The following is a 72,089-nucleotide window of genomic DNA, read 5'->3' as shown; positions in this document are numbered from 1 at the left end:
GTATACAGGCTGCACTCCTATAATACAATCAAAGGAACGCTATTTCCAAGCAGAAATCGTACTCCAGGGAAAAAACGTCAGCGCGGTGAGTGGTACACTGAGAAAAATAATCGGTAACCAACTGGAGGTTAAATAATAACTTGGCTGCTAAAACCAGTTAATAATTTTATCTATTCCAGGTGTGATATTTTCATGTCGCCCAGTGGAAAAATTTTAGAAGCAATAAGAAAGAAATTGGTGAAATAATTAAAAAATTTTATCAATTATTCCGGGTGGTGCGCCGAAAATAAACCTGAACGACAAGGTTACCAGAATTTTCACTTTCGTAAACGGGACGCATACGAATCGGCAACGGGGGGAATATCTGACTTCCAGATTGCATTTTGGGACTCAGCAGTGTTCTCAATTTACAAAATACACAAGTAGGAGTGATAACACACCGATTCTAACTTTACGTGTACCACACAACAAATAATGTTTCCCGATTGCAAGTTTTACCCAACAATTCTTTTAACTAGTTGAACACTTAGAATTCCCACTGAATTCCCACTTGAACCTCGAATTCCCATTTGAAAATTCAGAAGTTCTAGACACGGTTGAACCTTGGCAACGAGTGTCGGTACGGAAGAGAGTAGAATTTCCATTGACGATTTATATTTTGAATAATAATTACGGGACACCTAGGTCAATTTTAGTTAAAAACGGGATATTTAGGCGTCCCGTTCGAGAATCAGAAAAAAGGGACTGTCAAGGCTAAAACGGGACGTCTGGTCACCTTGGTGAACGAACGTAAGTTCGGATTTGTAGGTAAGCCTAAATAACAAAAAGGAAGATAATTATCTTAGAGAAACGTGGACAATTTCTCATAATGCTTAGTGCCGTGACAAGGTTTGTGTTTCTTTAGTATTCTCTAGTATTTAGTGTCTCTTTAGTAACCTAATAAGATCCACTAGATTATATACTGCAGGACTTGTTTCACATGTGAGCGAAAACTTCCAATTAAAAAAATACAGGAGAAATGAAGTAGTGATTAAACGCTCTTGTGTACAGGTTTACTTGTGGCGCAATGCTAGAAAAAAATGTTGAAAAAATATAATTATTTCACCAATTTCCTTTTTATTGCCCCTAGACGGTTTCCACTGGGTGGAATATTTTTACTTGGTATAAATAAAATTCAAGGGGACCTCTAGAAGTAATTGTTGAAAAATTATAATTCTTTTACGATTTGCGTATAAATAAGGCTTACAGATGTCTAGCATAAAAACAGCGCAAAAAAGCACAAAACAATCTGTGCTGGGTGGCCACTAAATAGCGCGAATGCTATCAAACCGAATCAGATAGGACGAAGCTGGCGGGCCCGCGCGGGAATGCGTCGGAAGGGAGCAGGCACGTCAGCGATAGTGTGTATGCGCAGAAGTGAGGGTAGTGGAAGGAAGTGCGTTTTGAGAATGATACAAGTTTCAACAACACTTGTTCTTGTTTCATACTAGTAACTCTCCACTTGTAAACAAAATACAGGTTCTGCACACTGTGCAGAAATATGATGCCGGTGTACACGGTGCAGAAATAAGCCGCCCGTGGAAAATAACATCTAATAGAGCCATTTTTCATATGCACTCATTTGTTTTATTCCTCATAAAGCACTTGTAATGATTTTACACTATTAAACCTAAGATACAGTTGTATTACATTGTATGTAATTAAGTTACCTGTACAAATTTGTTCCTCATAAAGATGTCTTTTCATGGAAAGTATTTAATTTTATCTGTAAATCTTCCAAAATGTAGTACACGAAAACTACACCTGCACCAGACTGTCTTATTTTGATTTTTTGCAGGCAGCAGTGGCTCAGTGGTAGAGCGTTCACCTCTGGTGCATGGGTTTCCGGGTTCAAAGCCTGCTTCTGCCCAGTGAACTTGTGGTGGACAAACAAAATGTGCGTGGGTTTCCTCGGGGCTCTTCCGTTTCCTCCCACTTTCTTCATTTCACCATTTCATTCATCTTTCATTTTCGCCTTCTCCTTTAGCCTAGCCAGCATAAACGTGGGAGGTAAAAGTCAAAGATTTTTTTTAAATTTTGATTTTATGTAATTTCTAAAAAAAGTCTCACCAAAATACTTCTCAAGCAGAATAAAGCAAATGTCTTCAAACAGAATGACACGAATTCCTAATTCCTTTGCCACTTCCTCATTAAAATGTTGTGATGTTCTGGCGATATAAGTCAAAGCCTTATCCATATGGATCATCACCTGGTTCACGTCTGATAGATACAATAGCGGGATATCTCTCCGGTAGGTAAATATCAGAATGGATTCTTGGCAGTATTTGTCATCCACCTTCAGGTTTTCGTCGACCTTGCGTATCATCAACGTATCTTCATATCCTAATCCCGTAACAAACATAAATCCACGAGGGAAACTCCCTGCACTGACGAACAAAGCTGCTGCGCCGTTTGCCGTCAATGTCATGGTCAAGGATGTTATAAGATTGAGGATCTGCCCATACAACAAAATCGTGAAGCCATACGTTACAGTTTCGCCACACCTACTCTGCCCGCTCCGCGCCACTAAGATAACAATGTTTCGAGACAACAATCATAGCGGAAACGAGAGTGAAGAGTTGGCTTTCATAACGATTTACGAGTAATCTAAAATACTACTAGAATTGTAGTTTGCTCAAATATCCTACAATTTATTCGGCTTTGCTTCAATAAACTTATTACAAGTACCTATTTAACTGGAAACTTAAGACTATTTCAATTCGAACATAGACTAAAACATAAAAATAAAAGTAATAAATAAAACTTCGTTTAAACTCAAGCATATGTAATAATAAAATAATTTGCTTGCTGTATATTAAATATGTTCTTTTAATAGCGTAACACGGTTTATGTATTATGACCTATTCTTTAAATGTTGCTGCCAAGTTATAGTTTTGTGATGTCGAGAGGTTTTTTTTTCCTTTTTTAAGGGTTTCTCAAAGTTATTTGTTCACTCGATTGAATTCTTATTACAGATGGTTTCTGTTTTAGATATGTTACTCAAATTGACTCCTAGGGAAAAATAAAATGTATTTGTTTTAAAACTTTTATCATTTTTGCCCACCTGATCGATTTTACCTGTAGTTTATTTAAGTATATGTGCATTTCATTTGTTCCACTAACAAAGTTTTCTTTTAAGGTGTAATATTTTGTATTCAGCCGAATACAAAATTCTCAATTGCCAATACAATAGTGTCGCAAAACCCTGACGCGTATCGAAGTTCTATTTCAAAGTCATATAATGCGATCTTCGCTAAATATAATATTCTATTTTAATACATCTTTTTGTCTGGTGAGGGACTTAGGGATTTATTGTTTAACTTGCAGCTTCAAAGTAATGTTTCGAAGATTTCCCAAGAAACTCCGATTCCTACCATTGGATACACGGCAGGATTACTTTTATTTTCTGATTCTCCTTTGGGGTGGCGACCGTAGTGTTGTAATAAAGAATAAGTAAAAGTTAACTGTTTCGACTGTTAATTGAATTCTTCATCAGTGACTTTAGTTTTGATTGCTCTTACAGGTTTTCTTGTATATTTTTAAATGTTGATTTGTATCAAAGTAACTTATCAGTCTATTCGGTTCTCCGTGTCCTTCGCGTATCACTGTCATAGTAAAGCTGTTTTGTAAACATTTTTGTACTATCTATTAAAATTAGCTACTTTCAATAGCAAATATTTTTATTAGAGCATAACACTGGGAATTTAGAAGCGAATGACTGCTTCCATTTTAAGAATGAAATGAAATATCTAGCTTAACGTCTCACGATTACGCATTGAGGCTAATGTAGACAGCGATTATGAGAAATGAATGAAATGGTGGAATGAAGAAAATGGGAGGAAACAGAAGAACTCCGAGAAAACCCTATGCGCACGGTGTTTGTTCACCACTAAGCTCACTTCGTCTGGGATCGAACAGGGGCCAGAGGTGAAGGAAATGAAATCTTTGAGTTTTACGTCCCACAGTTATGCCGGTTAGGCTAAAGGAGACGGTGATGATGAGTAATGAATGAAATGCTGGAATGAAGAAAGTGGGAGGAAACGGGAGAAACACGAGAAAACCTACGCACACGGTGTTTGTCCACCACAAAGTTCACTTGGCGGGGGCTGGGATTGAACCCGGGACCCCAAGCACCAGAAGTGAACGCTCTACCACTGAGCCACCGCGGCCCCAGAGGTGAAGGCTCAACCACTGATATACCTTGGCCCTTTCATTTTAAGAATGAGTTCCCCATCTAATACAATTATATTTTTCGGAGTCAGTATATACAGGTCCACTAAACTCAAAACAATCCTTGAGCTCCTTCGTGGCTAAACGGTTAACGTACGCGCTTTTGGCGTGGGAGACCTGGCTTAAATTCCTGGAGGGAGCTCATGTGGTTCGGATTCCACGTTAATCAATAGGTACAGTCTCATATAGCCTCGCTACTGCAGGGGACGTTAAACTGCAAATCAACTAAAAATGGGTTACTTTAACTAATTGAATATGTTATATTAACCAAAATACTCGGTTACTGCAGTTGATGCACCCTGTTTCAATAACCGGTTACATTAGTCGGTTATTCCAACATACTAACTAGGACCGGTTACAGGCTATGATTGATAGTGGTAGCTACGTGATCGGTTACCGTACCCCTGTGTTATTACACTGTAACCTGGCAATATTAACCTGTATCGCAAGGTTGCTGTCACCTTCTCTCGTTAACCTTATGTATCATGATAGGGCATTAACAAAGAGACGCACAGATGGAGGAAACGCAAATGTTACAATTTTGCATTGGTGTGGAAACTGCGTTAAATGATTTAGTGTACATCATGGCAGCCATCTTGAATTACGCATATTGTATATCACACAATATTTTTAAATAGAAAGAGGTATGTGTGTCACATAAATTGATGCTAGAATCTTCCTACAAACTACATTTATCGTCCGTTTCAAAAGCATTGGAGTCTACATTATTTATTATTTCCGTAATTTCTCCAGGCGAAAATACGCCACTATCATAAGAACCACGACTTGTCGCGGTAGTATTCATAGCCAAAAGCTCAACTAAAAAGAGGAAGTGAATCCTAAGCAAACTACAAGAAGGATGTTGAAACAACCATACAAACTTCCACTGGCTAATAGAAAAAGGAAAACAAATATAGTTACATGTTTTTGCCTTTTGAGTACTCATATATTTTTAGGGAATATATACTTGACAGAGTATGTCAATTAAATCTACGCACTACGTGACCTGTACGCATGAAGGTGGAAAATAGTCGTGAAAAGTAAACAGAAGGAACTAGATGCATGCTGCGCTTGTTTTCTAACAGTCAACTGCATGTTCTACTGCCGGAACTGACCTTGATAGGTGCGCCTTGACTTAACGCCTTGTAACAAGGGGCAACTATACTTACCCATGGATCTCTTGCAGCTATACAGCGAGCTGTGTGCGTTCTGTGTCACTCCCTTTCTGCCACTGGCTTTGTTTGCGAAAATATTGTTTGCTTTCCATGCTTTTGGGTATGGAGTAAGACACCTTTGTACACCTTAGGAGAGTGGGAGGGAGTAACATAAAATGATCGATAGACGACCGATGTTAATGTAGAGTTCATTGTTTCAAGCAGTTGCATATACTGGTTTGAAGGCATGGGCTACAACTGACCTTGTATATTATTATTATTATTAATGATAAAAATAAAAAAGTAATATAATAGTAAGTATAATCATCGAAATATGCATAACAATGAACAAAAAGTGGTTGATGAGTTTTGGTTGAACTTTTGTTTTGAGACCAATAATGTTTTCCGCCGGAAATGAAATTCCGTCATACCTTTGCGCAGTTAACTACTCGTGGATTGCATTCGTAAAATGTTAATTCTTACCAATGTCACTTCCCTCAAGAGTCGCATCTGTTACTGACGTTGGTGTCATTCCGTACTAAACTTCCCAAAAATTCTGAGTATAGTAACGTAACGCAAAAATGCAGACAGTCATTATAATTGTTATGTTTATTATCGCCACCTAAATCGCAAATTTTTGCGTTGTGTTAACAAGCGATTTTCGGGCCGAAATCTTTTGACACGGGCCCTTGTGATGAGAGGCGTTTTGATTTGGCCCTTTTGACTCGGGCCCATTTGTTGCGGAGACCTTTTGACGCAGGCCCGTTTGACTCGGGCACTTTTGAAGCGGGACTCTTTCTGACTGGGACCCGTTTGACGCAGGGCCTTTTGACTCGGGTTCTTTTGTCATGGAAACCTTTAGACTTGAGCCCTCTTTTCGAGAGGCGTTTTGATTCGGGCCATTTTGACTTAGGCCATTTTGTTGCGGAGACCTTTTGACTCGGGCCTTTTTGTAGCGGGACCCCTTTTGACCCGGGGTGGTTTGAGGCAGGTCTCTTCTGACTCGGGCAATTTTGTCGCGGGACCCTTTAACCCGGTCCTTTTGATGAGTCAAAATAAGGCATCATGCGCAATGCGACGGCACGGTTGCTCAACATTCCAAAAACTGAGTTCCAGAAGTGATTCCAACAATGGCAGTAGCACTGGTAGAAGTGTGTGCATTGCCAAGGGGTCGTTTCGATTCGGGCCCTTTTGACTCCTGCCCGTTTGTTGCGGAGACCCTTTTAAACTGGGGACGTTTTGACTCGGGCCTTTCTGTCTTTGCCCTTTTGTTTGGCCCTTCTGACATGGAACCGTATATATAACGCACCGCTGAAATGCTTGGGGAAGGGGCGGGTATGAGCAAGTCGATGATCGATCGTTCCAGGCTCACTAAAATTAGTTACGCTACTGCTCATATCTCTTTCTTTCTCTTTTCTCGACATCATCTCGACATCTGGAGATGAATGTTGTAATAGGCTACAGCGAGAAAAGACGACATACGCTATCAGCGATAAATGTTATGACTTTTAACTTAATATATATAGAGAATAAAACGAAAAACTCTATATCGGTCTTTCCCTCTCCCAGTTGGAAAAAGTCCTGCGGGCGTTAGTGATTATGATGTAACTTAGTTACTGTATTATATTGTTCTATACAAGGAATAAATACTTCTGTCTTTTTTTATAATAAGAACCTTATTTACATTTATTACTGCCAACCGTTTAATGACAGAAAACATATTCACTTTCAGCGTAATCAGTTTCCATTCCACAAATAATTACAGTGAGGCAAATTAAATAATTCACGCACAGATTTAAGACTTAGAAAATTGTCCTGCAAACATGTCATAGTAAATTCCTAAAGAGTTAAAAGCGCTAGCAGCAGTAATTAGCTCAGTCGGTCCTTATAGTATATTAGTGAATTACATAAATCTTACAGATATATCTCTTTCTTTCCCTTCTATCTACATCATGTCTAGAGAATAATGTGTGGACAAATAGGATACGGAGGCAATTTTAAAAAGTAAGATGATCTACGCTATCAGTGACACATGTTGTGGTGTTTAACTTAACATATAAGGCAATAAATTGAAAAACTGAGAATACAAATCTTTTCAGAGATGACAGTGCACTGATACTTCAAATCTGTCTTTACTCCCTATACCTACGTTATTTCCTTAGTCAAAATAAAAACTCTTCAAAATGAATCATAAATTCTTATGCTAGCATCCCTTCCTTAGAGTACTGCGCGGTCACGTGCCCGTCACGGCGATGTAAAGGCACTTTTGGCGATGAGGATACAAACATATTATGTTTTTAAATTCGTTCTTCAAATGACTTTTAAGTGAAATACATTGAAGTCTTTGATTCATTATCCAACGGCATGTACTGTGATTTATCAGAAAGGAGGGGGCAATAGAATTTTCGTTACATTATCCTCATTTGTTGCGAATTGAATGGAATTTCGAAAGTAGGGGAACGGAGTGAAAACTCGGACCATGGTCTGCGGTTTACTGTTACGGTGAAAGTGATATTTAAAAGTTTATGTGTTTATGATCCAGGACTAGTCGAGTAGTAAATTAGTTATCGCACCGGCACGATAAGATGGATACTATTTTCAATTCCTATCCTAGTCCCATATGTTCCTTTTGTTTTATTTTGTTGGCACATAATTATCCACCAAAACTAAATATTGAAAGCTGGATTATTTCCAATGGGAAGTTACCAATTACCCTTTTCTATTGCGTCTGGAATTAAATGTTAGTATTTAAAACGATTTCGATAAACGCTGTTATCTTCATCGCTAGATTTCGTTCACTTACTCGCAATTCATTTCTTTCAACAAGTATTGAAATCTAGAGTTGAAATTGGCTTGCCTGTTGGTCTATTCGATAACGTGATGAGTACTGTGTTCTATTTCCATGGAAAAGATTTGAAATTTGAACACATTATGGTGGCTCGGTTTTCACCTTCCACTGTAGGTCTACGCCTCATATAGCTTCGGTGCTGAATAGGATAAATAATTCCAACATATACCAGACTACACACTACTGGTTGTAAGTACAGAATATAATTACCATTGTCTTTGACATGGTACAATACACCCATATATCACTATTTCAGTTCTGATGTGACTGATAAAATTTTGATAACAGTAGAGTATGGACTGAAGTTTAATGTTCTATTTTCTATTTAGTCTTCTGCTACGGCAGCAGATATTTGCCACCTGACTATAAGCTTCTGTATTCTGGAAGCACATGATTTTTCTATACCAGTCCTGAAATTTCGTTATAATTCTAGATTTTAGTTAAAGAATTGTAATGAAATACGCTTATTATCGAGATGAGCCGAGACTTTTACCCGTTATTCCTGTTGGCAGAGGGCTCTTCTGTCCAATAAGATTTCCTCCATTGGATCAAATATGTAGAAGTTAGGCGAAAGCAAGTTAAGTCTGTATGACAGATGTGGCCACCTCCTATGGAATTGCTTTAGAGTACATTCGTTTTATCTTGGGACGCTTCCCGCCTAAAGGATGGATCTGTTCGCAAACGCATTGTTTCCACGCCACGGTTAAGTTGACAGTTACAATACGCTAGGAAACACAGCAAAACACGACACCACTTACAAATCACTGTAACACACCTATTCGCGTGTGGCAACTAAGCACTTCAAATACCCGCCAAATAGCAATGACATCATTTGATGAGCTGACTGACAACTGACGTCACGTATACGACAAAAGCAATAAGACGTCTATTGGATTAAAACGTTCACTTGAGTGCTAGAAGAAAATACTTTAAAGGAAAACCAAGTGCACTGGCGGGAAGTGTGAAAAGATAAAACAAACGTACTCCAATATTTCACAACGTTTTGGCTACTATATGTCGACGGCTGGTTAATCGTTCCGATAATTTGAATGACATAATGAGAGAATTACTGATTCTTGAACCTTCCAACACCAGATGTATGTTCACTTTGAACTAGTTATTAAAGTCTGTAACAGATGTGTTTGGGCTATATGGATAATTAAGAGACGCACCTCATAGCATACATAAGTAGATATGAATGTCCTTAATTATTTTCTGTCAATACTAAGTTCAATAGAATGAGTCAAAAGTGGTTAAACACCCTCATAATCTCGAATAGAGTTACTTTGTGTGATGTGTTAAAATAAAAATAGCGAATTTTGGCTAATCTTATATTTCAAGATTATAATGATATTAGAAATAAGACACGTTACCATAATCGAATCCCAAGAAGTAATTTAAATACATATATCTCATTCTCTCTTTTTTATCTCTTTGTTATTTCATTTATTTTTATTAGCTTTTTTATTTTGACAGGTATCGGAAGTGAACAGAAGCATTAAGCTTGTACAGAAACCTGAACATTAATTGGGTGGAATAAACGTCATAGCTCTTATTTCTGCATTTGAGAGAATGCGATGAGTCACAAATACCTTATTTTTTGGTTCTCCCTCAGGTGAAGGAAACAATAACCATAACTGTTCTGTTGTTACTCCTAGAAGCTTTTAAGTCTTCACGTTCTTGTATCACATATAGTGATAACAATGTGAATGTCAGTATTAATGCTCGCAGTCACTACACTCTTCAGGATTTGAACCAGTGTTTCCGATTCAACTACGCTGTGTAAGATAGAAGAAAATCGGTTGTCCCCACCTACTTCACAGTCCATTAATCATGAATAGAAGACGTGAGTATCTGTACAGTCTGTACGACAGAAGCGGTCATTATTGACAAAAAATAATATTCTTTATTTTATGTATGAAATATGTAACCAGTATTAATCATTTATCGTTAGATTACAAGCCTATTTCTACCATTATACAAGTTTGTAGATAGATGCATGTATTCTGTTTGTTACTGCTTACAAAACTAAGCGTAATGGGCTTTACCCCATATGAATGATATTCTTATTTAGCTATTCCGGGCTATCGACGTGGAAACCAGGAACTAGCAACAAGGTAGCTCCAGATAATTTACTCGAGGAGCTATAGGTCTACTTTCAATGTTAATGTGACTGTGTACCAGAATATTGCTAGACTTATGGCTCATCCTTATACAAAAAATTGAGAACAAAAAGTAATTATTGGTTTATACATCTTTGTTACCGTTGCCTCTAATGGAAATTGATGGTTTGCTTTCTTTCGTGTTTATTTCCATGATTTTCTATCCTTTACTGAGTTAAAAAGTGTGTAGTATTTTGTACGCTATACATCTTATAAATATTTGGGTACACACATTTCTTTGTGGAATGCACAGGTTTGTATCCCATTTAATGGGATTTGTATTTGTATTGCAATCTTATTTCCACTTTAAAATTATCAGTGCTTAACTGGATGTCGTGGAAAACGTAGACAATTTTATAAAGTTTTTGTATCTGTATATTGAAGGATGAAAAATAAAAGAAAGAATATGGCAGAAATAGTAAAATTAAGACTGCTCTTTTAAGTTGCATAGTTATTGTGTAATAAGTGCATAGTACTAATGTTAAATAAAAGGAACTGCAGTAATTATGATTCTTATTTACAATCGTCAATTTCTCCTAATCATGATTTACTTCCGTTATATAAATACTAGAGCTCCATCACCACGGGCTCAGGAGCTTCATTGCGTAATAATGTTCACAGAATTTGTGGATTCCAAAGCAACGCAAAAGTAATTATTACATCTATGTAGATTTTCGCAAGTTGAATATTATCTTAATTTATTCTGGCAGAAATGTCAACCTTTTAGTTATGAAACAGCAAGGAAGGAGTGACTGTTTTAGGTGAGACTGAAATTCAGGTAAGTTTTTTTTTAATCATCCACCGTGCGCCAAGGCATGCAATCATTATGAGATGGGTGATAATGGTGAGGAAACGGGAGAACCCTGAGAACATTCATGCACGCGGTGTTTGCCCACCACAAAACTTGGCGTGAATTGGAATTGAACCAGAGACCCATGCACTAGACGTGAACGCTTAACCATCGCGCTCCCCGGTAAGGTTTTCAACACAATTAACATGTTTTACCAAGCTTTGTTAGGAAATTTATTGGTTTCTCACTTAGGGAGAGAGGATAAGAAAAAATCTACAACGATTACTTTTTAAGAAAACAGAGAAATTTAAATTAAATAAACAGTCCTGCCAGCTGGGAATGTAAAGACCACTGGCGCAAATCCCGGGGGAATGAGGAGGACATGTCCCCTCCAATTTTAAAACTGAGGGGAACTGTCCCCCAATGATCTGATTTGAAATGTGTTTTTCGGTGAGAAATGTGATTATTTGTGTCCGATTGCCACAAAGGAAAGTGCAATGAAATTGATGTACCCCCAGAATAAGCTTCAGATCTGCCGGCCTCCCAATGTTGAAGACAACTCTGCTCCCCTGATCCTCCACAGCATTGTTTTTCAACTTCATAAATATTTTGAACATCGCTTAGAAAAAAAATTGGGAACGGTCTTTCCCGCCCCACCCACCCTATATTGAAGACAGATTTGCGCCGCTGGTAAAGACACCTGTATTATCCGCAAGAAGAGCAATACAATGCACTCAAACAAGATATTAGAGAATTTTAAATGAAATTTTAATAAATGTATATATTTAGAATTATAGTATTAATAGTTACCTAACATTAATTAAAGTTAAATAGCTATAATTACCTTCTAGCAGCCTTAATTTGGAAATTTTAAGCTTTACTATATGATTCCGATCGAAAGCGTGTTAGTGTTATATTTTAATTGTGTTTATTGCTTATATATATAACTTTATTTATTAAGAAATTGGGGGAAAGGTTTGATTTTTCTTTCACTGTATCTTTTGTAGGTACGAAATCAATAAAATTAAAACAATGAAAATGTGAGAGTACAAGAGGTCGTATTCTGGTCTATAGCTTACTGTATCGGTATTCTGTCCAGACTAACCCTAATTCAATGTTCAGGACAGCGCAGAGCCAATGGGGAGGAACTGGAATTGTATGATAGCTCACCGGCATTATAAGAGTAGAGGAAAGGTCCGATTGCCAGAGTCTAGCATTTTTTTCTCTTTAAATTTTATTGAATTCGTACTTAAAGCATAGAGTGAAAAAAGTGTCTCCAATTTCTAAATAGATAAAATTATACGAAGATGGTACACGATAACCACATTTCAACTCTTATTAATATGGCCTTCGATTAAAATAGTCGGATGAATAAAGGTAGGAAATTAGGACTACTAGAAGGACATCATATTTGCATTTTGAATTTAATGGCAAATATTATAAACTACGTCAAGGTGCTGTATGGATACACTGCTAATGTTGGTAACTAGTCTATGCCTATGGATCTAATGCTTATATTGGTGAATTCTTTAGGTGGATAGTTACACTGCTGGTGAGTATTTACATTATCCTGCCAGCGAGAGTAGATGTCGCTGCAAACGCGACGAACTTGATACGCTTGTTTTTCCATGTAGTTACCAATCTTGCGGTTAGGCTATGAGGCGGGAGTTCTTAAGTTGACACAACCAGAGCAACAGGACATGACGTCACTTAATGTTGTCACTACCCTGGAGCCGAGGCTGACGAGAAAGAGAGGCTACGGCGCTACGTAACAACACGAGTGTGACGTAATCAACTTAGTTCGACTCACTTTTCTAGCTGAATAGTGGAATTTTAACTGTAGTTCCACGGTTCTAGCACAGGTTAATTTCATAATTTCTTAATGTAACAGGGGTAATAGCCTATTTATGAGAATTCTATTTAGAATTAAAATAATTCCAAGCTATAATCGAACACATACATAACCACCCCCTTTTATTATATATATGTTACACGAGCGAAGCGATTTAACACAGGGAATATTTGGGTCAAATTATAGATCTTATATAATTTCCAGTCTGTAGGTAGAATCCAACTTAAGGTAACAAACCTTACAGAATAATTAATATATCAGCTGTGAGTGCCTGCATAGAATTTCAGTGCCTGTATTACTTCGGGGTGGCGAAAAAAAATGTATTACAGGAAAGATAGAATATATTTATAACAGAAAGTTAGTGAAATATGAAATGAAATAGCTAATTTAACATCCTACGTTTATCACCGAGGCTAAGGGAGACAGTGATGATAAGAAATGAACGAATTGGTTAATGAAGAAAGTGGGAGGAAACGGTAGGCCTAGAACCCCGATTCTCCAGAAAATTTTCTTGGCGCGAGCTGGAATACAGACAGAGATCTACGCACTAGAGAGTAAAAATTTAAGCACCAAATAGTTTACCATCGCTCCTTACCTGCTCGCTACGAACGCACGTGCGCGTGTGCCCATAAATTTAACTCTGCCCTGGCGCGGAATACATGCAATTCTTTGTTTTAGTGATCACCAAGCATAGGTTGGTGCGTGTTTTCTGGATGGAAAATATTTTTACGACAAATTAATTTCCACACTCATAATGAATCTCTGAGCAATTATTTGGGCATGCGCCATAGGCAAGTAAGTTTGCAGAATCCCTTAGGGAGCGTTTCAGGCAAGAAAAATTAAGTACAATTTCTTGTTTTAATTTGGTGAATTATTGTAAATCTGGACGTTTGAATATGAGAAAATATTCTTGCAATAACTGGAATTTCTGCCAGCCATTGTGTATCAAAGTCCGCTGTCCCTGTGAATTAAAAAGTAATTTGATACAGGAAGTCACTGGCGTCTCGAGCATGTAAAATTTGGTGGGGACATCAAATAAATTGATTTAAATGGTACTTCCTAGTCCAACCTGTTTATTATCTTCGATTGCATTGTTACCCTTTTGCTTACCTTCAAGGATCCCCTGAGGTACATCACGAACTGTTATAATCGTTTCACATCCTGAATATTATATTCCAAATAAAAAAAAAATATGATTATTTATATGTTATTCTATCGTTAGTAAAAAAATTAAATTAGAATAAAATATGGAATATTTTGTACTTCAAAATATTGGGGGGACGTGTCCCGCTCACCCCCCCCTCCCCCGCTAGAGACGCCCATGCAGAAAGATTATCTTTGCACTCACTTATGTGCCACTATATTTTAGACGAGAAGAAAAACGCAATTACTCTTATTCATAATTATCTGGAATTTTACTTATCTCCCTCGTACGAAGTAACACATAATTACATATTTTAAAAACTGGTGAAATGATAATGTGGGAGAAGACGAGAGACTCTGAGAACACCCACGGACATGATCTTGCCCACCACAAACCGAGGCCTCCGAGCTGGGATAGAGCTAGGGACCCCACGCACCAGAGAGCAGAAATTTAAAAAAAACAGTTCAAATAAAAGACCACGTTAATTCAACTACTGACACACACTAAATAAGTGATGGATGTACAATATGCAAGCAATCGTATAGATTGAGAGCGAGGATGAACTTACCATGGCAAAAACTGAGCTATAAAGAGATACGGAATTCTGTTCCACTCATTTTTTGCATATTTTTCTACAGGTTAAGGAATCTTACAAAAGTTATAAAAGACGAGTTATTTTCACAAAAGGAGATTGAGTATAAGGAATTAATTTAAGTTTGCGTGAACCCTCCTCCTGTGAATAACTATCGAGTAATACTAACAAATTTGGTGGATAAAAGTAATCAAAAAGCACCTTTTTATTGCATTTTTTGTTAAATATGCTGTAAAAGATTCTGTATCTGAATTCACACGCTGCTTAACACAGGGTTTGAAAAAACCTGGGCTTTTTTGAAAAAGCCCAACCCACCTGGGCTCAGATGTTTTTTTCGGGGTTAATCGGTTTTTTCCGAAATATTTCAATGTCTTTGCTGTAAAAGTGTTAAAATGAGATTTATATTTCAAGATTGTCATTGTCATAACTTGCAACATTTTTCTACTTACTGCTGTTTTGAAAAAAATTGCCGCCATTTTGAAATTTTACATTCGATCGCCGAGAAAATCTATACAGCAAATTTAGCAAATCTCTTGCTTCCACCGTGAAAAATTCAACCTAAAAGACTGAAAATTGCGCTTCGTAGCGTGGATATTCGCTGTTTTGAAAAAATGGCCGCCATTTTGATATTTTAAGTTGGTATGCAGCTAAAATCTATACAGAAAATTAAGAGTGTCTCGTGCTTGTACCCTGACAAATATAACTTAAAAGGCCGAAAGTTGTACCCTGTAGTGTGTGTGGTAGAGGCAGACAAACGAGTTAAATTGATTTTGTGTTTAACGCTCCAGCGAGGCTATATGAGACGAAAGTAGTAATTGCCCCACCTGATCGCGTTTTGGACTTTGACCCTGACCTTTGTGACGTCATAGGTCAAAGGTCAATGACCTTGGCCCGGGGTCAATGACCTAGGGGTACTTAGGACCACCCCTTCTAGATTTTGGCAGGGGTACCTTGGCCCATCCCCTAAATTTTGGCAAGGGTACATAGGACCACCTCCTTAAATATTGGGAATTGCCAAATCTAAACATTTGGTATGGTAGCCTAGGACCACAGTATGTACCTCTATCAGTATTGGGGGCCAATGTCGTTCCCTTTCATGAATAAAAAATTGCCCAAAATTCAAATTTCGGAGGTTTTGACCTAATTTCTCCCCTTTTATGAGGTGTTATTATCCCATATGGTTATACGGGCGTTACAGGAGCCCATTACCTTTCATAAGACATGGGTATATTAATGCACCCCTTGCAAATTTTGGAAGGGGTACCTTGGCCCACCCCTTAAATTTTGGAAATTGCCCAATTTAAACACTTGGTATTATAGTATAGGACCCTAATATGTATTATGATAAATTTGGATGGTCCACCTCGTTCCCTTTTAGGGGTACCAAATTGCCAAAATATAAACTAAGCAATAAGTAGTACCACGTATTTGGTTTTGACCTAAGTTATCCCCTTGGATGAGGTCCTATTACCTTATATGTTTATATGAGCGTATACAGGAGTCTATTACCTTTCATAAGACATGGGTATATCGGTGAACCCCTTTAAAAATTTGGGAGGGGTACATTGGCCCACCCCTTAAATTTTAGAAATTGCCCAATTTAAACATTTGGTATAATATTATAGGACCCTAGTATGTATCGGGTAAAAAATTGCCAAATTTTAGTACAACCACGTGTTTAGTTTTCTCACCCAATTTATCCTCTAGGATGAGGTCCTATTACCTTATATGGTTATATGGTTATGTATAGGGGTCTATTCCCTATCATAAGACATAGGTACATTTGTGCACCCCTTTAAAAATTTGGAAGGAGTACCTTGGCCCACCCCTTAAATTTTAGAAATTGTCCAATTTAAACATTTGGTATTATAGTATAGGACCCTAATATAGATTACTACAAATTTGGGTGCTTCACCTCGTTCCCTTTCATGCGTACGAAATTGTCAAATTTTAGTACAACCACGTGTTTGGTTTTGGCTCAATTTATCCCCTTGGATGATGTCCTATTACCTTATATGGTTATATGGTTATGTATAGGGGTCTATTCCCTATCATAAGACATAGGTACATTTGTGCACCCCCTTTAAAAATTTGGGAGGAGTACCTTGGCCCACCCCTTAAATTTTAGAAATTGCCCAATTTAAACATTTGGTATTATAGTATAGGACCCTAATATAGATCACTATAAATTTGGGTGGTCCACCTCGTTCCATTTTAGGGGTACAAAATTGCCAAATTTTAGTACAACCAGGTGTTTGGTTTTTGGCCCAATTTATTCCCTTGGATGAGGTCCTATTACCTTGTATGGTTAAGTTTTTGGGAGGGGTACCATGGCCAATCTTTTAAATTTTGGAAATTTTCCAGTTTAAGCATTCGGTATGATAGTACAGGACCTCAACATGTATCATGATAAATTTGGGTGGTCCACCTTGTTCCCTTTCATGGGTAAAAAAAAATTGCCAAAATATAAACATAAGCAATATGTTGTACCATGTGTTTGGTTTTTGGCCCAATTTCTCCCCTTTGATGAAGTTCTATTAACTTATATGATTATATGGTAATGTATATGGGTTCATTTCCTATCATAAGAAATGGGTACATTGATGCACCCTTTAAAAATTTGGGAGGGGTATCTTGGCTCATCCACTCGGTTTTAGAAATTGTTTAATATAAGCATTTGGTATCATAGTACAGGACTTCAATATCTATCATTATAAATTTGGATGGTCCACCTCGTTCCCTTTCATGGGTAAAGAACTACCAAAAATCAAATTTCGGAGGTTATTGACCCCGTTTGATAAGGATTTAACACGTTATATGGGTATATACAGAGGTTTATTACCTTCATATGTTTATGTTACCTTTTAAATTTGGGAATTATCAAATAACAAAATTCGGTAAACGTTTTCTAGGACCCATTGTAGATGTTGGTGTTCCTCTTATGGCCAAATAATCAAAATTTAAGGGTTATTGACCGGCTTTATTATTGAATAAGTACAGGATTTATTACTTTTTCATAAGACACAGGTGTATTTGTGTACCAATCTTAAATTTTGCGAGGGGTACATTTATTGTCGTATCAATAATTTGTAATTGTTCTTAAAATTGGATAGTATCTCATTCATTGCGTAAATCATTGTCAAATATGAGTATGATCACGTGATCAGTTATTGACCTATGATGGGATTAGGAGTCCAGGACACTGGTACATTGAAATTTTGTAGGATAATTTGAGAATTGTCAAATGAAATTGCGTCATTGGTTTTGATTATTCCAGCCTATGGACCAAATATAAACGTAAGCAATACGATGTATCACGTGATTGACCTTGATGAGGTAGTGTACAGGGATTCATTTCCTTTGTTGTGGTACTTCTTAAGTTTGAGTACACACTTGCAGAAAACAGTTGGTTCTACTCAGGTAAACAATTGACGGACATTATTGCCCTTATTGAACATATAATGATATGATTAATTCTAAGACTCAGGTATATCGAGAGAAGTATTGCTACAACACTGAAATTTAGTCACAAGGTGATGTAATCTGACACTGGCAAAGTTATTGTTGATGCAATTTGATTGGTTGATCACTATCTTTCGTGCAATCTGATTGGCTGATCACTATCTTTCGCGCAATCTGATTGGTTGATGATTTTCAAATCTTTGCTGCATTCAGTTGTTTTGTTTTGTTTAACATTTAAAAAGTTTTTGAAATTTTTGTTTAAAAATTTTTTGTTTGAAACTTTGGTTTTGACATTTTTTCGTTTGATATTTTTAGTTTGAAAATTTTTGTTTCGAAATTTTTGTTTGAAAATTTTTTTGAAATTTTTGTTTGAAATTTTTTGTTTGAAACTTTGCTTTGAATTTTTTCGTTTGAAATTTTTAGTTTGAAGATTTTTGTTTCGAAATTTTTGTTTGAAAAAATTTTGTTTGAAATTTTTGTTTGAAAATTTTTTGTTTGAAAATTTTTTTTTGAAATTTTTGTTTCAAAGTTTGGTTTGACATTTTTAAAAGTTTGTGCACTCGTTAGTAAAGAACCGGAACTGTTTACAACAAAAACCTCTGGCAACATTGTTTATCATGGTGCAATAGTACACGTCAGAACAATGGGTTGTATTTGAAATGAAAAACACAAATCATTGAAATGGATCATTTTATTACACTGCACTGGTTAATCATATACATCCATACCAGGTAAAGGATCTGGATATTGTCGATACAATATATTTTGAATTTCTCGCACTAGTTTGTCTTTAGCGTATAATTTTAATTCCAGTTGAAGTCTTTTAAGGTCTATTGCAATATCAATTGGTGGAAACTCAATGTCCATTTGATCACAAATAAACTGTTTATCAATACAGGTATGCACCCACAAATGATGTTGACAACCATCACAACATCTAGATACATGTACAATATGCATGACACATTTCTCAAAATAGTACTTTTTCAGGAATATACTTGTTTTGTTGCACCTTCCACTGCATGTTTAACACACTGGAATACGTTGATGAATTTGTTCCATTCCGTTTGCGTTAGATACACCATGTTGCGAGGGACATGCAATGTACTTTTTTTTTTACGTAACAGCACCATCTTCTCTTTGAGGACTGTACGCAGCACCACTTTATGATTTGAGCCTAATGATTTGACTATGGTCACTTTTAGCTCATCATGAAAATAATCATTTATTTGGTCGATTCGTGAACATAATATTTGCCATTCTTCAAAGTTCAGTTGTACTCCAAATTGTTCTGCTTTGCCCAATCGAATCACAGGTTCAAATGTTCTAGCACTGATACCAGTCATCACATGTTTTGTTTGAAATATATTTATTGGATAATAGCTTGCGAAGATGAATTCTTGATCGTTAGAAGTACACATCTTTCCTGCTGAAACGCACTTGCTCAAATGATTTCATGGGATAACATTGTATTGGTTGATTTATAGAACTACGGCTGACGTCATTGGAAAGAAATGTGCTGACGTTTGAATTCATGATTTCATCACAGTTGCTGACCAACTAAATTCATAGATCGCATTCAGCATACAACTACGTCTTATGTCAAAGGAATGTGCTGACGTTTGAATTCATGATTTCATCACAATTGCTGACGAAACCAAATTCACTGATCCGGCTGTGTACTAAATTCAAATTGATGACTTCGACCCAAGAATCCTTTGTAACATAGAGATACAGATCCAGTATTTAAGAAACGCAGCAGTTCTTCTTGTTTTGATGCTTCCATGAGTAAATATCTTGCTGGTAAAATTATATTTTTATCATTTTGAAGCTTCACTACGATTCTTAATCCAAACTTTGTAGGGATTTTTTTTGGCTAGCTAAGATTCTATAAGGTACATTCTGTTGTAAATCAGTAATCTTGGTAAATCACGTGTGTTTAGAAACTGCAGACAAGTAGCCATGATGACGTTATTATGAATACTAACTCGAACGATACTTATATATGATGCAAAAACTGATGACGTTGCATTATGATGTTCTGATGTGTACTATTGCACCATGATAAATAATGTTGCCAGAGGTTTTTGTTCTAAACAGTTCCGGTTCTTTACTAATGAGTGCACAAACTTTTAAAAATGTCAAACCAAACTTTGAAACAAATTTCAAACAAAAAAATTTTCAAACAAAAATTTTGAAGCAAAAATTTCGAAACAATAATTTTCAAACTAAAAATTTCAAACGAAAAAAATTCAAACCAAAGTTTCAAACAAAAAATTTTCAAACAAAAATTTCAAAAAAAATTTCAAACAAAAATTTTCAAACTAAAAATATCAAACGAAAAAATGTCAAAACCAGTTTCAAACAAAAAATTTTTAAACAAAAATTTCAAAAACTTTTTAAATGTTAAACAAAACAAAACAGCTGAATGCAGCAAAGATTGAAAATCATCAACCAATCAGATTGCAAGAAAGATAGTGATCAGCCAATCAGATTGCACGAAAGATAGTGATCAACCAATCAAATTGCATCAACAATAACTTTGCCAGTGTCAGATTACATCACCTTGTGACTAAATTTCAGTGTTGTAGCATGTATTCCCTTAAGACTATGAGTCATAAGATTCAATAAGGTTAGCTATCAGATTTCTAAAGCTCAAGGTCAAATCAATCACCATAACTGATCTTAGACTATGAGCTGTGACTAAAGTTCAAAGTATTGTTTCAAATTTCGCGCCTTATGTTAAGGTTCTGTTTATCACAATTCCCAAATTTAAAGAATACTTCTCTCGATATACCTAAGTCTTAGAATTAATCATATCATTATATGTTCAATAAGGGCAATAATGTCCGTCAATTGTTTACCTGAGTAGAACCAACTGTTTTCTGCAAGTGTGTACTCAAACTTAAGAAGTACCATAACAAAAGAAATGAATCCCTGTACACTACCTCATCAAGGTCAATCACGTGATACATCGTATTGCTTACGTTTATATTTGGTCCATAGGCTGGAATAATCAAAACCAATGACGCAATTTCATTTGACAATTCTCAAATTATCCTACAAAATTTCAATGTACCAGTGTCCTGGACTCCTAATCCCATCATAGGTCAATAACTGATCACGTGATCATACTCATATTTGACAATGATTTGCGCAATGAATGAGATACTATCCAATTTTAAGAACAATTACCAATTATTGATACGACAATAAATGTACCCCTCGCAAAATTTAAGATTGGTACACAAATACACCTGTGTCTTATGAAAAAGTAATAAATCCTGTACTTATTCAATAATAAAGCCGGTCAATAACCCTTAAATTTTGATTATTTGGCCATAAGAGGAACACCAACATCTACAATGGGTCCTAGAAAACGTTTACCGAATTTTGTTATTTGATAATTCCCAAATTTAAAAGGTAACATAAACATATGAAGGTAATAAACCTCTGTATATACCCATATAACGTGTTAAATCCTTATCAAACGGGGTCAATAACCTCCGAAATTTGATTTTTGGTAGTTCTTTACCCATGAAAGGAAACAAGGTGGACCACCCAAATTTATCATGATACATGTTGAGGTCCTGTACTATCATACCGAATGCTTAAACTGGAAAATTTCCAAAATTTAAAAGATTGGCCATGGTACCCCTCCCAAAAATTTAAAGGGATGCATCAATGTAGCTATGTTTTATGATAGAGAATGGACACCTATACATGATCATATAACCATACAAGGTAATAGGACCTCATCCAAGGGAATAAATTGGGCCAAAAACCAAACACGTAGTTGTACTAAAATTTGGCAATTTTGTACCCCTAAAATGGAACGAGGTGGACCACCCAAGTTTATAGTGATGTATTTTAGGGTCCTTTACTATTATACCAAATATATAAAATGGGCAATTTCCAAAATTAAAGGGGTAGGCCAAGGTACCCCTCCCAAAAATTTAAAGGGATGCACAAATGTACCTATGTCTTATATTAGGAAATGGACCAATATACATGACCATATAACCATATAAGGTAATAGGACCTCATCCAAGGGGATAAATTGAGCCAAAACCAAACACGTGGTTGTACTAAAATTTGACAATTTCGTACGCATGAAAGGGAACGAGGTGAAGCACCCAAATTTATAGTGATACATACTAGGGTTCTATACTATTATACCAAATGTTTAAATTCGTCAATTTCTAAAATTTAAGGGGTGGGCCAATGTACCCCTCCCAAATTTTTAAAGGGGTTCACCGATATACCCATGTCTTATGAAAGGTAATAGACTCCTGTATACGCTCATATAAACATATAAGGTAATAGGACCTCATCCAAGGGGATAACTTAGGTCAAAACCAAATACGTGGTACTACTTATTGCTTAGTTTATATTTTGGCAATTTGGTACCCCTAAAAGGGAACGAGGTGGACCATCCAAATTTATCATAATACACATTAGGGTCCTGTACTATAATACCAAATGTTTAAATTGGGCAATTTCCAAAATTTAAGGGTGGGCCAAGGTACCCCTTCCAAAATTTGCAAGGGGTGCATTAATATACCCATGGCTTATGAAAGGTAATGGACCCCTGTAACGCCCATATAACCATATGGGATAATAACACCTCATAAAAGGGGAGAAATTAGGTCAAAACCTCCGAAATTTGAATGTTGGGCAATTTTTTATCCATGAAAGGGAACGACATAGACCCCCAATACTGATAGAGGTACATACTGTGGTCCTAGGCTACCATACCAAATTTTTAGATTTGGCAATTCCCAAAATTTAAGGGGGTGGTCCTATGTACCCTTGCCAAAATTTAGGGGGTGGGCCAAGGTACCCCTGCCAAAATCTAGAGGGGGTGGTCCTAAGTATCCCTAGGTCATTGACCCCGGGCCAAGGTCATTGACCTTTGACCTATGACGTCACAAAGGTCAGGGTCAAAGTCCAAAACGCGATCAGGCGGGGCAATTACTACTACGGGACCTACTGATTAACATGGAATCCGAACCACATGAGCTCCCTCTGGGAAGGAAACCCGGGTCCCACGCCGAAGACGCGTACACTAAGCGCATAGCCATGAAGGAGCTCGGCAGACAAACGAACAAATGTAGATCAAGTCATCCAGAAGCCTGACTGACGTTCGCCAAATATGAATACCAAAAGGGGTCTATTAATTTAAAACAAAGATACAATTCATGTTGTATGAAATAAATAAATGTTTTAAAATGTCGTATATGAAATTAACGTCTTCCAGCGTAAATAAACCTGCCATATTTTCTCCATGAGAATACGGGACACCTCATACCCCCCTCCTCAACTTTCCAACACAATACAATGAACAAAAGTATTGTGAACTGGTCTGGTGATGAACAAAAGTATAATAGGCCGCGGTGGTTCAGTGGTAGAGCGTTCACCTCTACTGCACGGGGTTCCTAGTTCGATCCCAGCTCGCGCCAAGTAAGCTTTGTGGTGGAAAAACACCTTGTGCGTGGGTTTTCTCGGTATTCTCATGTTTCCTCCCACTTTCTTCATTCCACCATTTCATTCATTTCTCATCATCACCGTCACCTTGAGCATAGCAGGCATAACCGCGAGACTAAAACTAAAAGATTTCATTTTATTTTATTTTTTCAAAAATATAATAGGCGAAAGTTCACTAAGCAGCAGCTGCTTTTCTCTGTTCGTGTCCTGCAATTAATTGTACAGACTGAAGATGCCTAAAAACTTAAGATGTGCTATAAAAATGCTTTACAGGAAAACAATATGCAAATTATTTAAATCAGTGGTACAATCTATCTTCAATATTCTTCGCACGTTTAGCAATACTTATTTACATGGCTGTATTTGCCAAAATTACGTTCATCAGTTTAATCTGATGAAAAGCGGATTATTTTCCTTGTGTCGTGTGTAATTGTCAGGACCAGATTTACATTTTGCTAAGACCTGGACCAAAGTACAATTCTGTGCCCCTAGCCTCTGAAAAAGATAATAATTCTTAACTTACCTAATATGTTGCTGGAGAAAAGATTAGTCATCTTCCCTGTGTTTGTAAATGTGGAAACACTCAAAGCCTCTTTTTTTTTTTTTTTTTTTTAATGTTTCGGAGAGTATTCGAGTTTCCATCAAGTGCAATGGAAAAAGTTGCATTGCAAATTTCGCTCGCTATCAAGTCATACAGGGTGGTGTAATATCTTCTTCGAAACTGCTACATGCAACAGCGTACTGTTCATTCACTAATTACAGGATTCCCAGCCAATATCAGAATTTTTTGTTTTTCAATTTTCGGATAAGCTGATAATGATAGCAGAAATGGAACGGAGTTAAAATACGGGACATTTACCTGTCCCGACTAAATTTACGGGGACGCGAGACTTTCCCGTATTTTACGGGACGTATGGCAGGCTTAAGCGTAAAATAAATAGTTTTATTGTTGAAGTATTCATTTCCGATCCTTCTGCGTCTTATTCGGGAATTTCCCGAGCACTTCTTTCACGGCGTGTACATCAAAACTTTCACTAATACGGAAATTTGAAATTAGCACTTGAAATAGCAAGCGTCAGTGGCGGATCCAGGGGGCGCCCCAAAAATAAAACCCATCCCTAAATTTGGAGCTCTTAAAAGTAGCTCTAATTAGCAGTATTACAACCCCCGCCTCCCCCCCCCCAGCGCCAGAAGTCCGTCCTGGATTCGCCCCTCGTAAGCGTTACATAGTCTTCGGAACCCCGGGCATTAAGCTTCTTAAATTTGACAAGAATTTTTACACTATTCCTGGTGTCGATTCAACAGAATGCTTATTTGAAGAGTAGCAACAAATGACTGAACTAAACTGTTATTGTTGGAAAACCAAATTTTACTTGAAGAAACTTGTGTTTTACATCAATGGTAAGAAATAATACTAATAGTTTTACTAATGTATTTACATATGTACTATTAGTACCGTCACCTATGACCTTAAACCCGTCAAACGTATGAGTGATGATGTCCCTCGGTGTCGCCAAGTCGACGAACACACTATTCACGGAAATTTTTTAAAGTACAAAATTGCTTATTTTACTCCAAATAGGCTATAAGCATAATCCATATTATTAATTTGTTCTATAACTATCTCAAGCTAAGTTTTTTAAAAAAAAAAAAATTCATTTAGTGCATTCAGAACTTTATAAAGGTCTTATGTTGAACGTTGTTGTATACCTTAACGTGAAAGCCTCTAATTTTCTCACGGAAAGTCTAAAATCTGATAAAAATTACAATGTGATCACCTTAGTTGTACCAATAATATACGAACAAATAGGTAAAAAACCCAGGTGGGTTTTAAAGTGTTCGGGCTGGGCTCACTTGGGCAAACCCTGGCTTAACGCCTATTAAATAGCCTACGCAGTTCACGCTTTTCCACCAGCTTTGCCCTGCCGTAGCAGCATATTATAACAACTTATACAAGTTAACCCAATGGTGTCGGGTAACAGGTTGACACTGCTAAAACATAACTCATGCACAAAAAACTATTTTCTTATTCACTTGACTTATTTAATAACTTACTATGCATTAACCTACACAATTATGCGCAATCTTAAAAAATGCGTGCTAGGAACTAATTTCTATTACTAAACATGTGCATATATAGACATTATCCATGGTGAAGCTAGAGAGTATTCGGGCAATATTCAATTTACGGGAAATGTTAGTAGATAAAAGAAAGAATTATGTAACATTTTTATTGGTGTGGAAAACAAAGTGCAATTATAAGGCAGAAATACAAAGTATTGTCATGGCCTACAGGAACACGTAACACCACATCATAGTAAGTGCAAGAAAGGCATGTTCGTTGGGTTATTGTTAGTTTTATACAAAATTCCCACCATCTCTTAGCGCCCACTCCGTTGTGTCACGCACCGCCATGCTCAGTGCTTACTTGGATGCAATACAAAATCTGGTTTTCAAATTAGTATCTCGCAAAGTTGGCCCAGTGGATGTAGCATTTGGTTTCATGGTCAATAATTAGTAGAAAATAATTAGGACTGTGTACGAGATAAGAGTTGGGAATATCTCGTCTGGAAAATATGTAGAGAAAGTAATGTCTCACCTAGAAAAGTACATGAGTTCCTTTTTGTAGAGCTCTGTCTCATTTCGTCTATAGCGCAACCATAAAATTAATCATTCTTAGTAATAAGGAATTGCGGCGATACAATTTCGCAATTTTTTTTTTTTTTTAAAGAAAGACAAGATTTTATCGCTGAATTTTCTCTGTTTTAATTTACAGGAAATACTTCTAACAAACAATAGATTCTATATTATTTGCAGTTTATGGGTAGCAAGTACCTTAAACTAATAAACCTAACCGAATAATTAATATACCAGCTAAAAGTGCCATGACTTTTATACAATTACAGTGGTTTTGCTAGTTCGGACTGGCGCGTAGGATAAAAACAGGGGAGATACAATACATATGTTCCAGCAAAGTATGGAAAAAATACTTACTATTTCAGGTAGCAAGAAACTCAAAATTCAGGATTATTCATAAATGTATTTTCCAATATTAAATTACAATAAAAATTACAAGATCCAGAACAAATAGTTATGCAACAGTTGAACGATTTTGTACTATTATCTGATACTACAATACTACTTAAGCTTATAACCGAACAGACAATTATCAGTTAAGAAATATTAAAATCAGCTCAAAAAATGTATCAAATTCTGCTGTAATTCATATACATTTATATTAAAGTACACCACACACAATTTACAACATTATTTACTCAATTTTCTTATTTTCTTACCGGAAACTTGTGAGTTCCTTTGAATGTCATTTTTTGTCTTTATCAAATTTCCAAGCATTATTTTACTGGTACGTAAACATATATTTGATCACATCTCGCAATGTTTGTTTGCATTGGCATACATTCTCTAGTTTGAAAGATATGACATAGCTGTTTTGTAATAGTTTGATGACAATTGATGTAACACAGACAATTGATTCCGTGCAGACAGAAATAAAACCTCGTGATACTCAAGGAGCTTTTGTAGAAAATGCCATGCAATAGCAGTTGCAGAAAGCGCACATTCTGTTGGGACTATTAGTTTTCCGCGATCCATTTCTTTAATAAGATCAATAGGAACTTCGACATCAACTTCTTTTCCAGATTCTACCCATAATTTACACTCTACACAATTCTTACGTTCCAATTCCTTTCTAACTACATAACCAGATATGTAAGTTAGAATGGGGATCACATCTCTTGGTATTTGTTCTAATACAAAATCATGCCAGCCTCGGTGTGGTGCTCCGGTTTTGTCAACCTAATGGGGCGTTTACACTTAGTCGATTTGCGTTCGATTCAGTTGAATTGACGTCACTTTCAACTTAATCGACCGTGTAAACGGGAATTCAACTTAATCGCTTGTTGATCGAAAGCGACTAATCGACTGGCAATTGAATTGAAAGACGTTCTATTTTCTGTGGTTGAAATAATTGAACACATCCATCGATCTGATTCTGCCTAGTTGCTTCGATTTACTGGCAAATGCAGCGAGTCGATTTAGTCGTGCGACTAAATCGATTTAGTCGTGCGACTAAATCGACCAAGTGTAAACGCCCCATAAGGCCTCCCATGTGATCTGTGCTAAGGGACTACGTCATTGGCTGTGGTAGTGGGTGCCTCGTGTCTGGTGGAACTCCGTGAGGAAGAAGGCTAAGTGGGACTTGCTATATACTTACACTACAGTTACACTTTCTGTTACATTTACACGCGTAGAGTGATAATACTCACTCTACGTTTACACGTATATACCTTCCCTTCATTCATTTTAACTTCTTTTGCTCATTCTCTCTCACATGAACAATTCCTTCACTGACTTATCTCAATGTTGACCAAGTAAGCAGGCATATAGCCAGCAACCATATGACAGAAGAAAGTGACTAGATAAAGACAAAATGAAACAAAAAGGGTCTGGTACTAAGGACTCCTGCTGCGAACTAACCATGAGTAAATAGCTGATCTTTTTGCTGTGCTGTGCAACAACACAAAAATCTTGTGAAGGCAGAAAATTGCATTGTGTTCCTTTGCCGAATATTCTGTCTCCTTCAAAACCATAAAGAAAAGCATGGTGTTCATTATAAAAAAAAAGTTCACAGTGTTTTAGAATTTTTTTTTTTTTTTTTAATATTGTGCCAACATCTTTGTGATATTATCATGCATAACTGTAAATTGTGGCTTTTATATTACGAGAATGAGTTCAACTGTACGTTATAGGCCCTCTAAAGTGACATTGTTCAAAATTATTTATTATTAGGTATTGTAAATTGTATCTTTTTAGTTAGCGATAAGTTTTGCGTCTAATCGGGAAATTTCATGGCTTCGGACGGGAAATTCGCTGTTACAAAACTGACATCACTGTTTTAAGAGTAAGATTTGTGTTGGGGTGTATGCAAAAGCATTTTTTCTCTTTCTATGCGAAATTTCAGCCACAGTTTTGCATGGTGCTGAAACAAAAGCATCCCTGTACATGCAACCGAGAAAAAAGAAGTTTCGACTCAACCTAAAGAGAATAATGGTAATAATGACTTTTGTTTCTGTTACAGGAGTTCTGCTTTAATTTTGTTAGTATAGAAACGGAATCTATTTAGTTTTCTATGAAGTCGAAGTTTTCCTTTTTCTAGCCACTTCTGATTTTTGCTGTTTTTCGCGTGTGTATTTATATACTAAGCTTTGTTGGCGAATATTTTTAACACCTCGTATATTCTTTGAAATAGCCTATCATCTTAAATTAGAGATTTAATAGTACACAGTAAAAACACAGTAACAAAACACAGCGTACCTCAAATCAATATTCTGTACCGGTATACGTATATGCTATCCCATACACTGGCAACCTTACAATTTTTTCGGAAGTCTATTACTTTTTCTGGAAGTTAGGGACGGTACCAACCTAATTTGTTTATTACAATTAAATAATTATTATGTTTATAATATCAGTAGTAGGGTCAAATTTAGAAAATCCACTTACATATAAACTGTTTCAGTGGTATAAAGGTATGTGGAATTTCTATCGACACCTAGCTGTTTTCCTTCATATTTACTCGCATAAAAATATTGTAAGTAAACATACATTTATGCGTAGTCTCTAAATAGAATAAAATGATAAGTGAAATTAATACCGTTCATTTTAGAGAATCATCTGGAGACGACCTGAAAAAAAAAAAAACGAATTTTATTTTGAAATCAGGATGTAACACAATGCAATTTTCCTTGTGTTTGTACATAAATTCCCGGAATATTCCCATTTTTAGGAACATTCTTGAAAAATATTTGCCCGGGAATTTACCACCATTATGGAAACTAGTGTCTAAAACAAACCAACTTATGTTAAGTGGCCAATAAAAAGCACGAATGCTACCTAACCGAGTCAAGACAGGAACGCAGCAGCTGGTGCTAGTTATGGATAAATTCCTAGGAAGATATTTTACGGGAAGATTCCCAAAAAATGGGAATTTTCCGGAAATGTATGTACAATCACGAAGAAAATTGCAATCTCTTACTATAATAACATTTCAAAATTAAATTTGTTTTTATATCACAGTATATTATTACTGTTGTCTCTCGAGCAGTCTTTTTAAAATGTATATTCTGGAGGGTATTATGTTATTTTATTAATATATTTAGTTATATTTAGGGACCACGCATAAATGTATGTTTATTTATAATATGTTCTAGTGATGGGCAGTAGGAATATTCCCGCTGGGAAGGAATTTAAAAAATGGGAATGTTCCCGGGTTTTTTCCCTGGCCTATAAATTCCCGGGAAGGATTTTTTTTCCATTTCTTTATCTTGCAAATTATAACAACCGTATGACTAATTACATTATTTTAATATATTATGATTTACTTCTAGGTTTTAGAGAATTTGCAGGTTAAAAAGTTTAAAATTATTTGACTGTACTTTATATAACTAATAATATGAGTTTTTATGTTCCATTTCCATGTACACTAGAAAAGTAGGGTAATCGTTTAGTATCAAAACTAGCAAAAAGTAGGACGATTTACGGAAGAATTGAGTTGATAGTGGTGTTAAAGTAAAGAAAGTATCGAACACATTTTTTAGGGTAGTAGGGGATTTGTACAAACAGTAAAGGTAAGTGAAAGTAATTTATGTGAGATTAGAAAGTGAATTTTTGGTAACGAAGATAGAAAACAACGTGCCCTGCGGGGCTCTAACCCGTCTACAGTCGCTAACGCTCGCTCGGCAATGCTGTCTGAATTTAATGTTGGTAACGTAATTTAACGTTTGAAACTATAAAACAACCGCATCGGAATAGAATATCGAAAAAAAAAGTAGGTGCCAAATCTGCCCCGCAAAACTAAACAATAGCCAAAAGTAGCAAAGTACTAGTTTACAAATGATGAAAAGGAACCATTTTGTAGAGTAATGTAGAATTAGGTAGAAATAGAGGCGAAGTACTATTAATAAACCCTAAACCACCATTATTAGTAGAAGTCGGTCTGCCTCCTGTCTCTGTCTCGGATTTCTCTTACATTTCATGTGAATTAACGCATGAAATTTCGAGAAATGGGCAGGAGGAAAGATGGTGTGTGGCAATATTACATGCAAAATTATAAAGATGAGAAAGTATCTTGCGAATATTGCGAACATACATAGTTATGCGCAGTTGTTGACAAAATGGTGGGACATGTCTCTTCTGGTAGTTACCCAACCAATTTGTTTTATAAAATTAAAAATTTAATATGTTCATAACATTAGTATTAGAGTCAAGTTTGGAATATCCACTTACGTGTAAATTTAAACAATTGGCGGTTTAAAAGTATGTAGACTTGCTATACCATTTTTGGAACATATTTACTTTCATAGAACATATTGTAAATAATTATCCATTTATGCGTACTCTTTAAATATAAGAAAAGATTAATAAAATAACATCGTTTAGAATACACATATTAAAGACTCCTCTGGGGGACAACAGTAATAATATGCCGTGATATGAAAACGAATTAACTTTGAAATCATAATATAGTAATAGAATGTAATTTTATTTGCGGTTGTACATAAATACCCGGAAAATTCCCATATTTGGGAAACTTCCCAGGAATATTCCCATTTTTGGGAATTAACCCATCAACAGGTGCTTCCGAGCGATAGCGAGGAGTACTTCCGTAGAGAGCAAGTGCGTTACCGACGGGGTACACGCATAAACGAGGACAGTGGAATAGCAACTGGAGTATAAAATACTTTCATTATTACTCAAAATTTATTTCAATATGCTCTCCATTGAAAGTAATTACTTTTACATTCTTATTCCGTCACAAAAGATGTTTCACGTCGTATTTTACCTACAAATTTTCTAGTGGGTAGAACCGCCTGCTCGACTAAACTGCGAACTTGTGCTATGTGCCCACCAACAGCACGGATGTTATAGAACCGTCTTACGGAGGGCGAATCTCGTGATACCGCGTGGCACATAAGTGCGTTCGTAGAAGCAGGGTCATTGCCAGCTTTTATTAGAATCGCAAACAGTTATATTCCGCATTTTTTTAAATAATACGGTAAAATAGATTTTAAACATTTTGCCCATTAATCTAAACAGAAATATTTTCCTATATTAAATCATTTAGATCTCGGAACCTACAAAATCAAAAATTATGAGTTATACATATCTGGAAAGTTTTACGTTTCCTGTTTACTTTGGTGTATTACATTTTATCTTGCAACAATATTTCAATAATGGAAAATGCATTTTATATTATAAAATTCACAAAAAATGAACGGTTAATGACATGTACATGCAAAAAGAAAGTTTGTGGACTATATTCTACTTACTGTATTTATTTATTTATAGTAGTTTTTAAAAGAAAATCACCATTTTCACTCCAGTAAATTGTACATATTTATGATATGAAATATTTTTCATAAATGAAACAATTCAAAGCAAGTTTCTTTATAAATTATTATTTTTGTGGTGGAATTTTATGAGAGATGTGTTTTCCTGAGATGAGTCTGGTAATTGCATATCTTCCGCATGGGTCTCCTCATTTTAACAATCAGTTGATCAGGAATATTTTTCATAAATTAAAAGTAAATCGTTTCCTGGTGACAGTTTTATTGTCCAATATGCAAAAGTTTTCTAAAACCATTGAAATGCGTTAAATACCTCTATATCAAAAAGATTACCGACAATTTTGCTGATCTTCTCTTCCAAGTTTAGCGGTATGATATCCTGAGACATATTTTCTCGCCACTTTTGCCTAAGACAACATACACATCGCTATGGGATAAGAACATCCACAGAATACTGAGGAGCATTTGCGCATCATCTAGTAACTAAATTTTCATCTATTAAATGTAGTATATAATCCAAGATTGCTAATTGCGTAAAATTATAAAACAAAACATAAAAAAATAAATTTGAAATAAGTCTTTAACGTCAATCTGTAAGTGCGGCCACTTCGTATATATACATGATTAGCACTGAGTGCTAGTATATCATTCGAGTAATTAACTGTAGCAGTGATAAGTTCAGAAAATTTTTCCTACACAATAAAAGAAATGCTGAGAGCACTTGTAACCCTGGTCGAGTCATATCGGGAAGAATCCCACAGGGGCATTTCGTAGCTTCAGCGGGAACATTCGGTTTCAAGGTAAGAGACTCCTTTAACGGTTGGGGGCGCGGTGGCTCAGTGGTAGAGCGTTCACCTCTGGTGCTTGGGATCCCGGGTTCGATCCCAACCCCCGCCAAGTGAACTTTGTGGTGGACAAACACCGTGCTCGTGGGTTTTCTAGGGGTTCTCCTGTTTCCTCCCACTTTCTTCATTCCACCATTTCACTCATCTCTCATTGTCACCGTTTCCTTTAGCATAATCGGCATACCGTGGGACGTAAAACTCAAAAGATTTCATTTCATTTTTTCCTTTAACGGTTTAGAGGGAGATTGTTTGACAACTATGACAGAATGTACCAAAAGTCACGTCTGACTGAAACTAATATTTATAAAAGGAGAACATCATCGTTTTCTATTGTTTAATTGTAATGTAGAAAAATGACAGATTTCTGCATCCAAATAAGACGGATAACCATTTAAATTGCAAAGGATTTACTGGTAATATTTTTTTTTAGTAAAATGAATCTATTAAAAAAATTGTTAAGTACAAATGTAATATTTTTTGCACGTTTTTATTTCACTTGAAGTTTCAAAAGAAATCTAATTTGTCATTTGCATATATACCGATAGAACTGTTTGGTGTTAAGATTTGGTGATATTGATTGTAAAGTTTTAAATATCGAGAAACATAACTACATCCCGAAACTTAAATACAATAAGTGCAAATATCTTTTTATGAAAAGTTTCAGTTCAGTAAAAGTGCGTATACGTACGGTCGTACTGTGTTTATTTTTTTCGTTAATTTAAGGTAGATGTACGCTGGACTAAAAAGTTAAGTAGGTATATGCTTTTTTACATCCCTATATAAAGCTCTCTAGATGCTTTGTTTGTACTCTGCTTATCTTCTGCACGAAAGACCGTTTCATTTTTGCTAGGAAGCCATGCAGTTAGTATCCAATAGTATCCAGTAGGTCCATGTTTCATATAACATTGGTACAAAAATGGACACTAAACAACAATGCAGCTAATCAATCAAGATATGCGATGTTACTAGAAAACTAACATAACGAATATCCAGTAATAATTAAACGCTGGAAAACAGAAAATAACGAAAACATGCAAAGACAGCAAATTTAAACATGTAACAATAAGGACAAAATGAGTTTAACTAGAAATTTCTAATGCCACGCGCATTTGGTTAAGGACGAAAGGCCGTGAGAACAAGTAAATCTATCTTTAAATATTGCGGTACGTGCTAAAAATATAACCTGTTTCTAAATGGAAAATTTGTATAAAATTGCTTTCCGTATTTTATTTAAGAAATATAAAATAGTAACGTAGCAAAGCATGTTTTCGTTTTGGCGTTTTTTTTTTTTTTTTGTCAGTCGACATTGATCGTACGTCGAGAATTCCTAACTTTACTTTTAAAAATAAGATACAAAAACGAGAACCGTACTTCGATAAGATGTACCTATGTATAGTAAATATACAATAATATACATTACAGATGATATAGGCTTATAATATACGCGTATTTAAAGTAGAAGAAACAATACTGCAGGTTTTGCTTAAACAAGGAAGAAAAAAATTGAATATTGATCAATTATTTTGTATTTAGTTATGAGTATTTAAATATTTTTTTATAACTAGGAGCAAAATCTTGGATATTTTAAAATACTTGTTTCAGAACTTTTTATATCGCTAGTCTGATTCCAAACCTTTTCAGCGACTTATTGAATTTCAATTAAAGTAGAAATTACTGTTGTTTTATGGAGTCCTGCTTATATTTTTTCAAAGAGATAAATAATATTTTTTTATTATTGTTTTCAGATTTGTTTTTGTTTCTTGAACATTCATTGTTAAAGGTTTCAAATTCCCAACGTGAACAGTTTCTATGCTATCAAAATGTCTTTTTCTTATTCCAACTTTGCTTGCAATAAATTTGGAATCAAAACAGAAAGTGATCCTTTTAAAGTTGAAATAAAAACAGAAAACGAGTTAGTTGAAGAATGTAATTATAAACAGTGTACTAGTAATACTAATGATCATAAAGATCCTCTTGCAATATGTGTGGAATATGCGGAACGAGAAAGTGCAACGGAAGAAGAGAATATTGGTTCAGAAAGTAATGAGGATCAAAATTTATCAGATTGCAAGCTAACTTCTAAAACAATATCTTTGGACAAGAGTTTATCAACAGCTGATGTGAATGCTATGAGTTTTCACAGTAACATCAAGCCAAAATCTTCCGATTTTACACACAACACAGAAGAGTCAGGCAGTTATATGTTTCGCACTATTAAAGATAAGAAGGAACAGGAAGAAGACGATCATGAAAATGATAATCAAGAATCATATAGCAATGCTCCGGACCTGAGGTACGTTTAAATGCGTTTATTTCATCAGAGTTTTTTCTTTTTCTTTCTTTTTTTGTATGTTTTTTTCAACACTTGCAGTAATTCATTACATATTCTTTTCTCCATTAGGTTTGTTAATAAAATCAAAATTATTTGAAGGTATAAGTGGACGCAACCTAACGCATAATTTTGTGAGACGTGAGACAGTTCAACACTGAAAGAAGTATGAAAGTTTAACGATAAATTGCTATAAACCTCCTCCTTTAGTCAAGCTTTCGGGGTTAGATTTGAATACTGACACGTTTATGAGTAATTTCAAGCACAATTCTTCTCATAAACGAGTGCTCATAAATAAAATGATCACTCAGTAATATAAGCAATATATAACTTGGTGTCAAGCCTCAAGACTACTTGTTAGGAGTCTTCTGAAACACTAAGTGCAATAGAAAGTATATTTATTTTGCGGGTAGAAAATTCGATAATACGTTTTGTATTGTAGTTAGCAGTACCTTACTGGCTTATCTATAACTTTCCCATCTCAGTCAAAATACTTTTAAGATATAAAAGCTGAAATTTTTGTATTTATTTATCGGTTCTGAAAGTAACACTATTTCATATATAGAACACCCTAGTAAATAAGAATGCCTCATACAGACCACTGAAAGAAATTATTGACTTCTTAATTTTTTTAACGTTAGAGAACTTTTTCATTTATTATTAAGATAGTTATTTTATTGATTTTATTGATTATATCACGAACGAAATCCTACTAGATTAACCAGAAATTCAGGTTTTTTAATACTTTAATATATGGCTTAACTAACTTCACTGCGTAAAGTTCGTGTCTCAGAGGTTTATATCTTACGATGACGATTCTTATCATATACAAATCCCGACAAGTAGTATGAACACCGTTTACTTGGATTTCTCGGAGTTAGTCCTTTTCTTCCGCTTTCGTCATTCCAAATTGGCGTTCGTCTCATCCTCATCTCTCTGAGCCTGAGTGCATAAATGTGGAACATTAAATTTTAAAGTGATCAAGAAAAGAGAAACCAAGAGAATTAAAATTCGATTATTGTCGATAGATCCAATAGCATGAAAAAGAGAAGGAAGATGTGAATGATCTATTTAACTATTATGCTGATTCGATTTTTTCAAACGAATAGAGTGTTTGGATACTTCGTACCACTTAGGTCAAGGGAGCAATATTTCATCTATAACGAAATATCATCAAGTCATAATTTAAGGTTTCATGCTTCTCGTTTAATGGTAATTCGTTAACATCATTGTATAATAAGAAATACTGTAAACGATGCTTTATAGTAGTTTAATGAAATTGCAGAACACACACACATACACTATTATTATAGTGTGTGATGTAATCCGTTTACAAAATAATTATTATATTCTTTGAATGATTTGCAGTAAACAATTGATTTACTCAAATTTAAGATCTTCAGGTGAGAAATTAAGTTTTATTTTAAATAATGTGTTTTGTATCTGTTCCCTGAGGAACAGTTCTAGTGTTATTTGCTAGAAGTAGGTTAATGGATAGTTGGAATAACCGAATGTATGTCTGTATTCTGCTGTACACGGGAGGAATGCAAGTTCTGTGTAGCTCAAGATCGTAAGAGATGAATGAGGATTATATGAAAATATTCGTGGTTAAGTTTACAGCTATCAAGGGTTCCTGAGCTCTATGCTGAAGTAAAACAGTTTTTAATAGTTAAAAGAACATGGAAAAAATGAAATTATCTAAAAATATCGGGTATAATGTATAACTTGTGTAGGAAATGATACAACTTTGCTACAAGCAGGTTTGTCTCTTGCGTTTATGCTAGGTATAACCAATATTCAATCCTGCTTATATCATATTGTCTGATCTGCTGTTGCTGTTGAGGAAGGGGACGTTTCAGTGATTATCCGTGGGGGTCATTCCTTGTCTATTTGTTACTCTTTGTTTAATTTCAGACTCTTTCCTTTTTCTGTGTTTTATTGATGACATCACTAAAACTAGTGCTATATTTCATCTTTGGGTTGCTGCACATTTCCTGACATAAATTTTGGTCAATTTTAAATTAGAGGGGTGAGTCGCATTCGATATGCCTCCGATGACAAGAACTTCGTGCTAGCTTCCGATTTATAAATCATCCCTTAAGGCATTAGGCTACTTGTGTTTTAAGATTGAATTCATTACTTTTCCTTATGCAACAACGAACTTTTGAACGATACCTTTTGCTGTTTTCATGTTTTTCGAACTACACTGGAACTTCTATAGTGACGTGTGTAGTTGTGAAGGTTTGTTGAGAAACTGCTTTTCAGCTTACCGAACACATGACTGGTGGTCTACGCTTGATGACTTTTTAGGCACACTCTTGTCAGCTCTAATATATAATACCACTATTTTTTATGGGAATGGTGAGATAGTACTGAGAAAATACCAATAATGCACGTTGTACATGGTCGGAGATATGCACCGAGGAAATTTTTGTATGTTTTTGAAAGTGCTAAAATTTCCTCCCCAGCGCACACTGGAAATGATCACTCGTTGACACAAATCCGAAAATGTAAAGCAACGAATTTAATATCGCAATGACACCCGAGATATTGCCAACTTCTTTCCGAGATTTTGTTCTCCACCAAGGGTTACGAGCGTTGGGAGTTGATGTTAACGTTTCTCACTTAATTAGAGTACGTGCTTCTTTAAACAAAGTTAAAAGAGGTTTTAAAGTGTGTTTTTTGTAACTACATAGTGTATTACATATTTCCACATACATAGTATTGTTAGTATACATATATATGTGTGTGTGTGTCTGTCTGGGGGGTATGAGTCTGTCTGTATATATGTGATACATTCTGTCTTAAAAATTCCATAATCGTATAGGCGTTTTCTGTTTTGTGATAATACTGTGCTCAGTTGGAAATCTTACATCAGTAAAGCTGAATTCTCTTCTTTTTTAATATACAAAACGAGACAATTGAATGGAGAAACCAAAGTCACATAAAACACATGAATATTTTTCCCAAGCGGCGATCTGTAATAAGACCTTAATGTATTGAAACTAACCGGATGTTTGGCGCCACCCCTTTTAGAACGGAATGAAACTAGAGAAAGTCTCAAGAAGGTACTTTCCCGTTTAAAACGAGACAGCTTCAATATCTTCAACACAATTATAAGGTAGTAAGATCTCTTCAAAAATTAATGAAGTCTACATTAAAAAAAAATTAATGATTTACTGAAATATTGTATTCACATTTGTTAATTTTGATATCGTAATTCTACGCTTATAGGAATTTATACTTACCGATTTGTATTCAGTATACATTGGAGTGCGAGAAGTCTCGCTCGGATTCTTCTTCCGAATGAGCACATCTTGTTGCAGGCCTTCCTCTTACCATTGTCAGCGGTAAGGTACAAAATGGTTCCGATAGTTTCGCTTGAATTGTCCGTTCAATATTGTAACTTCATTAGACCTGAAGTTCACAAATAAATGTAAATAAATAAAATAAAGTAAAAACAAGCAAGCAGGTTCTGTGGAAACTTTCTGAAGTAGAATTCCTTCCGTCATTGCTATCTATCTATCTATCTATATATATATATATATATATATATATATATATATATATATATATATATATATATATATACAGGGTGTTTCAGATAAAACGTCCAGTGCTTTTAAATCCGAAACGGCTGAGAATAAAATGATGAAACAAAAACTGAGATAGGAAAATGTCATAAGGCGCATTATAGTGTTGTTGTGGTGACCCCCAGGGCCCTCCTTCAAGGGGGCCCAGGGGCCAACTTCAAATTTTTAAATAGGAACATGTATTGAATCTTACCTCACTCAATAGTACTTGAAAAACGAAACAACTTTTGTAGGAAACAATTTTCAATTTGGGCCACCGTTTTTAAATGGCCGCAAAAAGTGGGTCCTATATCAGATAAAACGTCCAGTCCTTATAAATCTGAAATGGCTAAGAATAAGAAGATGAAACAAAAACTGAGATAGGAAAATGTGATAGGGCGCATCACATGGCGCTGTCGTGGTGACCCACACAGCCCTTCTTCAAGGGGGCCCAGAGGCCGGCTTCAAATTTTCAAATGGGAACATGTATTGAATCATACCTCATTCAATAGTCCTTGGAATACGAAACAATATTTGTAGGAAACAATTTTCGATTTGGGGCACAGTTTTCAGAATGGCCGCAAAAAGTCCTGTATCAGTTTGAAGTTGGTACCTGGGCCCCCTTCACGGAGTTTCCTGAGGGTCACCACAACAACACCACTTGATATGCTTTATCATCGTTTCTATCTCAGTTTTTGTTTCTTCTCTCTATTCTCAGCAGTTTCTGATTTAGGCCTATAAGCACTGGACGTTTTATCTGATACAGACCCACTTTTTGCGGCCATTTTGAAAACGGTAGCCCAAATCGAAAATTGTTTCCTACAAAAGTTGTTTCGTTTTTCAAGTACTATTGAATGAGGTATGAGTCAATACGTGTTCCCATTTGAAAATTTGAAGTTGGCCGCTGAACCCCCTTGAAAGAGGGCCCTGGGGGTGTCCACAACAACACCATGTGATGTGCCCTATGACATTTTCCTATCAGTTTTTGTTTCATCTTTTTATTCTCAGCCGTTTCGGATTTATAAGCACTGGACGTTTTATCTGAAACACCCTGTATATATATATATATATATATATATATATAAAGAAATTTTATATGTATCCTCGTGTATTTGTAATTACTAAATAGATATAAGATAAACCAGCACTGGTTTAAAGGTAACGAACAGCAAACTCAGTACCTATACAGCTGTTAAATCTAAAGACATGATCTCATTCAAAATTATTTCTCATTACTTCCTTTTCTAGTAAAGACTAGACAATATGAATGAAGAAACAAATTTATCATATTATTTTAATGTGACTTAAATCTACCATGCAAACCAACACGAATCATTCATTTCCATTTCATTCTTTTTCACTCTTTTTGTCTCAAAAACTGGTTTTAAAAAGAGGGCGAATTTAGTGGTTAGTTTCGCCAAAATCTCCTTTAAACCAAAATGCAGGTAAATTTCACTCCATTATCTCATTAACACAATTCCATATCACTCTTCCATACTATGCAGTTGCAACAATTTCTGATGGAACTATACCCAAGTCATTTACTTGGAACATTACCAAGTTCGCTGGCTGCATACTCCGGAGGATCAAACATGCACAACTAGCGCTATGCAGCGGGAAGTATGAGAACTTCCAGCGATAGCTAACTTAGGGCCAACTGACACAACATTTAAAGCTATTTCTCTTATTGTCGTTTACTATGGAGATTTTATTAAAATAATTTTTAACAATTTTTATTATTCGACTAAACGAAACACAAAATTTCCCCCGCAGGGCTAACAATTTCTGCTTTCCAGAAACAATAAACAAACCATAGGAGAATAAAAAAATAATATACATTACCAATTATCTTCCAAAATATATCGTTAATCCTCTTACAAATTTTCCTAAAATCGAAATTCATTACAAACAGCAATTCGACGTACGCAGAAGATGATGACGACTAGCTCTACTAACTCTCCTAGTCCCGAACTCTCGTGAACGTTTTTCTGAAGGAAAAACAAAATTAAACAAACACAAGAGTTCAAACATTATTATATACAAAATAATCTTAACTACAACATCTGATTTAGTTAAGGGATTTTTAAAGCGATTTTAAGCACTAGGAACTTGAGTATTTTGAGTAACATAATGTTTACAAAAACTTACATGTCTCTTCAACCTAATAGGAGGATTCTCTACATTTCCTAGCCAAACCTTGTTCTGTGTAGGTTTAGCTAGGGCCATCCCAAGAAGACGATATTTTAGGGTTAAAGTGTTTTTCTACAGACAATTTCATCGTTCTTTTAACAAACACAAGATCACCAATATGTATATCAACAGGGATATGTTTCTGAGAATAGATTTTCTCACTTCGTTTCCAAGCATTATGAATATTATTACTTATGGAAGCAAACTTCTCTACCTTATTCTGATCATCATCAAGAATTTCAAGATCTAACAACCATTTGATATCTAACGGATGATAAAATTTTCTCCCCATATAAATTGCACTAGGCGAAAACCCAGTAGTTTCGTTCATGCTGATGTTGATAGTGAACGCGATTAATTTATCAATTGGGCCCATTTTCTCTTTAATTTATCAACATACGAACGAATCAAGTTCTTCACTGACCTTACGGTTCTTTCAGCTTTATTCGGCGACGGGTTATAAGGGGATAATCTAACATCCTGAATACCATAAGAATATAAAAACTGAGTGAAGGAATCTGACACAAAATAAGCTCCGTCTTGTAACACAGAACCTGGATACCCATATCTCGGACATAAATCTAATAAGTTTATTACAAATTGTTTTAGAATTTGTCTCAAGAGTTCTAAAAACACAAATCTACTAAAAGTATCGGTTACAATCAAAATATACTCATAACCAGAACTATTAGGCAGTCGGCCAGCTACGTCAATATGCCAAACATAATTAGGATGTTCAACTGTTCTTGTATAATAATTACTCACTGGTTTAGTAGTTTTTATCCTTGCATTTCTGACATACACAACAAATATTTACATAATTCTTAATATCAGAGTACATTGATGGCCATGTAAAGCGTGAAGACACCTTATTCGTGGTCTTTTTAATTCCCATGTGACCTCCCGGTACTTAAGAATTATGGGCGTACTCTAGAATTGAGTTTACTAATGAAGAAAGTAAAACAGCTCTAAAACCTTTTCCAGATTTACCTTTCATTACCTTAATAAGATATTATTTTGCAATTTATAACCACTTACCTCCTCTTTATTCTCTGGTTTACTAATAATTTCTTCAATCGAGCATTTTTCCTTTGATGGTGTTATAAGGGAATACTAAAATCACAATACTTCCTGAAAATTACAAAAGACATACTTACACCTTTACCATTATCTTTAACATGTTTTACAGTATCGTCATCTTTAGTGTAAAATTCTAAATGATTTCCAACACAGCTGAGGAAATCAGCGACACAATTTACCTTCGTCCGGATATGGACTATTCTAAATCTAAAACGAGCTAGTTTTTCTAAAAGTGTTCCATATCGCGGTTGACGTTTATGATTAGTTAGAAGCCAAGACAAGCTTTTACTACCGCTGTACACAACAAATGGATTAAATAAGTAGTACTCAAACCGTTCTAAGCAAAGGTTTAAGGCCTTAAGTTCCAATTCGTAAACATTCTTACTCCAATCAGTAGGTGAAATAGCTTTCGAGAACAGCGACTGGTCTTAAATTACCATGTTCGCCACACTGACTTAAAACTCCTGAAAAATGACGCAAACTACTATCCGAATGGAGAACAAAGGTAGAATTCATATCAGGAACCTTCAAAACGACGTGCTCAAAAAAATCATCTTTAATTTTTGAAGTGCTATATCATGATCTTTTGTCTACTTAAGTATTCTCTTAGAAGAACGTAATTCCTGCAGTGGAGCAATTAATTCATAGTAATTTCTAACGAATTTAGAAAAAAGGCAAAAAAACAGATTTTCCTAACAGCCTTTCGAATTTTTGGTTTTGGTATTTCCTGAATGGCTTTAATTCTTTCAGAATCTATACTCATAGTTCCCTTTTCAAATGAAAACCCTAAATGCTTAATAAAATTTTGAAATAGGAAAGTTTTCTTAGGAGGAATAGTTATACCCCATTTTCTCAAACGAGAAAGAACTTCCCCTAATATTATCTTATGACTCTCTATATCAGTGCCAAACAGGAGAATATCATCATAGAATATCTAGATTTTTACCAATTTACCTATCAAGTTCCTTACTCATCAAATTACTCAATACAAACGGAGTAAAAAAAACCCATAGGACAGACCTTGAATTGATAGATTTTTTTGTCACAAATGCCGTATAGAGAAGACTCTTTTGTCAAGGTCAATTTAAAGAATAAAGATCGAAGACCAATTTTACTAAATACAGTATGATTAGAAATGCCAGATATAATGTTCTCCATGTTAGGAGACGGAAAGTTATTACAAATAACTCGTTTGTTAATTTCCCCATATGCCACGACCAAACGTTTACTATTATCTGACTTATCAGTTACTTCTATTTTATTTTCAAAATTTTTAACACGACCAATTTTCTGAGTTATCACATTCTTATAATTTTCTAGAAGTTCATTAACATACATCTGTAAGCTAGGATCCAACTGTAAAAGTTCAGGAGAAACCTTATAATTACCTTGTATTTCTTCCCGGTTTATCCCTTCAGGATGAAGAACAGAATAATCATAATAAACCTCCAACTCCGGGTCTGGTTCATTGGGAACAACTCCCTTGGACGTGGAAGCAGCAGTTTCCAGAAAACCAGGCTGTTGTAGATAATTAGCAGTTGAGGTACTAGGGGTAGATGATGCTTTCAGCGAATCTAGCTAGCGTGGTGGTTGCCTTCCACGATCCTCTATCCTAGAAGTAAACAGGGAAGAGCGAGAAGTTTCCGTAGACAACTGAGAGGCGTCCTGTATAGGAAAGCTTAACCTTTTATTTTGAACTCTATATACGTACGTTGTTACATATGTCTATGATAGCACAGTATTTGGTGTGAAAACAGTTTCCCAGTAAGATATCAAAATCATCAGAGTCAATAATATAAAACAGTTCAGAAAACAGCTGACGTTCCATTCGAAAATAAATACGCACTCTCTGGTTAACAAAAATTTGCGTGCTTCCAAGACCCGTGGTTTGTAAATTCACATTCTCAAGTTTTAAACGACACATAGTTCGCAAATGTTGAAAATAACGTTGACTAATATAATTATTACTACTACCGGTATCTATTAAACAAGGTACAGCTTTACCTTTAATATAAATCAATACAGAAATAAAATTCTTTAACAGTTTTCCATGGATAAAGACATACTGGTTTCAGTAGAATTCCCAATTTTCGTTTCATTTACAATAAACAGTGGTTGGGATTGACCACCTTGTACTCTATTGAAACTGTCAGAATTGTTATAAAAATTCTTAAATTTTCTCATATTCCCAAATGAAGAATAATTTATTTTTGTACCTTGATAATTATCACCCATTTGTAATCCACTGGCTGTGTCTCCTTTATAAGCTGAATATTGATCGCCAGGTTGATTAATATAACGTTTTTGTTTTGGTAACTGACGTACTTGACTTCGCATGCTACGAGCATTCAGCATATACGGAGGTTTCCGGGATGGTACTTGGTCTCGTTTGTTCCCGGTGGTTCTGTTCCTGAACCTATAATAATCTGCTTTATACCGAAACAAGGCATCATATCGAGCAGCTAAAGTCAATAAATTTTCAAAGATAGTACGAAGTCTATGTTCCACTAAAAATTCATGCGTTTGAGGACTAACCATATTCACAATAAGACTACAAATAGCATTTTTCATCAAAATTCATATGAAGGACGTTAATGATAGATAATTTAGAATCAATAAAGTCATAAAGTGTCTCTTCACTCATAGTAGTATAGAAATAAAGTTTCACGAACTGAGTTCTAGCTATTGTAGAGATGAAACGCAGCATTATTCTTCTACAAACTGTCTCCCATGAGAGGGAATTTCCAACTAGAGATTGTACTATCTCCTGAATTTTCCCTTTAGTTCGAGAACGACAGGGGACAAGTACTAAATCCAATGGAAAATCTCGTCCCCTGAGAAAACTGTGTAATCGTATAAAAAATTTAAAGGTTAACTCCGTATTCAAGCCATCTATCGCGGCTAGATTATTAATTTCTTCCATTAGAACATTATAGATGCTATCGAAGGCATGCGTCGAAAAATTAAATCGTAAATTATAGGTTAGTGGTGGTACATTTTCTGTCCTACCACCCCCTCGTATATTCCGAGCATCGCTTCCCATATTTGGAGAAGCACAATAATACAGTACCATATTGCAAGAAACGAATAGTAATGTTCTAGGTACCTTATTATTTATATATGTTAACACGCATATATAATTATATGCCTCCGGAGATTCTCAGTACTAGTTGTTTTGTTACCTGAAGTATTTAGAGTTAAAAAATTAAATCCAAATCTATCTGATATAAAACAACCAGCACGGAAAATTAACGGACACACGTCGACTGAGCTCGTATGTTTGTAAGCGGTATAGCAGGTTACCAGTTATAATAGCAATTACAACATAACCTATTTGCCAAAACACGTAACAATTTTATTACAATAGAAATAAATGCAATAACAAGAAATATATATGAAGTTTAAATAGCATTCGACCTCACTTAAGTGTGTTAAACAATTCTCAATAGGAGGTAACAAGTAGCTTGTAACTTTTTTTCCAAGTTGTTTTTTGACAGATAACGAAAGAGTATAAAATCTCCAGTCCTAAGAACAGTAAGGGAATAGGTTCTTAAAGCTACTACTGTCCTTCCTTGCTTATTTTTAAGGTTTGCTGCCTTTAATTTAGTAGTTAAGAGAAAAAATATTTCCAATAAGTGAGCAAACAGCAAACTCAGCTCTTATATAGCTGTTAAATCTAAAGACATGATCTCATTCAAAATTATTTCTCATTACTTCCTTTTCTAGTAAAGACTAGACAATATGAAAGAAGAAATAAAATTATCATAGTATTCTAATGTGACTTAAATCTACCATGCAAACCCACACGAATCATTCATTTCCATTTCATTCTTTTTCACTCTTTTTGTCTCAAAAACTGGTTTTAAAAAGAAGACGAATTTAGTGGTTAGTTTCTCCAAAATCTCGTTTAAACCAAACTGAATTTCACTCCATTATCTCATATTAACACAATTCCATGTCACTCTTCCATATTATCCAGTCGCAGCAATTTCTGATGGAACTATACCCAATTCGTTTACCTAGAACATTACGAAGTTCGCTGGCTGCACACTCCAGAGGAGCAAACAGGCACAACTAGCGCCATGCAGCGGGAAGTATGAGAACTTCCAGCGATAGGTAACTCAAGACCAACTGACACAACATTTGAACCTATTTCTCTTATTGTCGTTTACTATAGAGATATTGTTAATAATTTTTAACAAAATTTTTATTCGACTAAACAACAGTGGGCAGCTGAGTTCACGGGAATACTTTTGAATTAAATCTGTTTGTTTTTCTGTCCAGTGGATATATAAATTTCCTTGTGCATAAATGTTAGCTCGCGATTTCACTTTAAGATTTTAAATAGGGCCTTTAGTGTTTGTAGTTTACATTAGAGACTTTGTAGGCTCCATGTTTCAGTTCAGTGGCTAGGCTCATTGCTTTTGAATTGGGGGACTCTGGGTTCGGGTAGGGCCTACGTGTGGCTATATAAGACCACACTGACAGATTGTTTAAAAACACATATTTGGTTGCGCTCTAGAATGCTAGGGGAATGGAACGGGTGAATTTAACCTAATAATTTAGATCTGAGAGCTAATCTTAGAAGGCCTTTTATTGTAGTCGATTCCTCTATCCTCAACTGGACCTACTCCTAGTTAATTTTGTTAGATAGAATCCCTTCTTGAGGAAAGTGTGTTTCTGGGCCATTCTCGCATAGATATAAGATCAGGTAGTGGAAAAGTGATGAAGGCACCTTTAGAATTTTTAATTGGTTCAGTTCATCATCTTCACAGAGTAAACGCTGGTAAGTGTATTATTTAACATTTATATGTATTTTGTCTTAACGACAAAGACAGGAAAATTTTACATTTACTATAGCACGAAGTAATTCTCTCTTATTTTGGGGATTAGGATATAGAAATTCTTCAGTCCCCCTTAGTCTCCGGGAAGGCAAGTAGAGGTTAATAATTTATCTATACGTCTTCAAAGTTATTAATCTTGATTCATTATCATTCTTTTTGTAATAAAGATACCTTATAGAGGAATCTGAAGACTTGATTTAAATTTGATTCTGGTATGCTAGTAGAAGTAAGAAAAACAGATTCTTCAGATTCCTACAAATAGGATGAATGATTAATTTAGCATTGGCTGAAAAGAAAGGTTGTTAAAGAATATTTATAAGAAATAGAATATATTTAACTTATTTCCTCGCTCTGCCTGCCTTGTGTAGATTAAAGTAGAAAGGAAAGAGACCTTGAACCATACTGACTGAAAACGATCTTGCTGATATTAATTCTACGAAATTAGTGATACTACCATTCTCCTCCAGAGAAATATATATTTTGGATCAATTGATGTTAGCTGGAGGGTGTGATAATTACTTTAGATACTGTGAGTAGTAATAGCACTAGAGAGGTTCTCTCGTAGCCACGAAGCAAACAGTGAGGTGCGTCTCACCTTGCAGTGTAATATATATATATATATATATATATATATATATATATATATATATATATATATATATATATATAGGTATGTACTTGTGTAACTCACCATTTTTCGCATTTATTCCATGTTCCTCACGTTTATGGATAAAATGCGCTTATTAGCAAGTGGCGATAATAGAAGCTAATCCATCTGTAAAGATATTTGCAAACAATATAATAAAAAAATAAAAAATTAAGCAAAAAAACAAAATATGCTCCGCTTTGTATCCTGGCAATCGTGTTTCGAGAAACTTTTGCAGTAGCGGAACACGATTGCGAAGGAAATTTTACAATTCCAGTAAATTGGATCGAGGAATTATCAAGTGTAGTAAAATATTGCATTTATTCGTTTAAAACTAGTGTCTAGTTTGTATGCCTAATACATGTTAGTTTATGTAACCAAGATGTCGCACGCAAATATAGAAAAAAGAAAATTCTTGAGTTGGACGTGAAACGCACCATATGCTAATAGGGTAATAAAAAGAAAGCAAACTAAAAATAGTCTCCGCAGTAAGGTGGGTAGAGTGGCGTACAACTTTCTTATACTGTGTTGACACCAGATTGAATTCCATCCCATCCTTTCTTTACAAAACATTGTAAGAAGTTCCTAGTTTTCATGTTAATAAAAACCGAAACTATATAATCAGGAAATAATTTATTATTTTCCTTTAATTGACGTATTCATTATTAGAATACTATTGGCATCAGCAATTATTTTCAGTTTATGGTATTGTATGCTTACTTTTCTCTTCCTGTTTGGTCTACTTTCCACACAGCAGACGAACTACAGCTCACTTTGGGTTTGTGTGAGTCACAAACCGAAAAAATCTTACATGACATGGACACTTTATACGTTTGTATAGCTTCTTCACTCATTTTGTTTTCTTGGTGGAGAAAAAACAATTTTGCCTCCATCAAACTGTCGAAGATATATACAGACAGAATCAGTCATCTTAGTACCAAATATGATCTATCGTCATCAAATGGACAAGTTTGCCGTTACCTAAAAATAAATAGCAAATCATTGAAGTTCTTTTTCTTTAGTTTTTGGCATATTAAAAATATATTTTCTTTATAAAACTATACTTTATAATGAAAGGAGTGCGATAGATAGGAAGTATGTTTTTCTTTTTTTTTTTTTGTATATATAAATAACTGTTACAGGTTTGGGTGCGGGAAACACGAATAAACCATAATCTCGCTTATCGGACCTTCGCTTATTCGAGATACTTATTATCCGACATATGAAATCAGGTGAAAACAGCATCCATTGAGAAGTATTACAAGTGGTTTTAGTCTATTTTCTCCTAGCGCGCCCGTCTACACCATTACTCATATGTCTGTCATTCGGTGCAGGCGTGTATCCAGGCTTCCTGTTCACATTGAGCCCAACAAGAGTCCTCGTAAGCATGTAATTCTAATGTTTTAGAGATATCAATAATAATAAAAATAAAATGCAACAGTTTTGTTTTTTGTTAAACTTTCTCTTACTTTTCATTTATGACGCGGTTTTCTTTCAGCAAAAATTGAATGATTGTATCGTTCTAACCTATTAAAGTTTTAAATAAAACGGAAACGAAGATTTTTATCCTATTTAAATGTGTTATTTAATTTCACCCGTGATCAATGGCATTACGGTGTGTTCTCAGATTTAAAACGACTAGAACGCATTGCCCAAGGTGTGCAGATTGACTCGATGTAATCTCATGTAAAAAACAGAAGGTTAAAGCAGGTTTATTAAAATGTGCTTGATTTTCAGGGCAGAAAACCCCCAGGTCTCCATGCTGGATATGTTTCTGAGTCAGTGCAGTTCTTTTATTTGTTATAAAACTTGATTATTATTATCAATATCAGGTTCGTAATATGTAAAATTATTAGTGGTGTGCACAAAACCCGGTTTTTCGGTTTCTCCAAAACCTTTTTTTTCACTGAATCGTCGGTTTTTCACCGGATCCGGTTTCCATCTTACACATCAGTTCCGTTTTCTTTTCAAAATTGGTTCTATTTCTGACCAGAATAGTGTTTTATTGTTCTCCGGAAATCCGATTACGTTTCCACAGAAATAGAGTAATGGATTTTCCAAACGTTTGCATCAAAACTAGTTTCTGTGAAAACTGAAACGGTTTTGAAGAAAACTGAAATCGATTTCGGTGAAAAACCGGACCGGTTTTTGCAGTAAACCGAAATCTTGGTTTTTCTGGAAACCGGCGTCCGGTTTTTCTAAATACCGGTTTTGCCCATCCCTAAAAATTATAACATTTTAACTTTTAGTAAGTCTTTCCTTAACACGTCCATATTACCCGACATTCTGCCTGCCCGTTTATGTCGGATAAGTGAAACTGGTTTATTTCCAAATACAACATGTACATGAACTACAATTGTATCATCCTAAAACAGAGAATAATGTGAAATGCTTATATTAAAAGGTTAACGCATGAAAGCTTAAATATTGTATTGGTATCGTGAGAAAAAATCAAGAACAGTTCAATACGTTTTCTGAGTTACAGAAGTCATTCGTAATCTTCTTAAGGAAATCGAAACAAAAGAAACTGTCCCGAAATAAGTTTCTGACTGCATGACTGTTAAACATTTTTCAACGCTTTTTGACGATTTAGGTTGTCGATCCTTTCGATCCTGTTCGACCCTTTCAGGCCGAGTTTGATTGTCAACTATTTCCGATACTCAAAGTGCGACCACCAAAATAAAATGATAAAAAAAGTCTGCCCCAGTCCTTTTCTCATCTCTGTTTAAAATTTGATTTGAATCGGATAAGCGATTTTTGCGAGATATGGCAAGATAGTGTCATTCATTTTTATTATATAGAGATACAGACAGAAATTTGTTCTCTGTTTATAATTTTATTATTGTTAATACTTTCTGAGAATATTCTTACATAATATGCATTCTGTCATCTCCACTTACTAATCGCGCAACTTTAATCAAATATGAAAGGACAATGTAAATACATTCGAAGAACCATGAATTAGAGAATGTGCTCAAAAATAGCTTTCCACTATTTAAACCTATGAAGGTGACCATGCATAATACATACAACTCTATAGCAATTTAACAGAAATGTCTTGACAAACGTGGAACATAATATATTACAAGACGTTGGACCACCTTTGCCCTCAGAACAGCTCTGATCCGATGTAAAATGAACTTTTGAAGATCGTAAATGGTAACAAGTAAAATATTACACTGCCTCGTTTGCAATGCACCACTACGCTTCTTGAGAGGATGTAGGCGGAAATCTGCACCCGATTCTAGTATACTAAACACATATATTCAACTATGTTTAGATTTATTGATTGAACAGGTGTCCAAATTCATCGTGATGTTCTTCAAACCATACACCCCCAGCTTGAGCTGTGTGAATAGGCCTATTATCATCATAAAATAAGGCGTCATTCTAACAGCAATACCTAGACCATAGGATACACGCAGTCCCTTAGAATGGCGACTAATGACGGGCAGTGATATTACAAGTTAGTACCAGTCCAGAATCGTCAGAAAATCTCGATATTTCGACCCTACAGTATCAGAGTTGTCTTGGGCAAAGACACTATGCATCATACGTTTCTTTAGGCGTCCGGCACACAAACATCACCCGTGCTTTGAAATAAGATGAATGACGACTCATTAGACCTTCATAGATTTTCACTCATTAGCAGTTCATGTTGCTTGTTACTAACATCATTGACATTTCCTGAGCCGATATGATCCTTTATCAACAGTTTCGCTCGTGCAACCCTACTCTTTATTTCCATGTCTAGATAACTCGGAGTGGCCTCTAATTGTGAAAGCAGGTTGTGGGAGAAGTTCCTTGAGTTCTCAGTTTTTATATACTGGTGTCGCACGACGGTTCAGAACGTTGGTCCGCTTTACTGCTCTGAATGTCCTATCACTGAGAGTTTTGTTCGAACTCTCTTTCACTTCGCAGGTGTGTTGTTTTGTTGTGAGTCTGTAACCCGTGATTACTTTGACACTATCTTTCTCCACTCACCTAACATGCTTGCCACCTTTGTCACGCTCAGACTACATAACCAACCTGCAACAATACATTTTGAAATCAAAGAAGTCGCCTATTTTTCATTATCATCGTCCGTTTGTTTGATTGTATACTGCCGTTTTACTGTTTCTCTCGTAGTACAGAGTTCGGTGTAGCTGGCTAGCTGGCAAGCAGACATCTCGCGTGTTTCCATTAAATTGATTCCGATCTGTAGGTGTAATATTCAACGTTATTTCAAAGTCTAGGAAGACAGTTATCGCTTGGTGAAGGCATATAAATGCTCCAAACGAAGATCCCAATAAACGCTCTCCGCAGAAAATAGCAGCAGGTATTTCCTCATTATTTAACCATCTAAATGAATGCTTTCATTCAGTCATCCAGTCTGAGTTTTGAAGTAGGCGGAATCTCTCAAATGTACTGCTTGGAGCTATTGTCTTACTTTTCCTACCTACCATTGGGGCAGTCTTGATTCGACTGGATCGTAAACGGATTATTCACAAGTCGAAGTCGGAAGATGCTCCCCATTTTTCGAAAACACCCTTGGCCGATTACAATCTGCCTCACGTGTGACGGGAGAAGATAACGATGAAATAATGAAATAAAACCATATAAAAAATTTTTTCCCAAAATTTACATCTAATAATGTCAATTCTTGGTATTCCAGAACTGTAAATTAACCTATAGTCATGATTTATTTCTATTGTCGTTTTGACATGACAATGATGTGCCTGAACCTGTAACACAGGCTATTAATTTGTATATATATATATATATATATATATATATTACTTTGGTCAGATTATAGTGTTTTACTTAACAATCTATCAATTAGCATCTGTGATTTCAGAGTTTTAGAGATTTCCTTTAATCTTTCACTTCAACTGCGGTTTGCAACTAACACCATTAACATATCCTTTTTGTCATTTCCATAGAGTGAAGTCTTCGTCTTTCCCAGTATATTTCAAACAATAAATTATTTACAGTGTCTTACTCCATTAATCAGAAGTGCATTGAATATTCGACAATTCTGTGAATTTTTCTTCCTAAGATCTTCCGCTTCCTGAGTTTACTTTTCTAAAATGAGAAAATAATAATCCTATTACAGTAGTACCGTTTATCTACAACGTTAACAAACATGGATTATTCTGCTTCCGTTTGTGCTTCTTAATATGTTCTTTCAAGTGATTTCTGTACGAAATGAGATGTGGAGCAGCGAAAAAATACGAGTTTTTCAAGCTAAATATCAGTGATTCCAATCCACTCACAGACATTGTTTAAAACTTCTTTTTAATTAACATTATTTAGAATAACGGATTCATATTAATGTGTGTTTTAATTTAACATTTTAAAATTTAAAATTTAGCCGTTAAAAGGCTGATTAATTGTCCCGGAGAGTTCAGTGTGAAGTTCAACATCCTTCTGCGTCAATTACTGCTTGAAGCCGTCGTGGCATGCATTCTAGATTTTGATATGATTATAGCTTTCTACGAACTCTTTCTAAGCCTTTTCTACTAACCCCCACAAAATATCTTGTGTGCTTAAAGGTTTTGAAAGCTACATATCTTCCATTATTATCTTAACTTCAGAGTACACGTTCTCGATAGTGTTCATATCAACCCCTCTGGGAGGCCAATCTAAGATATCAGGATGTGATTCACCAGAAAACCATCCTTGAACCAATCGAGATATGGATCGGAGATCTATCAAATTGGAAATGGATTACTCCATCTGAATAGTACATCCTGTAAGATGTGTAAATACTGCGCAGCTATTAATCTCCCCTCTACACGATGAAGTAATCCAAATCCATGAGAGGAAATAACTCCTCAAGACGACACAGATATCCTACCAGAGAATCCTCTTCAATAAATATATCGTGAGTCACATCCGTTTGGATGGTACGCAATAGCAGGAGCATCATTTTATGAAGAAAATGTGCCCTTGTGGCTAAAGATATCCTTCCAGTTACGATTTTCTTGACCAAGTGCAAGATCTCGTTCTACGTGTTCTTCCGACAGGAACTCTTCGACTGCCGCCCTTCTTGCAAAGAGCTTAGGAGCCCTCAACCGTCTCCTCGTAGTATCTGAAAATGAGGAATGGTCTTTCTGCTGCAGTCCTCACAAGTGTTTGATCTTCTTCAGGAGAGGTAATACGCTTTCTTGTACTTACAGTACGTCGCCAGTTTCCCCTGTCTCTCGATATCGCTGTACCTAAAATTGAGTAGTTTGTGGGGAAATTTCACATATTTCAGCGGCTTGCTTTGCACTGTAACCTTATTGAACCAAAACAAGAATTTTTCTTTTGGAACTCCCGTTCTCTGCCATTGCACAAATACAGTGACTTTGCGAAGGAGTTACCTTATACAGTATACGAGTTCTTAAAGCTTAGAAAATGGTATTTTGATTGGCTACCAATACTACGCTATACAACTTTGACAATGATTTGGCCTTTAATCTTTCACTGGGATGACACTGTTTGATAGTTACATGTTACGTGAGTTGTACTTTCACAAAGATAGACTGCTGCCACACAAAGACAAACTGGTGCTATTCCTTCTTTTTTTGTGCGTACTTGTGTTAAGGGTCTAACACATAGATACATACACACAGAAAAGCAGTTTATCTACATAGGTTCAAACTGAGCATTTTCTGCTTTCTTTCTCTGCTAAAACAAAAGTGTTCTTTATACAACCTACTAATGAAGACTCTTTACTGCATGATATTGCTGATGGCGTTTCATGTAGCTAATCATTTGACAGTTTAATGCTATCTCTGTATATCGAATGCAACAGGGTGTAAGTTCCTTCTACATTTACATGAAAGGAAACACATTCTTTTTAATTAGTAGAATTGTGCCAATGCACTTAGCTCGGAGAATTCTTCATTTAGTTAAGATTATTATTATTGTCTTAGGATTTCCGGAAATATAAACTCATACTTGGAGTGAATATCCCCGTTTCCCTTTAAGCGATTGCAACTAGCCTACAAGCCAATTATCATTGAAAAGCCTGGAAGAAAGTATAAGCAATATTTCATAAAAAAACCTGGTAGGCTTCAGTGAACGTGTACGTTATCAAATTTTCATTAAATAGTCTCTGTCTCCTATAAATAATTTCATTCTCAAACAATTGCAAGAAGAATCTAATTTCGAATAAAAGAATCTAATCTATACATTGTAAGTACCAGGGTTGGCTGGTTTAAACCAAGGTGGTTTAAACCTTGGTTTAAACCAACTGTTTTTTTAAAAAAACCAACTGGTTTAAGCCAAAACACAAAAATGTTCGTAAAATCTTGATAAACATACATTTGTGGGTTAGCACGTGTCACTCCCAAATATTATTCGTATTGTATTTAGACCTAAATTCCTCATTCAGTACTCAAAGAGATCATACTACAAAAGCAACTTTTGTTCTTTTTATAAATTTATGAATGTTTCTTTTGTGATTTCTTTATAGTTTGTTATTATTGTTATGCAATTGCAATCGAAGAAAAATTCTAAATATTGTTTCGTTTTAATAATGTTTACTATTCGTAAAATACATCGAAGTGCTGTACTTTTTTTGGGGGGGTCATACAAACCCCACGAGAGGCATTTATTGAAACCAAAAATGTCTTTGGTATCTATTTATGTATAAATGGGTCAGAACCAAAGTGGACTTAAATTAATTCGTATCTTTATTCACTTTTCTTGCTGATATGCAAATTAAGTCGTTTCATTTCTTTAACTTGGACTAATAACTGTCGTAGTAAACTAACTTGGACTAAATTAGTTATTCTGTACTCTGCAATATTTTGAAATTGTCCATATGTAACTCTGTATAATGGTTTCATTTGTGCAACTGTTTTTTTTTTCAATCTGAAGTGGCTCTTGACAATTATATTACCAAGTATGTAGAGATCAGTACGTTTTTTTTTTTTTTTTTTTTTAAATCAGAAGTCCTTTGTGAGTGATTTGGCAGACGTATCGCCAGTTAATCCCGGTTTCGAGTTCAAATAGACGACAATTTCTCTTGGATGTAAGCCGAGAAGGGGTTTGGATTTCGTTTTAATCTTATGTAACCCCTTCCAGCATAACCCGGTTATATATTAACACCAGGGTTGGCTGGTTTAAACCAAGGTGGTTTAAACAAAACAAAAACAAAAGAAAACGAAAAATGCTTTAAATCGTGTGAACTTAATGGTGACGTTTCCACATATCAAACGATCCGCATTACGTTTGTCTACTTTTCACCTTTTAATCAAGGGGCCCCGTGTTCAATTCTTGGTCGAACCACAACCCATCTTTCAAGTGTAAACCAAGTAGCGATTCGAGGTGTCTCATTAAGCGAAAGTGTTCTCGGTGATAACCGTGGTATTTCATAAGAATGTTAAGGCTAAACATCGAAATGAAACCAAATTACACATTTCTACTTGAATTAATGCCTGTTGTTTTATAAAGAAGCCAAGGTTGCTTAAATATATTGATGAAAATTGGAAAAATTTATCAACTGCCTACGTAGCTTCCAACATCAACTTGGATTTGACTTTGTTTTAATTTTAATGAATGATATTTACATACAAAATTTGTAATTTAATACCTCAGTTTTAGCGTAGTGATTATGATATGTTCACCTTAATATTTTACATACAAATACATTTAAGGTAATAACAGGATTTTCCCAATGGCTAAGGCGGGAGTTTCACGATTTATATATAATTCTACTTCTGTAACTGTTTATCTTTTTGTCCTTTTGAAATGACTCTTGACAGTTATATTAACAAGTATGCCTATGTAAAGATCAGTACAACGTATTTTTATCAGAAGTCTTTCGTGAGTGAGTGGGCAATCGCATTTGTGACCAATTGGTCCCGGTTTTGTTTCCAAAAGGACAATTTCTCTTGGATGTAAGTCGAGAAGCAGTTTGGATTCCGCTTTAAGCTTATGTGACCCCTTCCAGCATAACCTTGTTGTTGCATAATAACACCAAGGCGAAACAAACTAATTTCTGTCCATATCTAATATAAATACATAGAGTAAATAATTTAAACCAAAAAAACCTGGTTTAAAGAAAAAAAACCTGGTTTTTTGTATTTTTTAAATTAAAACCATGGTTTTTGCCAACCCTGCTAAGTACTATTATTTTGTATAAAATTCCCTTAAACCTTATTTCTAAATCGAAAGGTAAGAAGACTAAATTTGCTCTCTTATTATTATAGATCCATTTCAATTGAAGCTGTTGAAATAGTTAGGGAAAATGAGGAAGCCATACCATATATTTCGGTTGTACGCGGCACATTTGTGTGCTCAGCCAAGTAAACAGTCTGACGCAAAGTTCTACCTATTATTTACAAAAATATTTGTCGAGTTTCTTTTATTTATTATGAACGAGTCTTCCACGAGTCAGCTGTCTGTATACAGTTAAGCAGACGCTTGTGTCACATTGAGGAAATAATTGTTTACTTTAATAGGAATAGGGATGTGTATTTTCTGTATTTTCTACCGGGAATAACTGCCCCTCAGCCAGAAAGCTAGGACAAGGAACAAAGTGAACCAGTGGGCTAACCACACACCAGCCAAGATCGTGAGTGCCAAAAATCGTGAGTGCCTGTTTCTACGCCTAGGCACCCTACGGGCTGGTGCGTTCAGGGAGAAACAGAATTAACTTCAATATACATGCCTTAATAAATGTTAACTCATGTTCATAAATTATGTAAATTATCATTTCGTTTTCTGATTATTATTATTATTATACATTTCTTAAATATAAAGAGTAGAGTTTTAATTGAGCACGAATTTACAGTGAACAGTGGAGGAGGCTAAGGCGTTTGCTAGAATCGTTACAATATCGAACCCCGTGAAATACACTGGAAACCTGTCCGGAAGGCCCGAGCAATGTTCAACAGATAGTGTGTTGTACTGTTTCTTTTTCAGTGCACGCCTGTATACGTACTTCAATATTCACCCGGAAAGACTATCGAAGGGGCAGATTATCCATGATCTGCAGTAAAAAACTGTCACGCACTGTATTTGACTAAGACTTCTAATCCCTTCTTAGTAGGGTAATTTTACGTGCAGACCACTGATTAACTTGGTATTATACTTTTCATTTTTTACCTTTGAATTTCGCAAAATCGGTTGGACATTTCAATATTAGTAACATTTCTTCGATATTTTCGTAAGGTATTATTTGTATGTAGGATTGATTAGCTTGGATAGGTTTTTCAAACACTCATTTTGTGCACCGAGTGTTAGCTATACCTTAACGTTGAAAGAAAATATACTAGCTGTCATCGGGAATCAAATTCAGGACCAATCCTCTTGAACTACTTGACCACAACAAGGCATATTTTTAAAACGTTTCAATTTTGTTTGGTAAATTGGGACTAAGTGTAACATTTAAAAATAAAGAAAGGCTACTTACCAAACGCACTAAACCTAATCGCTCGAATTTCCTACACTGAGTCGTGCTAGGCCCAAGCTGTTACTGATATTTTATTTGGGGAATACGAATAAAACTATGTGCTTTCGAAAACTTTGTTCGAAGAAACTTTACGCCCAAAAGAAAAGCACTCATTGAGCATATTTGCGTTAGATTAAAACTATTAAGGAAATAATTGCTTGTGAATTATGAACAAAAGCGTCTTACTAATTTCTGAGAAAATAGTTAAAAAGTCAGCCCTGGCATAAACCGCCAATTGTGTATGTCTTTAGAATAAAGGACATTTTGTACTTTCATGAAATATTTGTTTATGAAATGCGAACAAAATTGCCTGTCATACTGGAAAAAATCGCAGGGTTTTGTTGTATACTTCTTGCTCCAGTTTTTCACCCGACTATATATTTTAGAAGAATGGTAGAGTTACCGCCTTTACGTGTGTTATTCTTGTAAGTATTCGTGTTCCACGCTCTTAGACCTGTATAATTTATTTTTGTTCAAAGGAAGGATTCTTTAGTACTTACACGTACTTCCGATTCCATTTCATGCACTTGTGGGCACGACTTTTACAATAGAAAAAAAGCAATTGTGTAAAAAGCAAAATCACACAAGAGCAGTAATTTACATCAGTTGTTCTTTCGTGACAACCAGCTTTTCTGTTTCATTGTGTGTAAAAGGTCATATTTTTTTGCTAAGATTGCAGAAGATCTGTCCGCGTATGTTTTTCTTGTTTTTGACTCACAAAAATCAAAATTAGTTGCAGTTGGTCTGTTGTGCGAAAACGGAGATGAGAGAAGAAACAGAAGACTATAAACTGAAAACAATCAGTCACCAATAGTACTCTAATCCTTAAAGAATAGGTGGTTACAAGGAAATATCAACAAGTTATTTCGTTATTATATTTTTTCGGTTGTGATGAATATGAAAATTATACACTTCCTATAATCTTTTGTAAAGGAAAAGGATGGGATGAGATAGAATTCGATCTGGTGTCATACAGTGGCGTATTTAAGGGGGCTTCCGGGCTAAAGCACTCCAAAATCTTACTATAGTTAATAAATAAAATCCCTTGCAGAATGTTCAAGTTTCCACGCGAAGCTCCTTTCCGAAAGTTAGCAAAGCCTCCCCGAATCAAAATCGTAAATACGCCACGGTGTCAAAACCGTATAAAAAAAATAGTCGCCCCCTCTATACATCTAACAACGGAGACTACTTTTACTTTTTCAGTTTTTATCAACCTAGTAGCGTTTTTTGTCATGGTGAGTGTCCCTTCCGATGTGAACACAGGAGTTCTTTTTTTAATCTATATTTTGGTGCGACATCTCGGTTACAAAAGCTAATTTATTTAGGCAGACTACTTAATCACTAGGTTTAAACCAATAAATGCAATATTTTACTCCTTTTTATAGTTCCTTGATCTAATTTACTGGAAAATGTTCAAATCTCATTCACAGTCGTGTTCTGTAGGTCCCTCCAAAGCGTGTTATCCGGGGTACATAAAACCTAGCATAATTTTGTTGCTTGGTTATATTTTTATTTTCTTATATTTTGTTTGAAGTAACTCCATAGATTGTTTTATATTATCTTCATTTACTAGTAAGTTAATTTTATCGAAAAACTTAGGAAACGTGGGATAAATGCGAAAAATCGTGAGTTACAATATACGCGAATTGTTTCTGAATACGTGGTACGGTTTCTTGTTTGCAGAACAGTAATGATATGGAAATCTTTCGACAATTCTCGATCCCTTATTTCTATAAGATGTGAGTTAATAACTCATTAGTACGAGATCCCGGTATATCAAAATATTGCCAACGACGTCCTTGCTCTGCTTCACACTTACGATACCATTACAGATATGTTACAAAAGAAGTAACATCTCATTTTTCCTGTACATTAACTGCAAGGTTCGTTTTTATTTGTTTGATTTTATTTAGTTTTACACAAAAACTTGTGCTTGGTAGGCAAGAGGAAACTTTCACATACTCATTGTAGTATAATCCGAACCACTTCCTTCTTTCAGCTGTACCCTTAGAAGGAATCTAACCCGGGATCAACGTCAAACCTGGTAGATACTGGACCAAGCTTTTAGTAGCATGTGTTCGCATTTCCTTGATATTTAATATTGTTAATGTCTATTTCCTTTTCCTTCTTTGATGGATTTATACAGGTTCCACATACATACTGTTTCAAGAAAAACAAGTACTTTTATTACACAAAAGGAAATAATTCCTCGTTCAGCAGGTTCCAGAAAAAATAGTACTTTTATTACACAAAAGGAAGTAATTCCTCGTTCAGCAAAGAAGGTTCATATTCGTAAGGAATTTTACAAATCATCGTCTCAATCTAATTTGTTAAAACCTTTACAAACACATTCTTTAGCAAAACCTCACATTTGTCATGAATGTGGAAAGGGATTTCGTAGAAAATCCAATTTGAGAAGTCACATGTTAATACATATAGGTGAGAAATCTCACACTTGCGAAGAGTGTGGAAAGGGATTCACTAGAAAATCTAAATTGAGAACTCATATGTTGATACATACAGGTGAAAAACCTCACACCTGCATAGAGTGTGGGAAGGGATTTACTACTAAATCAGGTTTGAAAGCTCACATGTTAATTCATACAGGTGAGAAACATCACACGTGCAGTGAGTGTGGTAAAGGTTATATAAGAAAATCAAGTTTGAAAGTTCACATGGTCATACATACTGTTGATAAACCGCATAGGTGCCAAGAGTGTGGAAAAGTATTTAAGAGAAAATCAAGTCTGTTTTTTCACATGAAATTTCATACAGGTGAGAAACATCACACGTGCAAAGCGTGTGGAAAAGGATTTGTTTACATGTCACATTTGGCCAGACACATTTTAATACATACAAGTGTGAAATCTCATATGTGCCAATTGTGTGGTAAAGGATTTAGTCAAAAGCGATATTTGACAGGACACATGCTGACGCATACCGCCGAAAAAACACTCAGCTGCGAAGAGTGTGGAAGGAAATTTAGAAGGAAAACACATTTGGCAATTCACATGATAGTACATTTAGGTGAAGGAGCTTACACTTGCAGAGAATGTGATAAGACATTTACTCGAAAAGAATCTTTGGCCACGCACATGTTCGTGCATACAGGTCAGAAATTGCATAGCTGCCAGGAGTGTGGGAAACAAGTTACTACAAAATCAAGTTTGAAAGCTCATATGTTAATGCATACAGGTGAGAAAACTCACACGTGCAATGACTGTGGAAAAGGGTTTAATAAAAGATCAAATTTGAGAACTCACATGTTCATACATACAGGCGAAAGAGCGCATACGTGCCGGGAGTGTGGAGAACGAATTACTACAAAACCACGTTTGAGAGCTCACATGTTAATGCATACACGTGATAAAGCTCACACGTGCTGAGAGCGTATAATGTATTTCATGTAATATCTAGTTGAGAACCTATATACATACATTCATGTATACATACATATATAATACACATATTCGCGTAAAAAAACTCTCACCTGAAAAGGTTTGGAATGCCATTTAGCCCCTAATCTGTATATGGCGAAACAAAATGTTCAAACTTATAGGTAAGAGGCCGCATACGTGCCGAGAATGTGGAAAGGAATTTAGAAGAAAGTCAAAATTTAGAACTCATATGTTAATTCATACAGGTGAGAAACACGTGCAAAGCCATTCATTCAAAATCCACACTTAACAGGATGCATGCCAATTCACACAGGTGAGAGGGCTCAAAAGGGTGTCGAAAAGGATTTAGTCGCAAATCGGAATTGACAACCACATTTTAATTCATATAGGTGAACTCACACGTGCCATATGTGTCAAAGTGGTTTAGTAAAAAGTGATATTTGACTGGATACATCTTAACCCTTTCTCCTTCAATTTGTTTTGAAAGCAAGCTGTACAGCTCGGATTTATTTTGAGAGATACCAAGCACTTGAGTCTGCCATTACAAATAATCGTAGCACCTATTTGGTTGGCTTCTGTGGGTTGTAACACATAAAAACTATTCTCCCTTTGAACCGCACTGTACTTTCATCAATGCTTTCATTTCGTTCTTGCACAAAAAATTCCCTAAACTTGTCAAGATGAAAAGTAATCTTGTATATTTGGTTTAGGATTTAGTATTACACCCAAAAATGTCTTCAGTTCAAGAACTGTTATGTCATGCCAAGTGGACCAAATGGACCTTTTTGTATTGGCATTTCTATTTTTGACTTAGCATACCTGCTTGTTTCATTTGTAATTTCCTCAAGCAAAGTGTCACGAAAAATAATTGGAAAAATTCAATTTCTGTAATTGGCTTTCCAACAACTGGTGGTTGATACCCGCAATTTGCTGTGAAGTGTATTTCTGGAAAATGTGCGTCATTATTACCATAGGGAGTCCAATTGTTCCTTGTTAACACATCACCTGTCACTTGGTCATCATTTTCATTGGAATCGGAAGATTTATCGCTATCTGAAGCTCCTAAAACACGTATATCCTCATCTCTAACAAACCCGGCCATCTTTGGTCTTTTTTTACATTTGTATATCGATTTTCATTTTTGAAAATTGTCAGGAACAGCCGAGTAAGGAGTTGAATAGACGGCCCAAAGATGGCAGAAGTTGTCGACTAAATCATACTAGCGGGGCTCTGTCGACATGCCAGTAATTAAAGCGTCAAATTTAGTGCGGGGTAGCCCCGACATACGAGCGGAAAGGAAAATCTCGAATGTCGGGGCCCTCGCCGTAATCGAGAGAAAAAGTTTAATACATAATGCTTAATGTCTAAGCTTTAAAGGGTGCCGAAAAAGATTTAATTCTAAAATCACCATTGTCAAGGCATATACTAAAAAATTCATTTAACAGACCACATAAGTCCGAGTGTGTAAAAAATAATTTTATCCTATCTCTAGATTTCGCAAATCACAATTTATCTCATTTAGGTAGGAAACAACATACGAGCCGAGAGTGTGGAAAGAATTTTACTCAAAAATCAAATATGGTAATCCACTTGCTGTTGAATGCAGGTAAGGACCTCATACGTGCGATGAGTGTGGTATAGGATTTAGTCAATAACTGCTTTTAGCAACACTTGTTAATACATAGAAGTAGCAAACCTTATAACTGCAAAGAGCGTGGGGAAAGATGTGGCAAAAGCCACAAATTAATATACACTGGTGAGATAACTCACACTTGCGAACAGTCTGGGAAAGGATTTAGAGGAAAAGGCATTTGACCATACACATCGTAATTCTAGTAGTGTAAACCTTTAATCATGCTAAGAGTGTAGACAGAGTTTTAGTCGAAAATCAGATTTCGGAAGTCACATGTTAATACAGTTTTGTGAGAAACAGACATAGAATTGTGGGGATTGAACTTTAGTGGACATTCTTATTTTTCATCAGTACTTTCCTGTGTTAATTCACGAAGATATGATAAGTGTGGAAAAGGATTTAGTAAAAATCAGTATTGACAAACCACGTGGAAATACATGCAGCCGTAATGTCTTGGTCGTGCCAAGTGTGTGGGAAAATTTATGTAAAAATTCACTTTTGCCAAATCACATTAAATACAGGTACAAAATTCTCTCACGTACTATAAGCGTGGAAGAGGATTTAGTCAAAATGAGATTTTGTCAGGCACAGCTTAATTCACACAGGTTAAAACATCCCGTGTGCAAAGAATTAAGTTAGTGATTTATTACAAATATATACTTAGAAAAAAAGTTGCAGGTGAAAATCTGACAAATCAAGAATGTGAAAAAAGATTTAATAGAAATTCACATTGGACAACACACATTAATGCACAGGCGAGAAAAATTTCTGACGTCGATGAGTGTGAAAGAACTTAATCGAAGTTTAAATTGGGACACACCTTTTTAACAAATGAAGTAAGTATTAACGTAACTGCAAAATGTGTAAAAATTGTATTGAGTGTCACATTTGCCAGCAAACATGTTAAGATATACGGTCCTCATCTGCCAAGATCCTCATCAGTCATACACTCTCACGTACGTATCAGACGTACACAAAAGAAAGAGACTGTACGTCTGTTGTGGATCTTGGCTAGAAGATCGAAACGTAACGTGTAAAAATGTTTTTATATTTAATAATTCCAGTCTTGTTCAGCAGTGTTCTGATAATCTTTCTGATTTTATTTGCAAGACGTATGACTATGATTTTGTGTCAGAAAGAGGTAATACATTTATTTTTTACCAGCAGTGTAGGAAAGAAATTAGTGAAGCTTTTCATGTGGGAACATATAAGTGTAAAAGATAAGAACCCATTCACGTGTAAAAATTCGGAGACTTACTGAAAAATCGGGTTGGCTAGATTCGTTCTAGCGAATACGGGTGAAAGCAGTATGAACCTAAATCAGAATTACGAGACCACGTGTTGACACATACTAATGTAAACCTTCATCCGTCTTAGTGCTGGGAAGAACTTTAGTTGAAAATCATATTACACGAAATATTTTAATCCAAATATAAGAAAGCGGATTTTATAATAAACTAAATTTTAGAAAGCAATTTTATTGGTATGTGCACATGAATACAAAAACAAGTAAATGTACATACATATTATGCATAAACAGTTTCCTACACTGGGACAAAAATATAATTTTAACATTAGGTAACTCGTTTAAAAAAAGAAAGTGATGGAAATCTAACTCTTTGAAAGTTGCTTATCTCTAAATTGTGTAGGTGTTTTTTGGTTTAAATCTAGTGTCTATATTTTCTGCAAACACACATTAATTCTGAAATATTTAAGAAGAAAATACAGATACAAAAATACATTTTTCCTTTAATACGCGAAGCGGCACGATATGGCTGAGAGAGGGGAAGGGTGTTTAAAAGTAATTCAGTGGAATGAGTGTGGTGTGCTGATAGTGTTACAAGCCTAAGTACTGACAAAATTTTTTATCCCGATATAATCCATTCCGTTCTTACAATTTCATTATTCATAATATACAATATAAATAAGACTTTAAAACTGATATCAACTGAAACAATGTGATACGTAAATTACTCTAATTTAATTTGCAACATATATGCAACAAGTTTCGTATTGCAAGACAGGTGGGATAACCAGGTTAATGTAAGTCGTCCCGCTTTTTACTACTGTGAAATTAAAAGTGGACTTTGCTTACTTAAAATATGTACCATTTGTGTTAACAATGATCACCTACTACTTTACCGCCCGTTGTAAATCTACGTGATATATATACGTCTACGTTTCTCTTGATATATATATACGATTACAATTGTTGCACCCATCACATTCCGCAAGATTGTACCAATCTCTTGAAAACCTGCAGTATATTGATTTCTAAGTGTGAATATTGTCAAAATAAACATTGGTGTTGACTTTGGAAATTTCCAAAAAGAATTCATTTTTCATTACATAGGTAAAGTGGAGTCCGTTCTCGTTATGTGAGTTTGAAATCCAAAATACATGGTCCACAAATTTCACTTTATTATCAGTATGAAACCATTCAATGCACAAGTGTACCAACCTTTCCATTTGCAATATTTCTTTATTTTATTTTATTTTTTCAAGAATATAATAGGCGAAACTTCAGTAAGCAGCAGCTGCTTTTCTGTGTTCGTACCCTGCAAATAATTGTACAGACAGAAGATGCCTAAATACTTAAGATGTGCTATAAAAATGCTTTACAGGAAAACAATATGCAAATTATTTAAATCAGTGGTACAATCTATCTTCAATATTCTTCGCACGTTTAGCAATACTTATTTACATGGCTGTATTTGCCAAAATTACGTTCGTCAATTTAATCTGATGAAAAGCGAATTTTTTTCCTTGTGTCGTGTGTAATTGTCAGGACCAGATTTACATTTTGCTACGACCTGGACCAAAGTACAATTCTGTGCCCCTAGCCTCTGAAAAAGATAATAATTCTTAACTTACCTAATGTGTTGCTGGAGAAAAGGTTAGTCATCTTCCCTGTGTTTGTAAATGTGGAAACACTCAAAGCCTTTTTTTTTTTTTTTTTTTATGTTTCGGAGAGTATCCGAGTTTCCATCAAGTGCAATGGAAAGAGTAGCATTGAAAATTTCGCTCGCTATCAAGTCATACAGGGTGGTGTAATATCTTCTTCGAAACTGCTACATGCAACAGCGTACTGTTCATTCACTAATTACAGGATTCCCAGCCAATATCAGAATTTTTTGTTTTTCAATTTTCGGATAAGCTGATAATGATAGCAGAAATGGAACTCAGTTAAAATACGAGACATTTCTCTGCCCCGACTAAATTTACGGGGACGCGAGACTTTCCCGTATTTTACGGGACGTATGGCAGGCTTAAGCGTAAAATAAATAGTTTTATTGTTGAAGTATTCATTTCCGATCCTTCTGCGTCTTATTCGGGATCCCGAGCACTTCTTTCACGGCGTGTACATCAAAACTTTCACTAATACGGAAATTTGAAATTAGCACTTGAAATAGTAAGCGTCAGTGGCGGATCCAGGGGGCGCCCCAAAAATAAAACCCATCCCAGAGTTTGGAGCTCTTAAAAGTAGCTCTAATTAGCAGTATTACAACCCCCCCCCGCCAGAAGTCCGCCCTGGATCCGCCCCTAGTAAGCGTTACGTAGTCTTCGGAACCCGAGCATTAAGCTTCTTAAATTTGACAAGAATTTTTACACTATTCCTGGTGTTGATTCTACAGAATGCTTATTTGAAGAGTAGCAACAAATGACTGAACTAAACTGTTATTGTTGGAAAACCAAATTTTACTTGAAGAAACTTGTGTTTTACATCAATGGTAAGAAATAATACTAATAGTTTTACTAATGTATTTACATATGTACTATTAGTACCGCCACCTATAACCTTAAACCCGTCAAACGTATGAGTGATGATGTCCCTCGATGTCGCCAAGTCGACGAACACACTATTCACGGAAAATATTTTCTAAAGTACAAAATTGCTTATTTTACTTCAAATAGGCTATAAGCATAATCCATACATTAATTTGTTCTATAACTATCTCAAGCTAAGTTTTTTTTAAATTCATTTAGTGCATTCAGAACTTTATAAAGGTCTTATGTTGAATGTTGTTGTATACCTTAACGTGAAAGCCTCTAATTTGCCACGGAAAGTCTAAAATCTGATAAAAATTACAATGTGATCACCTTAGTTGTACCAATAATATACGAACAAATAGGTGGGTTTTAAAGTGTTCGGGCTGGGCTCACTTGGGCAAACCCTGGCTTAACGCCTATTAAATAGCCTACGCTGTTCACGCTTTTCTACCAGCTTTGCCCTGCCGTAGCAGCATATTATAACAACTTATACAAGTTAACCTAATGGTGTCGGGTAACAGGTTGACACTGCTAAAATATTTGCATTATAAACATAACTCATGCACAAAAAACTATTTTCTTATTCACTTGACTTATTTAATAACTTACTATGCATTAACCTACACAATTATGCGCAATCTTAAAAAAATGCGTGCTAGGAACTAATTTTTATTACTAAACATGTGCATATATAGACATTATCCATGGTTAAGCTACAGAGTATTCGGGCAATACTCAATTTACGGGAACTGTTAGTAGATAAAAGAAAGAATTATGTAACATTTTTATTGGTGTGGAAAACAAAGTGCAATTATAAGGCAGAAATACAAAGTATTGTCATAGCCTACAGGAACACGTAACACCACATCATAGTAAGTGCAAGAAAGGCATGTTCGTTGGATTATTGTTAGTTTTATACAAAATTCCCACCATCTCTTAGCGTCCACTCCGCTGTGTCACGCACCGCCATGCTCAGTGCTTACTTGGATGCAATACAAAATCTGGTTTTCAAATTAGTATCTCGGAAAGTTGGCCCAGTGGATGTAGCATTTGGTTTCATGGTCAATACTTAGTAGAAAATAATTAGGACTGTGTACGAGATAAGAGTTGGGAATATCTCGTCTGGAAAATATGTAGAGAAAGTAATGTCTCACCTAGAAAAATACACGAGTTCCTTTTTGTAGAGCTCTGTCTCATTTCGTCTATAGCGCAACCATAAAATTAATCATTCTTAGTAATAAGGAATTGCGGCGATACAATTTCGCAACTTTTTTTTTAAGAAAGACAAGATTTTATCGCTGAATTTTCTCTGTTTTAGTTTACAGGAAATACTTCTCACAAACAATAGATTCTATATTATTTGCAGTTTATGGGTAGCAAGTACCTTAAACTAATAAACCTAACCGAATAATTAATATACCAGCTAAAAGTGCCATGACTTTTATACAATTACAGTGGTTTTGCTAGTTCGGACTGGCGCGTAGGATAAAAACAGGGGAGATACAATACATATGTTCCAGCAAAGTATGGAAAAAGTACATACTATTTCAGGTAGCAAGAAACTCAAATTTCAGGATTTTTCATAAATGTATTAACCAATATTAAATTACAGTAAAAATTACAAGATCCAGAACAAATAGTTATGCAACAGCTGAACGAATTTGTACTGTTAAATGACACTACAAATACTACTTAAGCTTATAACCGAACAGACAATTATCAGTTAAGAAATATTAAAATCAGCTCAAAAAATGTATCAAATTCTGCTGTAATTCATATACATTTATATTAAAGTACACCACACACAATTTACAACATTATTTACTCAATTTTCTTATTTTCTTACCGGAAACATGTAAGTTCCTTTGAAAGTAATTTTTTGTCTTTATCAAATTTCCAAGCATTATTTTACTGGTACGTAAACATATATTTGATAATACATCTCGCAAAGATTGTTTGCATTGGCGTACATCCTCTAGTTTGAAAGATATGACAGCTGTTTTGTAATAGTTTGATGACACTTAATTGATGTAACACAGACAATTGATTCCGTGTAGACAGAAATAAAACCTCGTGATACTCAAGGAGCTTTTGTAGAACATGCCATGCAATAGCAGTTGCAGAAAGCGCACATTCTGTTGGGACTATCAGTTTTCCGCGATCCATTTCTTTAATAAGATCAATGGGAACTTCGACATCAACTTCTTTTCCAGATTCTACCCATAATTTACACTCTACACAATTCTTACGTTCCAATTCCTTTCTAACTACATAACCAGATATGTAAGTTAGAATGGGGATCACATCACTTGGTATTTGTTCTAATACAAAATCATGCTCAAGAGCACCAACGAACGCACTAATATCAACTTCAACATCTTCAAAATTCTCAACTGGCAGAAGAGATTTCAATGGAATGGAAACATTACTGGAACTTAACATAAGTAGACTTTTAAAAACGAAGCTTCCTTTCACTCTTTAGAATTTGGACATAACTTATATAATAATTAGCACCACTCATTTGTCGGTAGTTCCCGAAACGTCCTTCAAGGTCGTCTGTTTGGAATTTTCCCAACAACAGGTAGTCTGTTCTGTAGTTATGAAATACATAGGGTATCATTTGCAAAAATGCGTCCGTCGTTGTAATTAAAGATTGAAAAGTTTGTGTTGTTAGTGCATCAGCTATAGAAACAATCTGTCGCCAGGTTTTTAACCACATGGATAGAGTACGAAGAAAATCAACAGATGAGGAGTCTATTCCTCTCACAGGTTCCCTGTCCGGGTCATTGAATCGTTTTCCCTCAAAAACGCTTTGAACATTCACTATTTTCAACCATTTACAGATAATAAGCAGAAAAGTACACGTTTCCTCATACCCAGGAAATAACTGAGGATGATGTACAGCAATAGCTCTTAACGCTGCTACATTCTTTTCATTTATTATATCTAAAGCTAGTTTTACGTTTTGTTTCTGTATGTTAGATGGATACAAACACTTGCAAGACAAAATATGACCATATTTTACAACAGACTTCTTTTCCACACTATATAACACTTCTAAATGCTTATATTGTGCTTTCAAAAGAACATTCTCATTATTCATATCAGAATACACTACACTGCGTCCATCATTTCTTTTGGCAAGCCAGTTATTTCGAATGCATTTCAGGATGTGAACGGTATCGAAAATATAAAATAAGAGTCTAGAGTTATCTACTGGATGAGAAATACTCGGTTCAAGAATTTTGTTCGGGCTTAATAACTCAAAAGCTTTGCGATTTACAGAATTATTATCTGAGATTACACTTAACACCTGAAAACTATTTTTCTCAAGAGCAAAAATAACTTCTAAAATCAAGTTTTTCAATTGTTCACTTGTAAGGCCATGAACAGGTACAATACTGACCACATCTTTAAATTTAGAAAACACAGAAGAAATCATAAAACCTTCAGCTGTTTTTGCAACCTTGTTAGGATTTAACTGACTAGACCCATAATTGATCCATCCTTCAAACTGTAATTCTGTTCCATGTATATTTCGTCAATCAGTAGGTTAATTACATGCTCATGCTCTAACAAAAAAGGCAATTTGGCTTGCAGGTACCGCATACTAACTTCTAAAGTGCTACTTCGAGTGAATATTTACAAATTAATTTTTCTAGATTTCTTGGGTGAGGCAGACAAAGTAATTTATGTAACGACTGCTACAATCTAAAAGTCTAGTTCAAGGGAAGTTTTATTTTTACCAATACGTAACGACCACCTCCCTTGAACTCACCTTCTTGATCCCTTTAATGAGAAGTTAGCACAAGCAAATATTTCGAATGTTTTTTCTAAATGTTCGAAGTGATCTTCGAGGGAAAAACTCGAAATTAAAATGTCGTCTAGGTAGACAATGGCAAAATATTTAGTAGTCTGATCAAAGAAAGAGTACATGATATTCCGGAAAATTGAAGGCGCACTCTTGATACCCATCGCTAATACGCACATTACATACTGATGACCTGCATATACAAAACTAGTACATGGATATGATGTGGGATCTAACCCAATTCCATAGTATCCAGAAGAAAAGTCGAAAGAACTGAAATATTTCGCCTTGGTTATACGGTTCAAAATTTCGCCTATAGGTTCCACCTGAATTTTAGGCGCCAAAACCTTTTGATTTAGAGCTCGGAGGTCTAAAACTGGACGTACTCCTCCTGACGCTTTGCGTACGCAGTGTATCGGATTGCGATACAGAGAAGGTTGTTCCCTAGCTAACCCAAGCTTGATCCAGGTTTGAAGTTCTTTCTCAAAAGCAGGTTGAAGCGCTTGGGGAACAGGATAGTACGGTCCTACTATCGGTTTCTCATCTATTAATTGAATTTTATAGTGGTGCACGCACCCGTCTAGGATACTCCGAAAATAAATATCGGTACTTCAAAAGAATAGTGGTTAAACGTTGTTTCGAATTTTTATCTAAGTCGATTCTCGACCCAACATAATCCTGAATCTCAACCTCAGAGACATTAGGCTCTGGATCCACCGACGAGTAATGTTCGACAGGATTCATCGGAAAATTCATAGGCTGCTTCACTCACTGTTGAGGTTCCTCAATGGTTGAAGTCACTAAAGAAGTGTTTTTATCCGTTCGTTCAATAGCTCTAACTGGCCATGTGGGTAAAGAAACTTCCACACGATTCGAAGAAATTCCAACAAATAAGACTTCAGGCCTTATGGTCTGTAAGGAAATCTGAGTCCCAGACGAAGTTTGGAGTCTAACTTCATTTTTACCTCGATCAATAATACCATTGAATTTATCCAGGAAGGGACATCCCAAGATGATATCAGTTCGTAAGTATTTCATTACAAATATAGGAGTTTCAAAAAGGTGACCTTGAAAATTTAAATTGAAAGTTTGTAATCCCTGTACTTGGAATTTTTCTTTTCCCGCAAAGGCTCCTAGAGTGAGTCTAGTATACGGATGTAGCTTGGCTGCTGGGAAAGTCAATTTTAGACGTTTCCATACTTCCCAATCCATAAAGTTCAGCTCAGCGCTGCTATCCACCGTACACCGCAGATCTATGCCAGCAATGTTTCCTTTTATCATGGGTGAAGGGGAAAAATAGTACTCAGACGAGGAACAGACATAATCGTCTTCAACTACAAAATAAACATGGAATTCTAGAAACGGATTTGTAGAACCAGAAGAGTTTGACGAGGTCACTGTACAAATACTTCGAA

At 35.4% G+C, this 72,089-nt stretch overlaps 1 protein-coding gene across 2 annotated transcripts; it reads left to right on the top strand.

Moving 5' to 3' along the window:
* Positions 1 to 27,913: 27,913 nt before the first annotated feature.
* LOC145671326 (uncharacterized) lies at positions 27,914 to 65,509 on the top strand. 2 transcript variants are annotated; one of them, XM_081740331.1, is made up of 3 exons: positions 27,914 to 28,569; positions 34,717 to 35,264; positions 60,208 to 65,509. In XM_081740331.1, the coding sequence occupies exons 2-3, from the start codon at positions 34,792 to 34,794 to the stop codon at positions 61,445 to 61,447; spliced, it is 1,713 nt and encodes a 570-aa protein (XP_081596457.1). In that variant the 5' UTR covers positions 27,914 to 28,569; positions 34,717 to 34,791; the 3' UTR covers positions 61,448 to 65,509. The 2 variants fall into 2 exon arrangements, with proteins under 2 accessions (XP_081596457.1, XP_081596456.1); XM_081740330.1 differs by lacking the exon at positions 27,914 to 28,569 and adding an exon at positions 28,587 to 28,830.
* Positions 65,510 to 72,089: the final 6,580 nt, after the last annotated feature.

This window comes from Thermobia domestica, chromosome 15 (assembly GCF_964235325.1).
Source record: "Thermobia domestica chromosome 15, izTheDome1.hap1.1, whole genome shotgun sequence".
In the NCBI taxonomy this organism is placed as follows: Eukaryota; Metazoa; Arthropoda; class Insecta; order Zygentoma; family Lepismatidae; genus Thermobia; species Thermobia domestica.
This window is presented reverse-complemented; position numbering and strand designations above follow the sequence as displayed.

Excerpts from the sequence above, each read along its gene's own strand:
- LOC145671326 (XM_081740331.1), top strand. The coding sequence starts at position 34,792 with ATGTCTTTTTCTTATTCCAACTTTGCTTGCAATAAATTTGGAATCAAA. Across the intron at positions 35,265-60,207 it reads AGCAATGCTCCGGACCTGAG|GTTCCACATACATACTGTTT; the intron begins GTACGTTTAAAT and ends GGATTTATACAG.